Genomic DNA, 72,089 nt, shown 5'->3' on the forward strand with positions numbered 1-72,089 from the left:
TCATCTTCTCTCCTATTATTTACTTGAGGAACCGTCTGTCTTTCAATTATTACCTTTCAAACTCTCTTTTTTCCAAGATGCTTTACACAAGATCTAGCAAAGGATTGTGCGAAAGGTGTCAAAGCTATCACTGCTTTCTATATAAATCTCTTTCTGAGTGGAAAGCTACTTAAACCTCTGAAATCCTTGCCAACATTAAAGAACTTCTTTTATCATCCAGCTTAATGTTGAAAATCATTAAAGCTGACCTTTATGCATTTTGCAGAGAAACTTGCACACTGGTCTGATTTGGAACCCTATGGTTGCTTTGTGTGTTGAGAAATGAAGAGGAAAAATGCCCCCGGTTCATAGAGCTGATGCATAAGGGAGATATCAGCATTCCAACGTTAGATATTGTACTTCTTCATTTGATTTGACATTTATCTTTTTTCACCTTTGCTCCCTGTCAAGAAGATTTGTTTTCTTCCTTGAAATTCATACACACAACAAGTTTATTGGTGAGCTGTTGACAGTAGAGGAACAGTGAGGTGGAGAGGATGGGGAGGCAAGATCAGGGCATAGGATCCAGAGTAACCTCAGCAAAGCTCTGAATAAAATGTCGGAAAGCCTGTGGAACAATTGCAAATCAAATCTATATCGGATGCAATTTGAGGGGAAGTGTGCACATCCTGAAATAGTTTGAGTGAAAGAGAAAAAGAGAGAGACATGTAAATGTTAAACAATGATGTTGGCAGTGCTTGTTTTCAGCCCTTGCCAAATGAAATTCTTTACTGATTATGGAAGAATGGCATTAGATGAAGGGGAAAACAAGACAGATTGAAAATAAGGTGGGCGGAAAGCAGACATAACGATAGTGCTTCCAACATGGAAAGAAATTCTAACTGACATTTTTTTTGGAGCTCAGATATATGTGCTTTCATGGGTTAACTCAAGGTTCCTCCCAAAAATTTCCCAAAACAATACTCTATATTAGCCCTGTGTGTGAATATGTCTGTACACGTATGTATTAATGGGTAAAAACACAACACTAAATTTGTCCTCAGTGATACAAGATAAGATTTTTTTTTTTCATTATGATTATTATTGTTATTTTGATTTGATTAGGAATTATGCTAATAATTGGCATTCATTAAATTATTCTATAAAGTATTTTAAAATAGTAACTCAAAAATTATCCATGGTAATACAGGTCAAAATCCTTCAAGGTCATCCTTCGGCCTCATCACTACAGAAGATCACCCGATCCTCATGTTTGTATCTGGCACAGGTTCTACACCGGATGCCCTCCCTGATTTGACCCTCCCTTTTTTATCCAGGCTTGGGCCCAGCACTGAAAGTTAACCCCTTAGTGGCTGGGTCGGTTCTTAAAAGCACTAGTTATAATTACTAACTCTTCAGAACTAATCTTGATGTGTAATAGGTTCTCGAGTATAAATTACGCCCAAGAGGTTTATAAATCATAACCATTGGGTCTGAGTCTAAATGATTTTAGTGTTGGAGATCACAAGCAAAGTTATTACATTTATAAAGGATAATTCTATTTAATGGTCACTCAAATTGAATAGGTTAGATACAATTGGCAATAACTCAAATAGACGTATAAATTGTATACCTATAAATAAAGTCAAATAAAATATAATATATATATATATATACCCTGAATTTGAAGACTAAAAGTGATTCTGATTACTTAGTATGATCACAATCTCTTTTTCCTTTTCGGATAATTCTAAACAATGTTGAAAGACATTGATACCACAGGATTTGTGGTTCATTTTGTGTATTTGAACAGTCATTCTAAAGCATCCATCCATTTTCTATACCTGCTTATTCCTAATTAGGATCACGGGGGTCTGCTGGAGCCTATCCCAGCGCACATAGGGCGAAAGGCAGGGGTACACCCTGGACAGGTCGCCAGTCCATCACAGTCATTTTAAAGCAATTTCAAACAATTAAACAAAGTCATTGTTAAAGAAATGTATGTTTCAATTCAAATCAATTAATTTACAGTAAGAAAATCATCCAGGTTTAATATTAAGGTCAAAGATTAATCATTCTAATTTAGGTGGTTTTGCCTCTTTTTTGAACTACAGGCTACATAGCACCTACAAACTGCCAGTGGAAAAAACAAACATGTTTTTGACACCAGGGATTTATTTTATAGGTAAGCTTCGGACAAAGGTCCTACTTGGAAAGTGGTTTGTTTCTCTGGGAGAAATCATTACGGTTCTTCTTGTAACCTTGTCTGGCAGGGAAACACTATTGCTGCATTCAGCTAAAGGTTAACTCATAATTTGTGACCTCTTACTCAACTTCAAATCAACATGGCTGCTCACAGCATCAGCAATACAAAAAGTACCATTTATAAATGAGTTATAATGGTTGCATTATACTGAGTTGTACTATATATGCTTTAGATCAATCAACATACAGACATTTTTGCTTGTTAAGTTTATAAGATTTGAAGAGGAAAATATACATCAATCACTAAAATGACATGATTCTACTTCCTAATCATGAGGTACATCAAATGCAGCATTTGTTCTAGGTACAGTATCATTTTCAAGGATCCCCCTTTTGGGATGACCTGAAGTGTTCTTGAAGTGTCTGAAGTGTCAAAGGTAACTTTTCTAGCCTGCTCCAAATGTTTACATTCAGATTTCTATTTTTCTTATCCTTGGACTTTTTATCAGTTGACATACCGGTACATATGGAGCGCAAGTATATATTTTATCTTGTGTCTCAGCTTTGACTAGTATGAATGGTTCCTGATATGGATGCTGTGTGATGAACCACTCTGCTCATTTGTAATGGCACCGAGAGACAAGGGAACAGTCATGACTTGCTTCAAAATCTACACTAGTTTGATTATTTCTCCATTACGCTGATGGTTCTTGCGATCTCCATTTTTAGGCGCGGATTTCTAGCTGGTTTGTACATCACAAGCGCTGGGCTTAGCACTAAACGACAGCAGTATCTAGTTACCCAGATTTACTGGATGGAAGAAAAAGAGATGGAAGAAAAGTACACATAGTCAGAGCAGGCAGGATTTCCTAGAATTACTAGAACTGTAGAGCAAACACACAATATTAACAGCATAATTTCGCTCCCTACAAAAAGAAGAAACACTAACAGATCTTCAGTCAGATTCGAAGAGTGCGACAACGCTGATCTTTCTGATCGGATAGCGCAGACTATGTAATTAAATCATTCCGAATCAAACTGCCCTATGATGGAAATCAACTTTATTGTTTGCTCATTATCTCTGCACACTCCTTAATTCCTAAAATATGGAAATTACTTTCCTCCATTGATTACTCCCCTCCAGTGTGCACTTGGGTTGTGATTAAAGTTGGGCTGGTGAAAATCACTTTCAGCACCTGTGAGTTGAGATGAGAAAACAACATTAAAGATTCTTCACCTCCTCTTGTGTGTTTGGGGAAAAACAGGATTGAGACACTACAGTGCCGATGCACACAGATGGGAGCGTTACACACACAAATAGTGGTTAATCTCACACAAATGCACATCTCTTCAGGGAGCTAAAAATATGCGTTGGATATGTTTGTGCCAGCAGCCTCCTATGTTAATGTTCTTTTAATTACCAAATGTTATCATTTCCATATCAGATCCCTGTGGAATCAACTGCATTTCCAATTATTTTGGTGTACTTTGGCTCAGCTGGGTGATGTACCTTATCATTTTTAGATCTCTCATACCTCCTAAGTATAAAAAAAAAATACTGAGGAAAGGCAACACGGGAAAAAAATTCACAAAAGGTTTGCTAGGTCAAAAATATAGTCATGAATCATCAGACAGCCTGCCTGATTCCATAAACACTTCCCTAGCTTCTCACACATACCGTATGTGTCTGCTGTGATCGATACATCTGGACTAGCTAGTTCCTATCATCTTCCTGTCTGCCTGGGTCACACCTCAGCTCAAGAATCCTATACCTGACCCCACTGTCGCCAACTATAAACCTCTTTTCTTCATCCATTCCTATCCAAGACCCTGGGCAACTCTCTTTCTGACCTCCAGAATGCCAGCTAGTTTGTTATGTTGCAGTGCTCTGCACTGTTAGTAATAGCTGAAGCTTTGGTGCTGTGAATCACCAGATCTTCATTTCGACTCTTGCTGACTACAGGATCGATCCTACCATGTCGCATACAGAGACTCAATTTCAGGACTCCCTCAGGGTTCCATTCTTGGTCCACTCTTACTCTCCAGGTACAACAGATCAGGTTTCATGGCTTCTTTTATCTATGCTAATGGCACATATCTTTTCTTTTCCTTCATCCGCTATGCAAGTTTGTCGGAGGATATCTGGCTCTCTGTCGGCTACATTCCTGGATAGAAACTTATCATCCAAATCTTAAACTTGATAGACCTACATAATATTCTGTCTTTTTCTGATGAGTGTGACGATACAGAGAACACGACTTTATTATCGTAGCCGTCTGAGGCCTGGAGCTCCAAGGAGCTAGCAATGAAATCTTTCTCAATGTACTTTGAACCATTTTCCATATGTATGTGATACACAATAACTTCAGAATATCTGACACACAGATAAACAGGTACAAAGGAGACTATGATACTGATAGTTCCAAACAATATACAGGATACATCAAAGCTTGCAACAACATTTACCTCTGCCTGACCTGTCAATCACCATTGATACTATTACAGTCCATCTGGTACACACAGCTAAGAATCTTAGAATCTGTAATTTTAGAGAAGAGACTTTTTTCCAATCCAGAGTTCATTTTCATATCACCAGAAGAACACAACTTTTTCTGATCATAGAATCTGCTCAACTATTCATACAAGCCATGGTTATTTCTAATGCAGATCTCTGCTGCAGGGCATTCAGAATGCTGCTGCTGCTGCTGCTGCTGCTTCTCGACTTGTTCACAACCTCCCAAAGTTTTCATATGTGATAAATCCACCCCTCTCCCACCGCCAACTTAGGTCACACCGCTGGCATCCTGGTGCAGCAAGAATCAAATTTAAAAATCATGGCTTTGCATTCCAGGCATTCCAGGTCTCTGAACCTCATTATCTATTCACCCTGGTACAAAACTGGGTCTGATCTTCAACCTCAGTGCTCCTGGCGTGTACTTCTGTAAGGTCGAAACATGACACAAGAGCTCTTCAGTGCTCTTCAGTGCACTTCAGTGTACTGCCTCAGTGGTGGTGGAATGAACTTTCTCTTCCACTTAGAACTACCCCAAGTCCCTATTTCTTCCCTAAAGCTCTAAAGACTCTTCATCTTCAGACAGTATCTTGGATGTAATGTTCATTTTCTCGGTACTTACTGTGCCTTGAGTATCATTTATTATCGTTTGTACTATTTATTCTGTATTATTATTTGTGCACTTAGGATTTTTAAGGGTTTTTTGTTTTGTTTATTTGTTTTGTTTGTTTGGTGTTCTTTTTGTTTGAACCACTCTAGCACTTGCACAAACTAGCATTTCATCACTTTGCTCTCAACTGTTTTTAAGTCATTCTGGTGTGTCCATGTTCAGCATTGATTTTCTTTGTCATGTCACACTCCACAGTGGTCTTCACTGGCTCAGATTAAAGACAGCACTGAGTGCTTTGTGAATTTATAGTATTTCATGTGTATTTCTGTTTATACCCTTCAAAGTAAATGGTGAGGTCAAACCCACTTCTACTGCCTGTTCATAAGCCTCAAAACCCCTGCAAGCTGACTGTGTCCTGACTAATTTTATATCAGACTTGCGATGATAAAATCGGAAATGTTTATACTGATTGAAAAAATACGCCGATCAGCCATAACATTATGACTAATGTTGTGCTGGTCTCCTTTTTGCTGCCAAAACAGCCCTGACCCGCCGAAGGCATGGACTCCACTAGATCTCTAAAGGTGTGCTGTGGTATGTGGCACCAAGATGTTAGAAGCGGATCCTTGAAGTCCTGTAAGTTGCGAGGTGGGGCCTCCATGGATCGGGCTTGTTTGTCGAGCACATCCCACAGATGCTCGATTAGATCTGGGGAACTTGGAGGCCAAGTCAACACCTCAAACTCGTTGTTGTGCTCATCAAACCATTCCTGAACCATTTTTGCTTTGTGGCCCTGCGCATTACCCTGCTGAAAGAGGCCACAGCCTAAACACAGCAGAAAACTGCAATGCACTGTGTATTCTGACACCTTTCTATCAGAACCAGCATTAACTTCTTCAGCAGTTTGAGCAACAGTAGCTCGTCTGTTGGATCGGATCACATGGGCCAGCCTTCACTTCCCACGTGCATCAATGAGCCTTGGCCGTCCATGACCCTGTCACCGGTTCACTACTGTTCCTTCCTTGGACCACTTTTGATAGATACTGACCACTGCAGACCGGGAACACCCCACAAGAGCTGCAGTTTTGGAGATGCTCTGATCCAGTTGTCTAGCCATCACAATTTGGCCCTTCGTCAAACTCGCTCAAATCCTTATGCTTGTCCATTTTACCTGCTTCTAACACATCAACTTTGAAGAAAAAATGTTCACTTGCTGCCTAATATATCCCACCCACTAACAGGAGCCATGATGAGGAGATCATCAGTGTTATTCAATTCACCTCTCAGTGCTCATAATGTTATGCCTGATCGGTGTATCTAATAAGTCAATTTCCGATTTCACCAACAGAATGGAACGTCAGTGTGCTCGTCGAGAAGGGGGTTATGAAGGAGATTTCAAGTCTGGATTTTACGGAATAAAAATTATTGGGGAGGCTTATGGGCACCCTTTTAGGGCAAAAACTGTCAAATTGTGTATGTGAAGATATTAATATTTTGAAACTCCAAATAATATCTGTTCAAATGTCTGAATATGATATACATGCTCTCTATTAACTCTCATTTCCTGTATGACCTCTTCCAGTGTCCTTCTGTAATCTCTAAACAGCTTTCAGATTCTTTCTGAGGAAGAAACCTTGAGAGAAACCAGACTCAAAAGGGAACCCATCTTCATCTGGGTGACACCATATAGTATGTATAGTATAACTGTATACTATATAGTCACGTGCAATTGTGGAACCAGGAGTTCTTGAGGAACCTATGAGTATGAGCATCAGCATAATTTCTGAATTCATTATAGGTTAAAAAGGAATTGCTTTCTGCCAAAGCCGTCTCATGTTCAAATTACATCCGCATGTCTCCCACGTTAGCGTATGAATTTGCTAAACAACATCAGATTAGTGTCATTTAATCCCTTTCATTCATCTCGACAAACTCACAACAAACTTCATGGTAGGTGTATCAGTACCATGTCTTGTTTCTTTAACCAAATAAAGCAGGCTTTGTTCCTTGATCTGAAGAGACTTGCTGAAAATTAATCAAAAATTGAACTAGCAAGCCTTCTTCCAACAGTCTGTTCCAATGTCAGTGTCAAACTTGTAACTTGGGTTGAAAACTCATGCAGTGAGATACTGTAAATATTAGTGCAATAAATTACCCTATTCTTTATATCAACAAGAAGACATCTGATGAAATCTGTCTACAGATTGGATTGGATATATTATTTCACCCAGAGTAAATTATATAAAGATGCAGATTCAGAGAGCGAGTTTCTTGTAAATGTCACTGCCAGTGTTATATTCACAGGAAGATGTGAAAAATGTCTTCAGTGGCTCTTTTTAATACTGTCGTAAAGCAAGGGGAAACTGAAAAACACTGCAGACTACTTTTTAAATATCCATAAACGCTCTTAAAAATATAAAATAGGCCTATGCGGTGTTATTGTAGCATGTAGTAAAGAACAATTACCATAAAGTTGAGTATGTGGGGTACATGTAGATGGGCCTATTTGGCTGTAAATGAACAGAATTGGCACTGAACCAATATCCAGGATAAAGGATGAATTTGATTCTATCTTATAACAAAAGGAAAAGATTTGAATTGGGTTTAGAAAAGAATTTTGGAACTGGAAATGTTTACACATGAAGAGACTTTATAGAGAATTCTATTTATTCATCATTTTGTGTAGGTCAACTTTCCCCTATTTAAAGTGCCTTTGAAAGTTTTTTTTTTTTTAAACTTTAATGTGTGGTTATTGATATTGGCTGTTAGAAATAGTTTAAGGATTAGTATCGGTATCGGAAAAGAAAATGTGGTATTATGTCACCCCTATCCTGTAACCCCACCCACACTATAAACCCCACCTGCGATTTTACTCCTCCCACCTAAAAAACTCCATGCACCCTGTATCCCAATGCTAATAAACCTACTCTATAATCTTTACCCACCCTGTAATCTGACCCCAATTCTATAAACTCCACCCACCCTCTAACCCAGTACTAAGAACCCTACTCTATAATCTACACCTACCCTGTAATCTGACCCCGATTCTATAAACCCCTCCCAACCTGTAGTCCAACACTAATAACCCCACTCTATAAACTCCACCCACCCTGTAATCTGACCCCAGTTCTATTAATTCTATTCACCCTGTAACCAAATACCACTAACCCCACACTACAAACTCCACCTACCCTGTAATCTGACCCCAATTCTATAAACTCCACCCACCCTGTAACCCAACATTATTAACTCCACACTATAAACTCCAAGCACCCTGTAATCTGACCTCAATTCTATAAACCCCACCCACCTTTTAACCCAACACTAATGACTCCACTCTATAATCTCCACCCACCATGTAATCTGACCCCAATTCTATAATCTCCACCCACCATGTAATCTGACCCCAATTCTATAAACTCCACCCATCCTGTAAACCAACATTATTAACCCCACACTATAAACTCCACACACCCTGTAATCTGACCTCAATTCTATAAACGGCACCCACCCTGTAATCTGACCCCAATTCTATAAAGCCCACCGACCTGTAACCGAACACTACTAACTCCACTCAATCATCTCCACCCACCATGTAATCTGACCCCAATTCTATAAACTCCACCCACCCTGTAATCTGAACCCAATTCTATAAAGCCCACCGACCCTGTAACCGAACACTACTAACTCCACTCTATCATCTCCACCCACCATGTAATCTGACCCCAATTCTATAAACTCCACCCACCCTGTAATCTGAACCCAATTCTATAAAGCCCACCGACCCTGTAACCGAACACTACTAACTCCACTCTATCATCTCCACCCACCATGTAATCTGACCCCAATTCTATAAACCCCGCCCACACTGTTAGATTATTAAATCATCCATCACCAAAAATAGCATATGGGTGTACCTCAATTAGTAGAGATTATCCTATTATTTTTGTGATTTGTGCTAAATATATGTATTATGTTTACATCTGTGTTTACATTTGATCTGTTAGGAGAAGGTTTCTTTATTAGCTGGCTGTGAAGCTGTATGGAAACATACTATTTGTGTCTGCCTGGATAGCATCTGACCCTACTTGTCAAATCTAAAGGCTGCAACATTTTCACTTACATCACCTCAGTGTGAAGAACAAACACGGATGCGTTCTGTCTAATGAGGACGGAAATGTCGAGGACATTCTCACTCAGCAGAACACTTTTTATCACCTTTCATCCTTCCCTTGTCTGTTCTCTATAAAAACATCTGTGTACTGTACACTGACAGACTGACTGATGACCACGGTGCTGTATTGATCTCCTGTGTGTGTCTAATAAATGAAGAGCAAAAAACTCCACTCTTAAATTTGGCAGATTTGCAAAGACGGCAAGACAAAAACACATCTCTAACTAAATTACTAAAAATAGAAGTAGTCCCATATTCATAACAACTCTTTTGCTTGTAGTAATCTTTCACTCAACATTGTATGCTCATTAAACTGTGTACATAATACAAAGAATTGGAAGGGTGTTTTTAATAACTGTGGGCAAGTAACCAGATCCTATTATGATGTACTGATGCAACAATATGAATGTTTTCAGTATTATGAATCAAATACATGTATGTTAAATAACCTCACAAGGGAAAACCATTAAAAATGACACCTCCCACTTGCATCCTAGGCTGTCAGGAGTTACAAAATGGGACAGTTTCCTGCCAGGACCCCTTCTGGAGGTCTGGTGGTATGGTTTCACCATGGCCTGCTTTTTGTTTCTGTCTGTCCCACGTGTGCTGTGCCACGCCCTTCCAACTGTTCCGCTTTCCCACCATGTCACATGTTCCCTATTTACCCTAATGCGTAGTCCTATATATACACCAGTCTCTTTGTATCTGTCTTAGTCAGTAATTGTGTTTTGTTGTTGTTGTGGTAGGGTCAGATGCCTTTGTGTTTCCAGGTCCCCATGTAATAGTCACGTTTTTGTTATAGTTACGCTTTTGTTACTCACACTGTATTTGTCTAGTGTTTTGTTTAAGTCTTGTTTTAGTTTTGTTAATAAAGCGCTCTATTATTGCAATTGGGTCTGATTCTCTATTATCACAAAGATCCAGGTCCATGTCCCGTTTCAGGCAGTGTCTCCTAAACGTTAGGCCAAATTCTATTTGTTTTGTAGCCCATTAGGAGCAGAAAATTGTTTTCCGGATTTTAAAGAGTGTAATTCTGCTGTGTTCAAACTACTGATAGAAACAACCTAGAAAATGTCATTCATATTCATTCTGAAAGTCTTCTACACAGTGTTTTGATGAGATTTGCTTTGGATCTTCTCAGTAACCTGACAAGCTGGAGTTGCGTAATTGATTCCAGAGAAATAAAACTGAGTCACTGTTTATAGCTGCTATGTGACAGCAGGAACTAACTTCAGTGTCTCGAGGTTATGGCAATTTTGCGATCGCAGAAATGAACGCAAAATCAAGCAAACTCCACGATATTCAGGGGCGCTTGTAATTTTCCGAAATGACTTCAGATTTTCTGCAGATTTGGGCCAAGACGTGTCATGTGACATAACAACACACATTCAGGCAAAGCCCTCTTCGATTAAGCACGAGTACAGCTAACATAGTAATTACATATGTGTCTTCACTGGAGATTAAAAGAGGAATCCTGGGCTTGTAATTGTGCCAATTCAAGTAGCTTTCTGGGGAAAAAAGCAAAAAATAAACCTTTTAAATATTCTGGGGAGAAAAAGCTGCAGCAAAATCAAGCGTTTTTCCACAATCATCACAAAACATTTTTATGTTTTAAGATCCTAGAGGAAGTGTAATTTATTTTTAAGGACATTTATTAATAAATGAAAATTGTAAACATTGGCAAATGATGTGTTATATGAGAGGAAAACTACCGAAAATCAACAATCACAACATCCCAGAACAGCCTGCCCCAGACATACTGTGAATTTTTATCCATAGTGTTTCATTTATTGTCTTTTATACAGGAGTTATTTCTTTGATTTTTGTGGTTAGCTTATTAATTATGTAGTACTATAAATTTGAAGTTGCATTAAATGTACAAAAGCGGTTCTGTCCATTTATCATAAGAAGTATTCAAATGCATGACAGCACAGAAAGACAGGCTTAAGTAAGAATAAGCTGCTTGTGTGATCATGCCACTCACGTCGGCTGCATCCTGTAGCACCTGCACAGCATTAAAATGCTGCTCTTAATTATTTTTGGTGAATAAACTGGGTGTCAAGGGAGGAGTTACAAGGAGAATGTTTAAAGAGCGTAGCCAGGAATGAAGTGAGCCTGCCTACAGAGGTGACGGTGCAAATGGGTATTTCTTGTAAATTTACAGAGCTTTAATTGTGTTTTTAGACCCATCGGGGCAGCTGGTTATTCAGACGCCAGGCCTGTGTTGCATAATTGAATGAGTAAGAGAGCAAGAGACAGGAATAAATAACATATATATGTGCTTGTGTGGATTAGTTTGTAGAAGAAAAAAAGAGATTGCAATGTAAAGTATAGGAAGAGAGAACTACACACATATTTCCTAAGCGTGAAATATTACAGTAATTCTATCGGAGTGTGTTGATAGGATTGTAGCAGGGGTCTGGGAATTAAAACGAGAGAAGTGAAAAGTGAGAGAGAGAGAGCTGTATCAAGAGGTCTGGGACAATAGGAACTCCAGGGGAAATACTAATTAGATATTTGAATTGTGAATCAGGGAAAAAACACACAGTACTGGTTGCAGGGAAAATGAAAAGACGCCTTTGTTGTAAGGGCTGTGGTTTGGAGCCATGTTCCTGAAGTGTGCTAGGAAACATCTGATGAAGAGATTACACCCTGATCCTATGGAAGAACGATGAGATGACATGATCTTCTATACAGCTTCCTGTGGAAGTAATTCACACAAACCCAAAATAGCTGCATATTCACTAGATACGCTCAGTAACCATGTATATCCCTAATGGAACGCCGTTACTGGTGTGTGGCTCGGATCGTATCCGTTGGAAATGAACTAATATAATTTTCAGCCTAATATCATTTAGTATCTGTATCTGAAATCTAGGATCGGTAATGAGCCGATAGCAAAGATTCAGATATCAGAGGAAATAAAACCAGGCTCGATTCAATACTGTAACAAATGAAAAAGATCGGGATTGGATTTGGGAAATATTTCCAAAGTATTATTTCCGGGAAAATTGATATACAAAGAGATATAAGTAATTTTTTGTTACGATTGATTTTAATATGTTGTGTTGTTAAGGTTCAGTGTATAGTATTCAGGTGAAGTGTTTCAGTTAAATAAATAAATAAATAAATAAATAAATAAATTTTTTTTAAAGCTTAGCACTTTTTTTTAAGAAAAAAGATCCGATTACTATTGATAAATGTAGATATTCAAGGCGTCAGTATCTGTATCAGAAGAGACAGTGTCAGTGTGCCATCTCTGCTTAGGATGATTTGTTAGTTATCTTATTATATGTCAGGCAAACTCAGAGAACTCTGGACTACACTTCCCAACAACAACGTCATCACGTTCACGGTCACCTGATTACTAATCACCCGCACGTGAGAACAGTCACACTTCTCTGTATATAACAGCCTTGGTGTCACATTCTCACTGGACACTAGCGCTCAGTGTTTTTGTACCTGAAGCTGTTTGTTGGTTTTCCCGGTTTTTGTAAAATTGTGCTCTCTCTGGATCTGCCCCGGCTGTACAGTTTGCACATTGCATGAACTTGCCTTCGGATTTCTTTAGAAAAGTCACTATTTGAATTTATATCCATATCTACTTACCTGTTATGACAGTATAATAATAGATAAATGTTTTTAAAAGATGCAAATAACATGCATGAATTCAGGGCTTTCTTCCTACACAGAAGCATTTGAAGAAATTTTTTATTTTTAGTTTACCCCCCAAAAAATATTCTTTACCTGTGTCAGCTTAGGTTACTGTCTATGTTGAGTTTCTAATGTTCTCCCTGCATCTGCATGTGTGTCTATGTCCATGTGTGTGTGTGTGTGTGTGTGTGTGTGTCTCCATGCTGTTATGTAGTATTCAAAATGGCATTTATTCCTGCCTCACACAGCTTCCTGGCCAGGATAAAGGGTGTAAATGAATGTGTAATGATTTATAATCTCACTATCAGGCGCCATGCAGAAGAGAACAGGTCCTCTTAAGGTTTCTTCCTTAAGTCGTCTCGCCTTAGCGAGTTTTTCCTCACCACTATGACCTCTGACTTGCTCATTAGGGATTGTCCATTTTTTCCTGTAACTGCTGTGTGACCGTTGTTAATCTATTGTTAAAACTGCTTTTCAGATACAATTGGAATTGATCAGATAGTTGTAAAAGTAGTAGATGGAGTCTTAAACATCATTTCTTTTTTTGACTTTGAATATGTGGACGTAAAAAATGTATAATGGGCTAAGAGTCATGTACAGTGCTCTGTTGGAAACTTAGGTTAAATATAGAAACCTTCTGTCCCTTGGGCAACTCTTAAAGGATTGCTGGAGAAACCAACAGCGAAGGGTTTTCTAATTAGAAAAATGTGTAGACACACTATTATTATTATTATTATTATTATTATTATTATTATTATTATTATTTTATTTTATTTTTTTGCATAGTTATGTTATTTTCTCCTATATCTTTCTATGATCACATATTTTGTCATGTATAAAGATTTAGTTTGAACCATGCTTTCCATGTTTACTTGTAGGATCACAGGAAAATAAAACATGTTAAAGGTTTGTGACCAGCTACCAAAAGAAACTGGACACCTAGGAAGGGAAAAGGAATGAATATAGAGATGAGAGTCCAGTGGTCCGTTTCAGTCGATTTTCTCTATATATTTATTCAGAGAGGACGATTATTAGTCAGAAGGGTTTATTTATCCGCCCTGTCACATTGAGCTGAAGTGACTCTGATATGACTCATAGAATGCTTGCTTTCTTCATCACGACTATGACCATGAGAGACATTAAAACATGTCTCATGTCTCAAATATGCCTAAAAATAGACAGAGAGAGAAAGGTGTTAAACTCAGGGGCACAGGCAAGCTGAGCATGAAGACAGCACCTGAGGCGAAGTTCCTGTCCTCGGATTCACTCGCAATGCAAGCACATATTTCATAGTTGATATGCTGCTCATAGACTACATGGAATATTTCCAACAGCATGAGCAAAGAGAGGAGGAGAGACACCAGAAGAGCTCACAGGGTCAGTACACATGGCCTCGTTCACCGGAGATCCGCGCTTTCATGGAGGCATGGTGGAAATCACGGGAGCGCATTTTCTGCCTTGTGATAATTAGACCAAATGTGAAAATAACACAAAAATTAGGAATGCTAATGGCTGAGAGAGCAAATAAATTGCTGCTGGATAAGATAGGTGAGAATACACTCATGAATAGATGATAATAATTATACACTTAACTGTAGAGAAAGAGAGAGATTTCATCTACTTCCTCCCTTTGCTGTATGATGGTATTACTACACAGAGCTCTCTCCCACTCTCTCTCTCTCTCTCTCACACTCACACACACACACACACACACTCCAGAGGATCCATAAGCCCTCGAGATACAGCTAGCTGAGGAAAGTAGAGGAAAGGACTCCAAGGCTGCTCCCTTGCCTTCACCCTGTTATGAGATTCCTCTTTATGAGTGTTACATGTCAAGAAAACATCAGGGAACAAAATTTAAGCAAGATGTGAAGCCCATATTCACTTTAGTTTCAACTTCAGCTCCAAACTCTACTCCCTGTAATATAATGAAACAGAATCAGGCATGGGCACACATAAACGGGGAAAGAAAAAGAGAAAAGAGAAAGAAAAAGATGTTTAAAAAAAAACAAATCTCTGCAAACCTACACATGCATGTGCATGCAGTCTCTCTCTCTCGCTCTCTCTCTCTGGAACTTGTCTCATAGCTCAGTTTTGCCACCTGCTGGTAACAGTTTATCAGCACCGTCCCAAACGGAGCCTCTTTTATCTTTAGGAGTCAGGATTCAGGGTCTCATTACATTTTACTTTCTACTGTCTACTTACATTTCTCTAGATGAGTATAAAAAGGAAATAAACTCTTCAGGACATTGTGTTAGAGAGAAATAATCAATGACATTGTGTTATTATTATTATTATTATTATTATTATTATTATTATTATTATTATTATTTGTGAGAGAAATAATGACATGAAATCAATGATTTGAACTGATGCAAAATCAGATCCAAATAAACGGCAAAAAAAAAGAAAAGAAAGAAGACAGTTTTATCTCTACCTCTAATAGACATCTCACTATTAGATGAGAGAAGATTCTCAAGTAGTATTAGTTGCTAATAATCTTCATATTCTGACCAAGAATTGAGTATTCATCAGCACTATGGTATAACGTAAAATAATAATAATAATAATAATAATCATTTTTATATATTTATTTTTAATATTATATATATATATATATATATATATATATATATATATATATATATATATATATATATATATATATATATATATGAACATAATGTGGACATTGCCTCTAAAGGCTTTTTTCAGGTCTCATGCTTATTCTTTCAGATTTTTCTACAAATTATGTATTTGTTTGATTACATTAGTCATATAATTTTGTTGATGTTTCTTCTATTTCTCAGTGGTTTTTCTTCTAATAATTATTATTGTTGATGTCTTTGATCCTTTTAGTCATTTTCATTCCTTCAATAGATTTAACAAGCAAATATTAGGCACATTAATGATGAACATTAACTATATGTAAGATTAGATATACGGCATGTTGTTAGGGGATTTCAAGACAAAACGCCTTTAAATCGTCACAGCATTTGGTTTTGTAGATAAAATGCGAAATTATGGGGATTTTATACCCAGTAAACTAATTAAGATACACAATTGTAAATCACTTGCATGTTTGAACAAGGAAAATCCATTACCAGGAATCTGCAGGACAGAAAAATCACCGAGAATAGGCCATAAGGAATTTTGACATTTTGTTGGTCTACATTTGTTTCACTTTGTGAATCATTATATAAGAGTACTTAAAGTCTACATACTGACTGAATTTACATTTATAAAACAAATCCAATTCTTAATGCCAGATTTAATTTTCAAGATCCCTGTTTCAAGAGCCCAGATTTTATATGTGTACTCAGTTCACTGAACTTCATACAGTCCCCTCTGAAAGTATTAGAATTGTGAAATTTGTTTTGAGTCCTGGGTTTTGCCTGTGAAGACTGCCTCTGTTGTTAAATCACATAAATCAGCATGAAGATCAGAGAGCTGTCCATAGGAGAAAAACAAGCCATTTTGTAGCTGAGAAAAGAAAGTAAAGCCATTGCACAGCAATTGGGAATAGCAATACAACAGTTTGGAATGTCCTGAAAAAGAAAAAGAATCCACTGGTGTACTGACAACCAGACATCGAACAGGTCAGTCAAGCAAAACAACAGCAGTTGATGATGGAAACATTGAAGAAAAACCCCAAGATGACAGTCAGTGACATCATCAACAACATCCACAGGGCAATCCACTGTTTGAAGAAGACTTGTAGTGAGAAGAGGCCAACCCTGCGAGGTTCCTGAGGCATCCAGAGATGGACCTGCTTCGTGAAGATTTGGGTATTCGAAGCAACGATGCCAACCCTATGTGGACTTTGAGGATGACAACAACCTCCTTTCTGATTAAGACACACACTAACATTCTACATATGCTGTATCTGCATCACACAACTGACTGCAGAAAGGACATTGTTCATAATCACACTCTTTGGTGTTTAGAATAATTTATAATCACACTCTCAGGTGTCACCCAAATAAGGAGGTTTCCTCTTGAGTCTGGTTCCTCTCAAGGTTTCTTCTTCTTACCATCTAAGGGAGTTTTTCCTTGCCACCGTCGCCTCAGGCTTGCTCACTAGGGATGTTTTGGTCTAACATCTAGGACTTTTTGCACTATGTTTTTGTTTCTTATGTTCTGTAAAGCTGCTTTGAGACCATGTCCATTGTTAAAAGCACTATACAAATAATATTGAATTGAATTGAATTGAATTGAATTGAATTGAATTGAATTGAACTGAACTGAACTGAACTGAATTGAACTGAATTGAACTTGGAGAACAGAAACCATAAAACAAGATAAAAACAAGTCACCAGCAGTAAGAATCAAAATGCCAGATTAGAATTTAGAAAGAAATACAGAGCTGAACCACAAAAGATCTGCACCCAAGATTGACCTCTACCAAAGGATCGGAAAGACCAAAGTGTGGAGAAAGAAAGGATATGCTGATGATCCAAAACAAACAAGCTCATCAGTCAAGGACAGTGGAGGTAGTGTCATGGCTTGGGCTTGCATGACTGCTTCAGGAACAGGCTCACTAATCTTTATTGATGATGGACCTCATGACGGTAGCAGCAGAATAAATCCAGAGGTTTACAGGAACATTTCATCTGCCGATTTAGAAATGAGAAATGCATCCAGTCTAATTGGGATGAACTTCATCATGCAGCTAGACAATGGCCCAAAATACACTGCTAACAGAACATACGACTTCATCCAGGGGAAAAAAAGTGGAAGATTTTAGATTGACCAAGTCCATTAATAGACCTCTACCTGGTTGATCAGCATTTCACCTCCTGAAGAGGAGACACCCCCCTGAGCTGAAGAAGCAGTAGTACAAACCTGGCATCCATGGGGTCTGTGATGATACAGGAGAGATATGCAACAAAATGCTATCTGTATTTTCATTCACTTTCATTGACTTTAAGACTTCCTGTTCCAATACCTTTGCTCACCTAAAAATGTTATGTTTCTGAATGTGAAGTAGAACATATTCATTTGCATACACTGGTTTAGATTTTTCAGGCAATTATTTATGTTTGATTATTTTCGTCATATCTTTCTTCTATTTCCCAGTGACTATCTTTTCTAATGATTATTATTGTTGATGTCTTTGATCCCTTTTAGTTATTTTCACTCCTTTCACTGTCATAACAAGCAAATATTAGACACATTAATGAGGAACATTAACCATATGCAAGAATTATATATACGACTTGTCATGGGATTTTGTAGATAAATTGCATCTTTGAACTGGGAAAATCCATTACCGGTAATATCTGAAAGTCACAGAAGATGGAAAGACTGAAGATTTTGTAGGTGTTGTTGAAGAGGCCATAAGGAATTGTGACATTTTAAAAGTTTATATTTATATCTATGACTTCATCAGGGGAAAAAAGTGGAAGATTTTGGACTGTCCAAGTCAATCACTAGATTTCAATCCAATAGATCAGTATATCAGCTCCTGAAGAGGAGACACCTCCCTGAGACAAACAACAACAACTGAAGAAGCAGTAGTACAAACCAGGAATCCATGGGGTCCATGATGATACAGTTGAAAGGAAGAGCTATACAAGAAAATGCAAACTATTTTCAACTTTTACTGACTGCCTGTTCCAGTACTTTTGCTCACCCAAAGACTGTGGTGGTCTGTCACCAAAAGAAAATGCCCTGTTCTAAATCATTTAACGAAGCTGAATGAAATAAAAGCTGAAACTCTGACGCGTCGTTTCATATTCAGCTTTCGATCACAAACCCAGATGTCTCCAAGGTATAGCGAATACAAAAGACTTGGCCTTGCCGTTCCAATATTTTCGGCGTGGGTGTATAATGTTTTTGCCCTTTTCTGTCTGTTATCTGTCACTGTATAAAATGTCTCTGTTTTTCACAGACAAATAAAAGGTTGATTGCACACTCCTACACTTTCACTCCGAAGAATTAAAAGGACCACGTTTTATCCGCAACAGCAGCAGACTCTCGAGGAATAAAGTCTAATTAGTTGTTTAATCTCATATGAAGCTTCTCTAAGGGCCAGCGAATCTTTTCCAACCGGAGTTCTGCTAACTTTTTTTATGTTACGCCAGGACCGCTGGCCAAAATATTTTTGTATCTAGCTGCATTTTTCTTTTCCCTTTTCGAAGGTACACATTCAATCTTCCTGGCCATCATCCAGAGAAAAGGAGGACTTTTGTTCTTTCCCCCCCCCCCCCAAAGTAGATTCAGTGCTTAAGAAGAAAAATATGAACTTTTTTCTTTATTTTTTAAACTCCGGGGTTTGACTATGTATGAGCCCAATTTGAGTGTTCAGAATTGCTCCTGACAGCATGAGCAAGAAAATGAAGATTGAGTTTGTTAAAGCAAAAATTGGTTTGTTTTTTTCTCACCTGTACGAAGTGTCTTCTACAAAAAAAAATAAAAATGTACAAAGCATTCCTCTAGGCATCCAAATGTAATTATGACTAATGGCTTTGCTTTTTAAAAAAAAATAAATAAATAAAGGCATCACAATAATGTGCATTCACAGAAGGTCACTTGGAGAAAAACACTGGCAAAGACGACGAATGAGGCTGACCTTCTGTCTGTAATGATAAAGCATGGACGAAGCAGTGGAGTGAAGCTGCCATTAACCCAGACCAGGATGCAGAAACGCGGAATCAATCGAGGAGTGCGCTTTTATGATGGAGTCGGCTCTGATTTACTGTAGCCATAAAGCCTCTCGGAGAGGCCGTGCGGACTGCCGATGACTGAGAGGTACTCTATTGTTCTACTGTAGTTTCACATAGTTCTATCACTCACTTCCCCCGGCTCAAACTGCTTTACGAGTGTGTGACAGCAATAAAACAAGTAAAATACCTGCACCGATTTCGGTGCCTCGCCTCGCAGGGTAGTGACAGAAGGATCGGCTTGAAAGAAATCCTGCAAACACATGATTTCAACACTTGGATTTTTTTATATATATAAACAGTGTGGAGAGAATGTGTACAGGTTCAGAGGGATGTTTAATCATTGTTCTATTTGTTCTACCATGCTAAGGGTCACAGTGGATCACATTTGGATCTAAGCACCTTGGATTTGATGCCGGTCTATTGCAGATCACCCACCAAACACACACACACACACACACACGCACCTTTGTACATGATTCTGAAAGGTGGGAGGAAACTGGAGAACCTGGAGGAAACCCACATGGTCACACAGATAGAATATGAGATGAGACATGAGAACTACATGAGACTACACACAGACTGAAACCCAAGCTCAGGACTGAGTACTAAATATTTTTTAAAAAATGAAAAATGTCTTAATTTCTCTTCTGAATTTTTATATTCCTGTAAAGCTGCTTTGCTGCAATGTCAGAAAGCGCTATACAAACACAGCTGAATTAAACTGAATTAAATTGGAGCTGTGAAGCAGCTATGATAATCATAGCTCAATCATGATGCCCAATATTAAGAAGAAGAAGAAGAAGAAGAAGAAGAAGAAGAAGAAGAAGAAAAAGAACAACAACAACAAACACAGGCACTGTTGAACTTGTACACAACTGACTGTTTAGTTTCTTTTCACCTGTTAAAGTAATAATTGTTAACGACCAGAAATAGACCTTCTGACAATTTTTAAGTAACGTTAAGCAGACTTTTATAAAAAGTCTGCTCCAAAAGTATTGGAACGGCAAAATGGGGTTTTATGAATTAGGGTTTTGAGATCAGTAGCTGAATGAAATGATATCAGAGTTCCAGCTTCCAGTTCCTGATATTTCAATCTAGATGCAAAGCCAATTAGCAAACAGTCAAAATGAGGCTGTTACCTCTTGTGACATATTGTGTTTATTTTAGTCAGAGAGTGTATGCGTGTATATATGTGTATGTGTATGTGTGTGTATGTGTGTGTGTGTGTAGGTGTTTATACATGCTGCTTTTTCTCTTTTCCCTCTAATTGCTATGAATTGCTCTCAGGTGCCTCGTTGGCCATGTGCACAGTGATTTGTTCCAGCTCGACAGTCTGTTACCACATAGAGTGCACACGGTGTTCTTTCAGTGCATGTCTATGTGTGTTAACTACTCGATGTGTTCTAGTAGATTTATAGTCAGTCTGGTGTGCCTCATTATTAATTTCATATCATCAACGATTGCTCCAGGGAGCTGTCAGACTTTCAGAAACATTCTGGTAATGGGATGCATCAATGGATGGATGGATAGAGGAGGAGAACAGGATTCTGGCAGAGAGCTTGGTGGGGTAAAGAAAATTACCTGCAGCTTAAAGGAAAAACCCATCCTCCTTCATAATCTTTCTAATTAAGGTGTGATATTCAGTCATATCAAGGTTCTTTCATTGGCATGTTGGTCTACTCATCGGTTCCCTATATCACCCACAACACCAGTTTAGCCTTTTATGAGCCTTTCATTCATCTCTGTTTAAAGAGAGTGATGCAGCGGCACTTTAGTCCTTCAGTCTGTCCAGCTCTCTCACTTCCTCATCTGTTCACTCTGCTAAAACAAATCCAATGTTTCAGCCTTCAGGCAAGAGAATATGTGAGGCATGACATGTTAATTTTTTAATTTTTTATTTATTACTGCATTATTAAGCCATGAATAAAACGAAGAGAATGCAAGGTTTATTCCATCTGTGACTAAAAATCCACTTAATAAGAGTTAATGATGAACTGAGCTCAGGTCTCTAGGTGTAATTTTTTTTTTGTAACCGCTCTCCAGTCTTGTTTATCTGTTTCTGTTAATTAACCACCGAGAACAGATTAATTAAGGCATTAGGTTCTATTTGTCCTTGTTGACCTGTTTTAAAGGTATTCATTTGTAACCTAGGTCTATAAATATAAAGAATCAATTAAAACAAGCACTAGCTTCATGGCTGATATTAGTTTCAGTAATATTTCTGTAAATAATTGCACTTGTATTACCTATTAAATGAACAGGTCGTGGTGTGAGGGTTTGTTATCATACACTGGAACAAAAAAAAGGATTATGTGGTTTGATTTAAATAAAAAACTAATTACTAGAAGTACTTGAATGTTATAAGTTCTGTAATAAATGAATTACTGTAAATAGGTAACTAAAACAGGGGCACGGTGTCTGGGAGGCGTAGTGATTAGCACGTTGGCCTCACACTTCCAGGGTTGGGGGTTCCATTCCTGCCCCTTCATGTGTTGCATGATTTCTCCGTGCTTTAGGGATTTCCTCTGGCTACACTGTGTCCAGACCAAAGACATGTGTGGTAGGATGAATGGGTTCTCTAAATTGTCTTTAGTGTGTGAATGTGTGTGATTGTGCCCTGAGACGGGTTGGTCCTCTGCCCTGGCTGTCTCCTGCCTTGTGCCTTAAGCCCCCTGGGTTAAACTCCCGGATCCGGAGATACAGAAATATGGATGGCTATGGCTAAAATCCAAATGGTAACTTTTATTTACTTTAAGGGGTTAAGTTTATTGTTATTTCAGTTTAAGTGCTCACAAAACTAGAAACAAATTAAATAATGTTTACTTGCACCTAAACTATAGGGGGAATGCATGGTTTTGGCATTTTTTTTCTATTTGCATACACATTTGTAAAACTTTAAACTGATTTAATTTAGAGTGAATTTATGAATTCATTGTTTTCAGTCTTTCTTGATTTGTGTTGGGTTTAGGGCCTGAAGCTATTGCATTCTGAAATGTTTTGAAAGTTTTCCTGTAAAGTTTTCTTTGTGTTTCTCAGTCAGCTATGTTGTGTGTGTGTGTGTGTGTGTGTGTGTGTAATTCTATTTCTGGTTGGAACTATTAAGTATTAGTGGCCATTAAGTGGTAATGTTAACAATTAGCTGATGTATATATATATATATATATATATATATATGCATATTTTTTTACAGTGCTGATATATATATATAGTTTATTCAGTTGGGTAAAATTGATTAAAAAAACGCTTGTTGAATTTATTTCTATTTCCCATGAGAAGAATCCTTGGTGCCATGTAAACCTTACTTAAAATATGCTTAGTTAAACTGACTAAAAATGGATGCGTAAATTGTTTCCAGACTCTTTTTGTGTGTAAATCTCACTCCAGTATGTTTTCACTGTATACACTTTCTCGTATACAACATTTATGTGAAGAAAACATTTCATGAATAATTAATCCTCAATTTAAAGTTGCTCTAATTTAAATTCAGTTTGTTGCACTCCATTGTTTTGATAAATAAGGGATTTCTGCGTCTCTGTGCGTCTATGCTATTATGTTCTGGCAAGATTTATGACAAAGGCAATCTGTGAAAATGTTTCTACTAAGGATGCCGTTCTCTCTCCAACTTCTGAGTCTTTCCAGATGAAAGCGTGCGCTGGGAGAAGCAACAATAGACTCTTGGCTTTTATTCACTTATTCTGTTTGATATCTGCAGAGCATGAAAGCCGTGCTGAGAGTGTGATATGTGGAATTCGGCTCCAGAGGTGGTGTATAACCGGCAAACAACAAAGCATGCAAACAAACACAGTAGAGAGAGAGAGAGAGAGAGAAAGAGAGAGAGAGAGAGATGCTGGTATAAGCTTAAACTGCTTTATAACATTGCCATCTTGTGGCTAAAATGAAGTTAAAGAAAAGAATTGTGTGTGAGCTTACAGTAGATAGAACATATTAAGTGGAATATTAACATGCAAAATACAATAATATATTAAACTCTATCTGGTAATTGCTTTTAGCTTTACGTGTGTGCTTTAGTCTGCTTCAGACAAAGCTTTCTAGCTAATTCACATTTAAAAAATGTAACGTCGATTCAAGGACTCTGTAGATTTATTGTCACTCATTATTGGATTCATAATACAATGAAATGCTAATAGTACAGTGGCATGTTGCTGTAGACAACATACAGCAAGAAAACATGAGACACTGTGTATATGAGATTGGTTAAAACACTATAAAACACAGTGGGAGTTAGGGGCAAGGATGGATCGCCGAACAGGCCTAGAAGGGCACAAGCCCAGGGGCAAAGCTGTCCCTAAAGTTAAAGACAGGTAAAGTCACTTGTATTAACTTCGCAGAGTCAAATAGGCAAAAGTCTTCCTGGGAAATTGAAGAAATAACAGATAAATTAATTTTGTAGAAAGAAACCATCACTGAAAATGTCTGGTAATAAAATTCATAATTTATTTATACCTTCAGTTCAGTTCAATTTATTTGTATAGGGCTTTGAACAATGTAAATGTAAAAAATTAATACTTACATTACACAAAGGTGACGATGGCAAGGAAAAACTCCCTGAGACTGATATGAGGAAGAAACCTTGAAAGGAACCAGGCTCATAAGGGAACCCATCCTCAATTAGGGTGACACTGTACAGTAAATAATGTGAATGTAAATAATGACCGATATAGGTTAGTGTAATTTCTGAGATCATTATAGACTTAACACTAATTCTGTCCCTCCACAACAGCAGTTCAAAGACAGCGTGATAGTCTCCAAGTGGTTCGTCTCCAGGCAGTCCCATGGGTCATGGGCTGTCCATGCAGAGCCATTCCCAGAAGCAGTGTGCACCACCAAGCAACGAGACTCCAATCAGAAGTAGGGCATTAGGATTGATCAGGCTAGGTCTGGAAAGAAGAAGCGGTCATACATGGGATACATGGATATATATATTTTTAAAATCCCGTCTAGAATTTAAATACATTTATATATTTCTGTAAAGCTGTTTTGTCACAGTGCCCACTGTTAAAAACACTATATACAAATAAAAATTGAATTGAATGAAACATTGCTCTATCAAAGTGAGTGTTTATCACTTTACTGCAGGACTGCAGGGTTTTGCAGACCGAATCCTCTGAATTTTGTTGTCAAAATTTGTTGTGTGTCCTTTCACCCCAATTTCATTTCATGCCTTCTAATTATACATAATTGAGAAATTGTGTTGTCTACCATCATGCCTTGCCTCTTGCTGGTGTTTGTGCCCAGGGGTACATATAATCTTATAATCCATCCCTGGTTAAAGGCACACTTATATAAACCAACCAGGCATAACATTATGACCACCTGCCTATTATTGTGTTGGTCCCCCTTTTCCTGCCAAAACAGCCCTGACCTGTCATGCACTGTGTATTCTAACATCACAACTTCAGCAATTTGATCAACAGTAGCTCGTCTGTTGGATCGGATCACACGGTCCAGCCTTCACTCTCCAAATGTATCAATCAGCCTTGACCGCCCATGACCCTGTTGCCGGTTCACCACTGTTCCTTTCTTGGACCACCTTTGATAGATACTGACCACTGCAGACCGGGAACACCCCACAAGACCTGCAGATTTGGAGATGCTCTAATCCAATCATCTAGCCATCACAATTTGGCCCTTGTTTACCTGCTTCTAACACATGTGGCATGGTGACTGGAGAGATAGCTAGCACAAATTGACAAATACACCGATCAGGCATAACATTGTGACCACTGCCAGGTGAAGTGAATAAGACTGATGATCTCCTCATCATGGCACCTGTTAGTGGGTGGGATATATTAGGCAGCAAGTGAACATTTTGTCCTCGAAGTTGATGTGTTAGAAGCAGGAAAAATGGACAAGTGTAAGGATTTGAGCGAGTTTGACGAAGGGCCAAATTGTGATGGCACTGTACCACATTGTAAGAATACAATGTGGTACAGTGCACAATCATACACTTTGCATTAAAATATGCAGGGTAGTATAGTATTATGTAATATGTACAAAAATGGCACCAAACTGCACCTATATATATTGTGTACATATAATTATACTTACTTATGCTGTTATGACATTAGTGAGTAAATTGGTTCTCAACATTACATACTTATAACTGGATAAAAGCACAATATATTGCTTATTAATAGCTAAAAACTGTAATTATTGACAAACTGCTGGTGTGTAAGCTCTGCTTTAGGAGGTGCTGTTACAGGAAATACTCCACTTCCTGGTAGTAACACACCACTCTGCACTTCCATCATGAATTATCTTCCTATAATAGCAGGTTTTATTTTTCTCTTACACACAGTAATTCACTCTTTCATTTGCAAATTGAAAACATTAGCTTTACAGAACAGACTGGATCAATGCCAGTGCAAGTGGTTGAGAAAAATCGTTCAGTGGGCGGAGTTTCATCTTTCTGAGATGCCTTCAAGGGATAAATTTAACCCCAATCATTTACAGGGGCTACTCAGTACATCTTCTTGACAATTAATGTCCGACTCCGATTGGGTTCTTCTGGACTTGTCACAGGGATGTGTGTATAAATCGTATGTAAACATTAGAAGTCTCATTCTTCTGCTAAACAAAAAAAGAACGATAAGAGATTGTGATGTTTCCTGTGATGGACAGACATCTTTATAAATGGGTCAGACTGCATAAAGTAGATCCATCACGCGATGAAGTGCTTGGGTCATGAGAGACTGCAACTGTAATAAATAATGTAAAAGCTGCTGTGCATACTAGAGCTCAGCAAAACACACACACACACACACACATAAATACACATTCACACCAGATCTCAACACTGCACACCTGAGCTCCTCCATTAGTCTCTCTCTCTCTCTCTCTCTCTCTCTCTCTCTCTCTCTCTCTCTCACTGTCTCTCTCTCATGTTCTCTCTCTGTCTTTGTCTTTGTCTCGCTCTCTCTCTCTCTCTCTCTCTCTCTCTCTCTCGCTCTCTCTCTTCCCCATCTCTCTCAAGTTCTCTCTCTGTCTGTCTCTCTTCCCCGTCTCTCTCATGTTCTCTTTCTGTTTCTCTCTCTCTCTCTCTCTCTCTCTCTCTCTCTCCCCACATGGGGTAGTGTCTGATGGACATGCATCATCACTCAGCGTCTGGCAAGCTCTCCATATCACTTCATTAGGCAAGATAGGCTCTCTTTTTTTTTAGTTGTTAAGAGGATGTGCAGTCTCTTTTTCCAGTAGCTCATAAATCATGGTGAGGACTTACTTTGTGTTTTTTTAAGAACAATCAGTACACTCTCTGTCTTTAGTCCTGGTTATGGAATGGACTGATATTAATAGGGAGTTTAATTGAAGGTAATATATGTAAAATATCAGCATATTAAAGTTTAATGTTATCTGATTTTATGGACTGCTACGTTGTGCGCAGAGAGGCAGATGGGGGAATGTTCAAGGAAATAAATCATGTGGGTTTAAGATGCAGTGTCAGAGAGTTAAAATAGCAATGGCAAAATGATTTGCTGTCCAGAATTTGGGTCCTGATTTTTATCCTGATGCCAAGCTAAATATATCACTACTCTGCAAAACAAATCGAAGATGTGTTGTAATCCTGAAACTGTAAACCCAAGCAGCACTGTCACCACTGTCATGATAAAAATGGCCACCAGAGGAGCCACTACATGTCCATACTTTCAACTATGTTGCCAGATTTTGCAAAAATAAAAATTTTGTTGGGCTTGACATTAATGTCTCACAACACATTGCATTTACTGCATCTACTCTTAGTATTTAACACTGTATGTACACTGACCAGGCATAACATTATGACTAATATTGTGTTGGTTCGCATTTTGCTGCCAAAATATTACAGCCCTGACCCATCATGCACTGTGTATTCTGACACCTTTCTATCAGAACCAGCATTAACTTCTTCAGCAATTTGAGCAACAGTAGCTCGTCTGCTGGATCAGATCACACGGGCCAGCCTTCACTCCCCACATGCATCCATGAGCCTTGGCCACCCATGACCCTGTCGCCGGTTCACCACTGTTCCTTCCTTGGACCAGTTTGATAGATACTGACCACTGCAGACCGGGAACACCCCACAAGAGCTGCAGTTTTGGAGATGCTCTGATCCAGTGGTCTAGCCATCACAATTTGGGCCTTGTCAAACTCACTCAAATCCTTGCAAACACTTTCCCATTTTTCCTGCTTCTAACACATCAACTTTGAGGACAAAATGTTGACTTGCTGCCTAATATATCCCAGAGACAGAGAGAGAGAGAACAGAAAAAAAAAACTTGTCTATAAAGTCTTGCACTCTATCATTTATTAATAAATCCCTGTGGTGTAAGCGTAATAACACTCCATACTGTGCTGTGACATGAAAATAATGCACTCCTCTTTTCCCTCCATACATTATTTACATATAACAGAGTGGTCTGTCATTCATTACTAATTAATATGCGTTGCTAATTGATTTATTTTGTAATTAATATCTGTGAGGTTTTTTTTTTTTTTTTTTTTTTAAAAAAACATGTGGTTTCTTCATCAAGGGAGTGTAAAAGTTATTTTTTGGCAACCTGGGACGGGTTCATCTTCATCAATCTGGCAACCAGGTTTGGTTTCCAAACAGAAGCTGGGAGCTATAATGTGGCGCTGAAGCGGAGGAGAAAAGCGTGCTGCTAGGAACACCTCTCTCTCTCTCCACCTTTCTCTCTCTCTCTCTCTCTCTGATTTCAGCAGGATGTGTACAGCTTTTAAGGAAACGGACAGGAGTAATGTCTGAGACACGATATGTGATATATCAGTAGTCAGATGTCCGGTGAGTAGGACTTTATAAGAACTCTGTATCAGTAGGGTGAAGATAGTTTCCTCATGGCCACAGCTGCCTGCTAACTGGGTTACTTAGCACTAGCCCTAGCTTAGCCACTGTAACACTACTCTCACCACAGCGTTGTGTTTACTTTGGTATTGTCTATTGACATAACTGAGTGAAATATGTACTTTTTTTTCTCTCTTTTTGCGTAGTTAAGTTTAGTCTCATTCCCACCCAAATATATATCTATCTAAGTAAGCTAACAGTAGGGTCATTTTGGGGTGAAAAAGTTGCTAGCTAGCACTAGCTTGTTTTTATTCTTAGCAAACCTGTTGTTTGGTCAGTAGTTAAACTTATTTGCTAGTATAATGTTACAGGTTGCAGGTAAAAGTGTTGTAATTAAAGTGTTAGTTTAGGGCTGGTCTGTCTGATTTATTACTCACACAAGGTCACTGTCATTTATTATTGATCCTGTATCTCTGGGCTTTTGTCATGTGACTTTAATTCGCTTTAATTTATTATTTATTAAGAAGCAGGTTCGGATAGTGCTTTCTGTAAAACTTTTCTCTGTGTTTATAAGCTATTAATGTGTTCGCTATGTTTGTTTGTATTTGGATTAGCCTCCTCCTGTCAATCATTTCATAGCCCCGCCCCTGATATCCACTTAACTCGTTATGAGGAGAATTTGGTGTGTTTATAAGAGTTATAGCTTTGCTTTCAGACTGCCAAGTGTCTGAGTGTGTTCGAAACTCATGTTATGACAGTTCCTGTTGATGCAAAATCTAGTTACACTATATTGCCAAATGTTTTGGGACACCCCTACAAATCATTGAATTCAGGGTTTGGGCTTGGGCCAATTGTTCCATTGAAAGGAGCTCTTAATGGTTCAGCATGTCAAGACATTCTGGACAATTTCATGCTCCCAATTTTGTGGGAACAGTTTGGGGATGACCCCTTCCTGGTCCAACATGACTGCACACCAGTGCACAAAGCAAAGTTCATAAAGATATGGATGAGTGAGTTTGGTATGGAGGAACTTCACAGAGTCCTGACCTCAACCTGATAGAACACCTTTGGGATGAATTAGAGCGGAGACTGCGAGTCAGACCTTCAGTCAGAGCTGAAGCTGTTCTGGGTGCAAAGTGCAGGCCAACTCCATATTACATTCATGTGCATGTAAAGACAGACGTCTCAGTTTTGGCCTGGCTCCGTTCTAATTCATCCCAAAGAGTTGAGGTCAGGACTCTGTGCAGGCCAGTGAAGTTCCTCCTCACCAAACTCGCTCATCCATGTCTTTATGGGCCTTGCTTTGTACACTGGTATGCAGTCATGTTGGAGCAGGAAGGGGTCATCCCCAAACTGTTCTCACAAAATTGGGAGCATGAAATTGTCCAAAAAGTCTTGGTATGCTGAAGCATTAAGAGTTCCTTTCAATGGACCTTGCTTTGTGCACTGGTGTGCAGTCATGCTGGAACAGGAAGGGGTCATTCCCAAACTGTTCCCAGAAAATTGGGTTCTCGTTTCGTTTCACTTCATAAGTTACAATAAAGAATAATGACCAAGTATGCAAGACATATCCATTTGTATATACAATGAAGCAAGTATACAAAAATCATCCGGTTATAATTCCTGCTCAGATTCAGTCAGATTTCACTTCATAGTACAGATGGATAATGACGCGAAACATACAGCAAAAGCAAGCCAAGAGCTTCTTAAGCCAAAGAATTGTAATGTTCTTAAATGGCCAGGTCAGTCACTTGACCTCAACCCAACTGAGCATGCTTTTCAGTAACTGAAGGCAGAAAGACCCATAAACAAGCAACAACCTCAGGCGGATACAGCAAAAGTCTGACAAAGCATCTTAAAGGGGAGAAACTCAGCATTTAGTGATGGTCATCGGGTTCCAGACTTCATGAAGTCATGGACCGTAAAAGATTTAGATCCAAGTACTAAAAATAATCCTTATGTTTATAATTAATTTAGTTTGCCCTTTGTGGCTGTGTTTTTAAAGGGACAGTGTGGGGAAGTGCTATAATTCCTAAATGTTTAATGCAATAGTTTTGTTAAATTAAGTCTACAAATTGTCCACATCTTGCTTGCTTCAGTCTATTGTGATGGTGTACAGATGCAAAATCCTAAAGATAGTGTCTTTAGACCCAACTGTATATCAGGTGGTGGTGCTCTAAATAAAATCTGTGTCTGCTAAAGAGGAGAAAACCAGACATCAATAAAACACTTAGGGTTGAAAGAGAGTGGAGATTTGGTAAAGATACTGCAGTGATTCAGCACAGATGAAAAACCATGATGGAAGAAAAAGTGTAAGTGCGTTTAGACTGAATGTTATAATTAGATTTCAGGTTTATCAGCATCACTGACTCTGGTTGCATCTGGTTGTTTTAATGCGTGTTGTATCTGGATTGGGTTAACACGTGTGTTTAAACGTGTATTTGTATCACAGTGCTGTTGGATTCTCAATTCTGATTGGTCAGAAAGAGTTGATTTAATTTCCCTGACAGTAGTGCAGCTACCATTGACAGGTTTATGTTTATATGCCCATACGCCCATTTAGCAGCTTGTGCGTTTCCCATGGTATGTTTTAACACATTTGTACTCATATGGCTTTTATTTTAGTATTTTAGCTCTACTTTTTAGACTAGAAAACAAGCTTCCCATGTACTGGGGCTTTTACTTGTCCAGTATTCTAGCTAATAAATGTGACTGGTTGATTGATTGATTTCTGTCTGGTGCCTTTAATATGTTTTATGTGAAAAATCTCGATACTGTTACAATCCAGGATCTCAAAATGCATGATGTAAAGCACGTGTCTGTTACTAATGACTAAGCTCTCCTGTGTCCTTTTGTCTCACAGTGCAGATCAGTCCATTCCTTATCCACATGCGGTCAAAAACAATCAGAGACCTTGTTCTAAATCACAGCAGGTGAGAGCAGAGGTACATTAAAATCAGTGGAAGATATCCAGACGGATGGCCACGCCTTTTGTACCAGTGCCTGTGCCTATCGATCGAGCTCTTCCAGGCTCCTCCGCTGCCAGGCGGCCCAAACGGGCATCGAGTGTGGGCAGTGTGTCCAGCAGTTCGGGATCGTCTTCCATTAAAGGTGGACCGGAAGAAGGTAGACTCGGGAGAAGTGGAAATGGGAGCTGTTTTATTGCTTCGTGTCAGAGTCCTGTAACGAGGGCCAGGATGAACGGAGTCGAGTCCACTGTGGAGTATTCCAGCTGCGCAAGACCGGATACGCCACCACACACGCTCGGATGGGAGGAGAGACCCATAACTCCAACAGTGCTCGGTTACGAAGTCATGGAGGAGAGAGCGAAGTTCACGGTGAGACAAATGCACTGAATCCTTTTAGCCATGCTTCAAAACAAGCAGCTGGTTTAATTGCAAATGTTTTGGCGCTTCTTCGGGGATTGACCAGCCCAGAGAAAAAAATGATAAATAATTCATTTTCAGCCACACATTATATCGGATCCACTCACTCATATCAATTCAGTTCCACTCACACTGTACAAATATAACACAGTAAATAGTCACACCTTATCTTACCTCGTGAGTTTAGTTTTTGGGATTGTCTCGCCTGAATCTTGGTTTAGACTTTAATAGCTTACAGAGTCATTCATTAGATGGGATGATTACTCTTCCAGTTACAGCTGCAGCATGATGCATACTGTGAAGAATGACAGTAACTGTGGCTGGTGCTGACAGAGACACTTAAATACCACGCTCAGTTAAAGAAAACAAACCTCTTTGTAAACTGCGTGTTCTCCTCATAAGGAGATAACAATGTTATTTTTAACTATGTGTACACACTGTGTATAGCAGGTACCTGGAGTCTGAAGTGGGTAGGACTGGTCAAATGTTCTCTGAAATTATCTGTTGTGAATCCTGTGAGAGAGGATGGGATTAGCCAAACCTTCTGAGAGAGTGGGTGGGATTGGTCAAGCCTTCTGAGAGAGTGGGTGGGATTGGTCAAGCCTTCTGGGAGAGAGGGTGGGATTGGTCAAGCCTTCTGAGAGAGGGTGTGATTGGTCATGCCTAGGGTGAGATTGGTCATGCCTTCGGTGAGCGAGGGTGAGATTGGTCATGCCTTCGGTGAGCAAGGGTGAGATTGGTCATGCCTAGGGTGAGATTGGTCATGCCTTCGGTGAGCGAGGGTGAGATTGGTCATGCCTTCGGTGAGCGAGGGTGAGATTGGTCATGCCTTCGGTGAGCGAGGGTGAGATTGGTCATGCCTTCGGTGAGCGAGGGTGAGATTGGTCATGCCTTCGGTGAGAGAGGGTGAGATTGGTCATGCCTTCGGTGAGCGAGGGTGAGATTGGTCATGCCTTCGGTGAGCGAGGGTGAGATTGGTCATGCCTTCGGTGAGCGAGGGTGAGATTGGTCATGCCTTCGGTGAGCGAGGGTGAGATTGGTCATGCCTTCGGTGAGAGAGGGTGAGATTGGTCATGCCTAGGGTGAGATTGGTCATGCCTTTGGTGAGAGAGGGTGAGATTGGTCATGACTTCGGTGAGAGAGGGTGAGATTGGTCATGCCTTCGGTGAGAGAGGATGATATTGGTCAGACCTTCTATGAAAGAGGGAAAGATTGGTCTAACCTTCTGTGATAGAGGGTAAGGTTGGTCAAACCTTCTGTGAGGGAGGGAGGGATTGGTCATACCTTCTGTGAGGGAGGGAGGGATTGGTCATACCTTCTGTGAGAGAGGGTGGGATTGGTCATACCTTCGGTGAGAGAGGGTGGGATTGGTCAAACCTTCTCTGAGAGATGGTGGGATTGGTCAAACCTTCTCTGAGAGATGGTGGGATTGGTCAAGCCTTCTGTGTGAATAAACAGGATTGGTTAGAATTCCTGCAAGTCTTGAGGCAGTGAGGTTAAAACAGTACACTTTGTAAGTCGTAGTGCACCACATTATGAATGAAGCCTCCATCTGCCTGTGAATAATTACAGGAACATCTCTGTAGAGATGCCGTGATCACGTGATCACACCTCCAGAGAGACACTGAGCTGTGTTGGGAAAGGGTTCAGTGCAGCTGGGATCTTTTAGTTTCATAACTGCTTTCCTGCTGTTTGTTCCTAACGGCCTCACCCTATCACATACCAGGAAGCACACTAGTAAGCATTTCAACCTGCCTGTCAGGGTTGTGTTTTTCAAACTGTGCTCAAAATTGAGCTTTCTTTCTTGGTACTAGGGCTGGGCAGTATTGATATCAGTATCATCACATAAAGACATCTGATATTATTGTGCATACCTTGTGTCCTCAGGCAGGGATGGAAAAGTCAGTACCCTGGGCTCCAAAGACAAGCAGATTGCATTTCCAAGCTTTTTATTTGTATTTGCCAAGCATGTTTTCTTCTGTCCAACAATTTTCTTGTTCAAGATTTCAGTATAAAATGCTTGGAATGAGTGATGATAGTTTCAGGAGTCCAACTATCATAATGACTATCAAGTTGGACAATTTGAACGTGTGCAGCTTTAAAACCGATAAATAAATTGGTGCTTGATTCAGAATGCCGTCATTTTAGATTTGTTTTCCTCCTCAAACAGCTGTTTGACATCTGTAGAGCTAATATTATAGGTGTAACAAATAAATATGTCTATATTAATTGATTAAGCAAGTACTAGTTAACAATAAGAAGTGCTTGGTTTACAACTGATGCTGTCAGCCATGTTGATTTTGATGTGAAATTGGGAACGAACTCGTCGTTGAGAAGGCTTTTCTTTAACTTTTCCTGATTAGAGTCTCACAGCTACGGCTTCTTTGTCTTTGCGTATCGGACAGATCCATAAACGTCATGTAAAATACAAGAAATAAACAGTTATCAAGAATTGCTCATCTCTTCTGCTTTTCACCACATGTACACTGTAAATCTTATTTCAAATTTATAATGAGATCAGTCTGACTTGCTAATAGGTGATTAATGAAAAAATAATAACAATGCTAACGTCTAGAAGCCACAGCTGACTCTACAACGACTTTTCCCCGTTTTAATGCAGTAATATTTACACAAGTTCCATATGTCTAGCCACGCCTCCTTTTCTTTTAATGGCAAAATCTTTCAAATGAATGTTAATTAGAGAATTGACGTTTTTAGCGCCTTCTGTGGAAGCTGTGTCAGGATGTCATGTGATTGAATGTAGCATGGGTGTTGCATTGTCTTTGTCTAGTCTTCATTGTAAGAATTTTATTGTACTTGGCAATAATTGTACGTGACCTTAACCGACGTTTCTTTTCATTAGAGAGCATTCCTGCATTCAACCGGATAACTAGCTTGTTGTAATTTTAGATTATTTTATCCTGCTGGTTTCCAGGCAACAAAAAAACACTGGACCCAGCAGAACACTGGAGCTTTCACTCGCACATGAACCATATGAATATGACCACAGGGGCCTCGTACTAGATGATTGTCCGTTTTTTTAATATATTTTTTTTGTTCACACATCTCCTGCAAAGAAACTACATTTATTCAACAAGAACTAATCACATTTTATGTCAACATTTCTGCATCACAGAGCTCTTGTTTCTGTTCTAATTGCTGATTAACCCACTTCTGAGGCTTCTAGACCGATCAACATTGCCAGAGTCACCAGGCACAGCGTCATGTGAGCTTCCTGGAGCTTTCGTTTGTTTTTGTCAGATCCAAATCAGATTTATTGCTCCACCCAGCACTCCTCCGGCACTCGGAGCCAGGCTTGTTGCCTGACCTCTGAAAGACGTACTCCAAAACTCGATGAATGACTCTTTGTGAAATTATATTGTGTGTGTGTGTGACAGAGGTAATATTTGTATCTGAGATCAGGGTTGAATGTAGGTCACTGGTTCCTGACCTTTTTATCAACAAGGCTGTGTGAAGGCACGGCATGAGGGATGCACTTTATATACAAACAGTGTTTTCAGTTTTCATTAGTCATCTTAGGCCTGTGATGTTGCTGCAGCATGCAAAGCAAAAAACGCATCCTCAATGTTTCAGTTCACCTTCAGGTAAAAATAGATTTTTCTGCGTTCTCTGATCCCCTGGGTTTGTTAGTTTTATTTACATTTCCTTTTCATGGGTCTTAAAAGTAGCTGGTCACTTGTAAGCTAGGCTAGTAGTCCACATCAACATCAGCAGAGGTGCTACAGTTAAAAATGTTCACAGTATCACTTTATTAATTTGGTGAAAATCTAAAGAAGAATTTATTTATAATCTCTGCTTATCCTAGTACACATAACAACGAGCAAAAAATAGTAAATCTCCTAATTGATATTTCTTGGAAAGATTTTTTGTTAAAGAGCAAGCTGTTGTAATATTTATGACATTGTTATAAACTGAAAGAGAGCATGCCTAGCCAAAAATACACCGTTGTCAAAAGTTTTTGGACGTCTGCCTTTACATGCACATGAACTTTAATGACATCCCATTCTTAATCCGTAGGGTTTAATGTGGAGTTGTCACACCCTTTGCAGCTATAACAGCTTCAACTCTTCTTGGAAGGCTTTCCACAAGGTTTAGGAGTGTGTTTATGGGAATTTTTGACCATTCCTCTAGAAGAGCATTTGTGAGGTCAGGCACTGATGTTGGACAAGAAGGTCTGGCTCACAGCCTCCGCTCTAATTCATCTCAAAGGGTTGAGGTCAGGCCAATCAAGTTCCTCCACACCAAAACTGGCTCATCCATGTCTTTATGGACCTTGCTTTACGCAGTCATCCCCAAACTGTTCCCACAATGTTGGGAGCATGAAATTGTCCAAAATGTCTTGGCATGCTGATGATTTTATACACCTGTGACCATGTAAGTGATTGGAACTCCTTAATTTAATGATTTGGAAGGGTGTTCCAAAACGTTTAGCAATATAGTGTACATGGTTGCATTAATTCTATGTCATATTCTTCATTGTGTTTGATGAACCTTGTGTATGATAAAGTTGTATAGGAACATGCACTACTATGGCCAAAAGTATGTGAACACCTGACCCCCACACCCATATGTGGTTTTTCTCTAAACTGGTCCCATGAAGTTGGAAGCACACAACTGTATAGAATATCTTTGTATGCTCTAACATTACAATTCCTATTCATTGGAACTAAAACCTGTTCCAGCATCACAATGCCGCCGAATACAAATTATGGAGTGTTAAGTGTTGCAGTGGAAGAACTCGAGTGCTGACTCAACCCCTCTGAGGACTGGATCTGAAACAGCGACTGCACCCCAGACCTCCTCACCATCCCAACATCAGCTAAATAAACACAAGCCATGCTCCAACATCTAGTGGAAAACTTTTCATTCCAAACTTATTCTCCTTTGCTGTTATAAGAAGCGCCACTCTTCTGGAAATGTTCAACAAGCACATGTGTATATGATGTTCAGGTGTCCATAAACTTTTGTGTACTTGGTAGCTATGTAGCATGTGTATGATCGTAATGGATTACACAGCTGACGGTTTTTAGTGCGGTCACAAAGCAACAGTTTGCATAAGGGCGGGTTCAGAGCAAATATTTTGAAGTGTAACGGTTAAACACAAAAGGAGTTATAACTACTGGAGCGTGTGGAGTATAGACATACCAATAATAAAAACATTAAAATGCTAGAGGCAAAACTGTGGCATTGTAACAAACAAATTGACAACAGGATGCACTTCCTGAATCCCAAACGGTGCAACAAAAATACGTCTTTATACTATTTTGTGAAATAATGAGTAGGGTTGGGTACGTTCACATTTTTACCGGTACGGTATCTGAAATTTATTTCAGTGAAAAATAAAAAAGTCCAAACCTCAATATCAACATTTTGTTATTTATTTAGGTTTCGGACAACCCGCTTAACGTTAACTATTTGTTTACCATAAATAGCACGGTATGGAATTTCGACTGGCGCTAGAAAAATGCTATGTTAAGCATCACCGCGAAAATTTCGTTTTCTCCAACAATAAATCAAATTAGCTAGGATAATTATAACCTGAACATGTCAAAGTTGTCGCCGATGCCCTGGGGTTCGACTTTGGGCAGGTGTGTTAGCTGCACCTACTTTTGCTAGATCAGGCTGCCATATACAGTCCACTCTTGAGCTTTTTAAATAGATGTTGTGTTTGATTGGGTGCTTCCTCAGGTTAGATGTGTTGCCATGGCCAGACTTGCATTTAGAATGACAAATATTGCAAATAGCATTGTCTGCGTCGAATTTTTAACCGAACGTTTTCAGTTAGCCATTGTTGTGTTGCAAGGGTGACATTGAGTCACATGGTGATGCTCTCCCTTTCTTTCTCTAATTAATTAAACCCCATCTTTTTTTACAAGTGCTTATGGGCTGGATATTGAGAACTCTGTATTAGATTCTGCCGGTTTGTCCCACTGACCTACTGAGAGTGGATTTCTAAACACATCCTCATTGTGTTCATTTTAGTTGTTTGTTATGAACAGTGTCTAGGCCAGGACCTTTGTGTTAGGGAAGTGTTTGTTACTGCTGTTTCTGTGTAGCACCGTGTGCTTTGGATTCTGTTCAAAGCATTATGATTAGCGTGTATCGATAACAGAATTAAAGTTCATAAAGGGTGTGTTGTGAAGTCATGTGGTGATTTATTTTAGTTTTAAATTTCTGTTTCAGGTGTATAAGATCCTGGTGAAGAAGACACAGGACGAGAGCTGGGTGGTGTTCCGGCGTTACACTGACTTTTCCAGACTCAATGACAAGGTCGGCCATTGTTGACGTTATTCTTTTGCCCACACGCACACACAGACACACACATACATACATACATACACACACACACACATATACACACACACACATACACATATACACACACACACACACAAAATACTGTGAAGGTTTCAATGCATTTAACAAACTTTTTTTTATTCTCACCACCTGTAACTCCTTCATTCAGTGTAATATATCGGTGATATAATAAACATATTTCAATATACATATATTTAGACTTGTCTATCTGTGTGTGTGTGTGTGTGTCAGTGTCTTCATCTATCTATGTGTGGGGGGGCACAGTGTGTGTTTGTGTGTGTGTCTGTCTCGGTGTGTGTGTCTGTGTATGGGTCTCAGTGTGTGTCTGTGGGGGTGGGATCATGGTGTGTCTGTATTTTTGTGTGTCTCTGCGTGTCTGTCTATGTGTATGAGCCTTGGTTTGTGTGTGTGTGTGTGTTTGTGTACGTGTTGGGGGGGTCCACGGTGTATCTGTGTGTGTGTGTGTGTGCTCCTCCTGACTCCTGTTTGCATATATTGTATTTACTCTGAAAAGGCGTTGAAAAAGGGGAAACTTTTCAGTGGTGATGAACAATGCTGGTAATTCTTTTTGTATTGTATTTCTAAGTCATTAGCATTTAATGAAACAACAACAGGATAGGGCAGAGCTGTGTAGCAGCAATACAATAACTTCTTTGGAATTGGTTTTCACCTTTGTCACATTTTATGGCTGTACAAAAAGTAAGCTGTATCAATCCTCCTCCTGACCTGCCGAGCTCAGTAGTTTGTGTGTATTATTGTGTAGGTGAAATGAGACGCAATAACAATGCATGCTTTTGTACTGAACAAACAACCAGGATGGATGTAATTATATTATATGGAAATGCAAAAATGAGCTGTAGCCCAGTGTATCTTATTTAGAGCATGTAAATAAGGTCAGAATATGTTAGTGGATGGATTAGGAACTGAGTAAACTCGCTTGCCACTTTTTAGTGATCCCAAACTGTGTCTGTTTAAAGCATCGGAGTACCATTATGACTTTTCCTCCTCACCATTTGGCTTTTCTTCATATCTCCAGCTTTCAGGCCAGATCCCAGTGAAGGTAACAACCAAATGGTGTCGTCTGAGAATACTGATGAGCGCAGGCATTTATTTCCAGGGTGTAGAGCAAGGCTAGGAGTGTCGTTTCGCTCTGGGGGAGTTCCGCTTTTCTCCTGTGGCGTGCACAGAGTTAGTTCTTCTGTAATAACAGCCTGTTTAAGCATGTCCTGTTCTGCTGGTTTTCCCCCCTTTAAAGCATAAAGGCTTTGCCTGTGCTATGGTTTGAGATTATTTTATACAATAGTGTCACTCTACTCTGGCATTTTTAAGTGTTTTTGCAAACTTACCGTTAACAGCAAGTTTCATTTACATCATTTTCATTAAAGTACACTATGTAGCCATAGGTTTTGGGACAATCATCGAATTCAGGTGTTGATTTTCAAGGGTTGGGCTCGGCCCCTTAGGTCCAGTGAAAGGAACTCTTAATGCTTCATCACACCAAGACATTTTGGACAATTTCATGCTCCCAACTTTGTGGGAACAGTTTGGAGATGACCCGTTCCTGGTCCAACATGACTGTACACCAGTGCACAAAGCAAGGTCCATAAAGACATGGATGAGTGAGTTTGGTGTGGAGGAACTTCAGAGTCCTGACCTCAACCAGATAGAACACCTTTGGGATGAATTAGAGATGAGACTGCGAGCCAGGCCTTCTCGTCCAACATCAGTGCATGACCTCACAGATGCGCTTCTAGAGGAATGGTCAGAAATTCCCATAAACACTCTCCTAAACCTTGTGGACCAGAAGAGTTGAAGCTGTTATAGCTGCAAAGGGCGGGCCGACTCCATATTACATTCATGTGCATGTAAAGGCAGACGTCCCAAAACTTTTGCCAGTATAGTTTATTAGTCCGGTTTAAGTCGAATAAGTGAATAAAATAAATGGCCTTACGGCTGTCCTGTAAGCACTTCTGCGTAATTAACCAAAGCGCTACTTTTTTCTCATCCACTAACATGGGGCTGTTTTACCAAAAAGTTAATTTAGGCAAAGCTCCTTTTAGTAAGCTGGAGAAAGACTGTATGCTTTGTCAAACATAAACAACTATGACGATAGGAAAATTCCTATTAATAGAAACAAACACCCAAGCTAACATTAGGTCAACACTATGACGTTTTTCTAATACTGGGGTGGGGAATGAGACAATATTGCTCTACTGACGAGTGAAAAAAGTGCTACTGGACACACAAGATTTGCCTTATTTCAAATCAGAGTCTTGTAGTGCCAGAAATTCAGTGTATTGTAATGTATTGTGAAGAAATTAATAGGGAAATAGTTGTTAGACTGTGAGTTTATTCTTTGTGCCACTGCTGTTGCTAGTGGATATGCAGTACGAGGTAAGACGACTCATTTGCATTATATATGAATAACAAAATATTCATGTCTCTATGTTTTCTGCAGTTAAAGGAAATGTTTCCTGGGTTCCGTCTCTCCCTGCCACCTAAACGCTGGTTTAAAGATAACTACGACACTGACTTCCTGGAGGACAGACAGTTAGGTCTGCAGGCCTTCCTACAAAATCTGGTGGCTCACAAAGACATTGCTAATTGGTGAGAAGATTTCTTTAACTTCCAGTTCACTCCGTTTCAGCCTGCTGAAATGACCACACTCTTCGAGTTTCATCACACACTACGCCTTATAAATCAGCAGTAATACAATATAAAGAAACGCTTATCAGGAACAAGATAAGCAGGCCAAGTCCACTAACACACACTGTTCCTTCCATGGGCTGAGCTTACCTGGCATTCTCTGCTGATCACATAGTTCAAGAGCAGTCAGTTACTGTACTCCAGTCTCTCCTTCTCAGCTAATGGAACACACTCATCATGTGGTGTTGAATGAATGCACTTATCAAGCTAAGGTCATATATCATCTGAAGCTTTATGCGCTGGAAGGCTGTTTTAGCCATAAGGACATAATTAATATACTAAGTGATGTTATTTATTAGCCAATTCTCCTCTGCTTCTCATTCAAATTTATGTTGACGTGTATTAAAGCAAGGTTGATATATTGGTAAGGGCTAAATGGTCAAAATAATGAATAACTAAGTCAGAATAACAATAACTAGGTTACAGTAACAAGCAAGTTGAAATGAAGCCAAATTACAGCATAAGAGAGAACGGGCATTCTGATCAGGCATAACACTGAGAGGTGAAGTGAATAACACTGATGATCTCCTCATCATGGCACCCGTTAGTGGGTGGGATATATTAGGCAGCAAGTAAACATTTTGTCCTCAAAGTTGATGTGTTAGAAGCAGGAAAAATGGACAAGTGTAAGGATTTGAGTGAGTTTAACGAAGAGCCAAATTGTGATGGCTAGACCACTAGATCAGAACATCTCCAAATCTGCAGCTCTTGTGGGGTGCTCCCGGTCTGCAGTGGTCAGTATCTATCAAAAGTGGTCCAAGGAAGGAACAGTGGTGAACCCGCGACAGGGTCATGGGTGGCCAAGGCTCATGGAGAGCGAAGGCTGGTCCGTGTGATCCGATCCAACAGATGAGCTACTGTTGCTCAAACTGCTGAAGAAGTTAATGCTGGTTCTGATAGAAAGGGGTCAGAATCCACAGTGCAGGACGGGTCAGGGCTGTTTTGGCAGCAAAAGGGGAACCAACACAATATTGGTCATAATGTTATGCCTGATCGGTGTACAGTGAATAGAAATAGGAATAATTAGTAACCTGGTTGAAATAACAAGTAACTAAGTTAAATTAAGGAGTTAGTAAGTCGAAATAACGTTATTGCACTTTCCCACCTTGCAGTTCAGGGCTTCTGTACTTCTCTGGATGATGCATTTCAAACTACAGATTAATTATTCAGCTGACTATATCAGATGTTTGCTAACACTTTCAGGCCAGTTTTGGCGTGACAGATACGTATGTGTGTTTGCAGTGTTGCAGTGCGAGAGTTTCTTTGTCTGGACGAGCCTCCAGGACCATTCGACAGTCTCGAGGAGAGTCGGGTAAGACGTCCGAAACTTACACATATGTCTTTAAAAGCAAATACTGTATCCACAAGGTCAATAGTTAATCAGATTGTTGTCAAACAAATTATATCTTGTTGAATTTGTTACTGATCACAGCACTGCTGTTAGCTGGATATTTATGGTTGGAGGACTGATATTCAGCTCAGCAGTCTCACTGAGGTATATGAGAACCACATATGTTCCCATGACAGTGTCACTGCTGTGCTATGAATGGTCCATCACCTAAATTATATATGTGGTGGCCTGGAAAATCTGTTGGACGTCACTGTGGCTGACTGGCAAAGAGCAAGAAGTAATCATGTTTGGGCCAAAAGAAAATCTGTAAAACAGTCTTCTTGAAGATTGCTGGACAATTTTCTCTCACAGTGAATGTCACATCTGTTCTATAGTATGTGCTGTAGAGACATGAGCCCAATATTCTATTCAGTTTGTCTGGAGATACCAGCTGAAGTCTAAAAGAAATCTTTAAAAGCAGTTTTCCACAACCAGACTTTAAAATTATAAAACTATAGAAATGAGAAACACGTAGTAAAGAATATAAAGGTTTCTCCAGACCACCACACATGGTCAGTCCTGTGGTGGTCCCTTTAGTCCCTTCCATTGCACCCCCACCCCCACCCCCCTCTGTTGACAGTATTATTTGCCTCTTGCCGTTGTTTGCTCTCAGGCGTTCTGTGAGACTCTGGAGGAGGGTAACTATCGTCTGCAAAAGGAGCTGCTGGAGAAGCAGAAAGAGATCAATTCCTTAAAGAAGATATTGGAGGAGAAGGAACTGTACATACACGTGCTCAGGAAGCAGATCAAGTAACGGCATTAGTGTTGTGTGCTCTTTCTCTTCATCTTGTGGTGTCAGTGCGATGACCAGCTTATGGTTCATGTGTGTGTTTCAGCGGTGAGTCTCTGACTCCGGAGAGCCTGTACGGTCTGTCTGCTCAGGGCAGTGAGAGCAGTGTGGATGCAGAGAGCTCCACCGCTGAGGCAGACCAGGACATGCCAGAGGAGAGCGGGTACGCTGCACTCCCACTGCTTTAACACATGCACACTTAAACTTTACACAGAACTGTCAACTTTTTTTTCCCTCATATTCAAGCCATTGCTTCGCAAAAAAAAAAGATCCAGAATCCGTTGCTTCTGGATCTTTTTAAACATCTAAGGGTTTTCAGCAGCTTCCTGGAAGCGAGCCGATTTCCCAGGTCACTTTAGGACACAGCAGCCTCGTTCACGTGGCATCCACACGGCTGATCCCCATTGATCACTTGGCAGAATTAAAGCATTCAGACTTTGGCCTAAAAACCTGCCTTGCTCTTTTCCCCAAGCCTTCAAGCCTCTACTTAGACAGAGCCAGAGCTTCTTAGGAGCAACACAAATTACCTTAAAAGCCTTATAGAATTCATGGTGGACAATCCAATCTCCTAACTCAATTTAGCTAATGGTTGTGGGCCGATGCATTTTCAGTGCATAATAATACCTATGGCAGGGCCTGTGCATCATTACATTCAAAACACAGTGTCAAACTCTCCATATATCACTCTCATGACAAAAAAAATGCAGGTTAGTGTAAATGGACAATATGTTGTGGTTGCTGATAAAAGGCCCAGCTTTTGTAATAATACGTAGTCTTTATTGATCTGGCAAGTATTCAAGCTGTCTATGATCTTCTACGCTGGCATATAGATTTGTAAATCATCCTGTGGTTGATTTGCTGCTCAGCAGAAATGTTTCATGGATGAATTGAAGAGTGGGTAAATTCATATCGAGCTGGCTTCCATTTCAGATGTCTCTTCAGGGAGAAGGGTTGCCATATGAGTGCATTTTTTTGTTCACAAAGCCAGAAATAAATATGCTTGAAGGGTTTCATGCACAGCCAATCAGAGCTGCACAGTTTGCTGTAGTGTATATTGTATGTATGCAATGCTCTTCTATCCTTGTGGCACTTTAGGATGGAAAGTTTAACCCGGTAGTCATAGTGTATGTGACTCATATACACTATATTGCCAAAAGTATTCGCTCACCTGCCTTGACTCACATATGAACTTAAGTGACATCCCATTCCTAATCCATAGGGTTCAATATGACGTCGGTCCACCCTTTGCAGCTATAACAGCTTCAACTCTTCTGGGAAGGCTGTCCACAAGGTTTAGGAGTGTGTTTATGGGAATTTTTGACCATTCTTCCAGAAGCGCATTTGTGAGGTCACACACTGATGTTGGACGAGAAGGCCTGGCTCTCAGTCTCCGCTCTAATTCATCCCAAAGGTGTTCTATCGGGTTGAGGTCAGGACTCTGTGCAGGCCAGTCAAGTTCCTCCACACCATACTCTGTCATCCATGTCTTTATGGACCTTGCTTTGTGCACTGGTGCACAGTCATGTTGGAAGAGGAAGGGGCCAGCTCCAAACTGTTCCCACAAAGTTGGGAGCATGGAATTGTCCAAAATGTCTTGGTATGCTGAAGCATTCAGAGTTCCTTTCACTGGAACTAAGGGGCCAAGCCCAGCTCCTGAAAAACAACCCCACACCATAATCCCCCCTCCACCAAACATTACACTTGGCACAATGCAGTCAGACAAGTACCGTTCTCCTGGGCTTCATTTGAAGCTATATGTAGCATTCAAACATAGGAAGCTTTGCCTGCTAGCCTACACGCGCCCCGTATCCCACAATCCCAGCAGATATTAAAGTGCAACATGTGACCCGACGTGACCATTTACAAGCAGCGGAAGCTTTAAACGTGAATGTGGTACATAGCTCTGGAAAATAGCCGTGAAAGTGATCACCTGAACATATTTACACACAAAAAACTAACTTCGCCGACACGTTTAGTGTTTTTTTAGGCTACTAACGTTCTTGTCTTGAATTTTACGGTGATCCTATTCCTATAAAAAGTTCCTAGGTGGTAAAGTGCTTTACACCACTGCATCCGACGCTTTGCATTGCACTTGGTGATGTATGGCTTGGATGCAGCTGCTTGGCCATGGAAACCCATTCCATGAAGCTCTCTGCGCACTGTTCTTGAGCTAATCTTAAGGCCACATGAAGTTTGGAGGTCTGTAGCGATTGACTCTGCAGAAAGTTGGCGACCTCTTCGCACTATGTGCCTCAGCATCCGCTGACCCTGCTCCGTCAGTTTACGTGGCCTACCACTTCGTGGCTGAGTTGCTGTCGTTCCCAAACACTTCCACGTTCTTATAATACAGCTGACAGTTGACTGTGGAATATTTAGGAGCGAGGAAATTTCACGACTGGATTTGTTGCACAGGTGGCATCCTATCACAGTTCCACGCTGGAATTCACTGAGCTCCTGAGAGCGACCCATTCTTTCACAAATGTTTGTAAAAACAGTCTGCATGCCTAGGTGCTTGATTTTATTCACCTGTGGCCATGGAAGTGATTGGAACACCTGATTCTGATCATTTGGATGGGTGAGCGAATACTTTTGGCAATATAGTGTATCTCTCTCTCTCTCTCTCTCTCTCTCTCTGTCTCTGTCTCTCTCTGTCGCGCTCTCGCTCTCGTCATGATATTTCTGTAAAAGTCATTAACGCTGTCCCTCAAATTGCTCACCCCCTCATGTTATTTACTGTTCATACAATAGTGTTGTTGAATTCTTGCTTCTGGTTGGTCAGAAGGTTTTGATTCATTTCCTGCAAAAGCAGTTCACACAGTAGTGACACCCACAGGGCAAATTAAAAGTAAACATTTACTGCACTCAGTTCTAATGAGATATCTTATTGGTGGATGATCTGTCAGGAGAATTCTCCCATCTCAGTGCTGTGTAACTGCCCGAGGTAAAGCTGCAGCTTTCTGAGGCGCAGTAAAAGAAACACAGGACTGACCTCAGAAAGCACTTATTACTGATAGGATTACATGCAATTTTTTAGAGGATGTTAAGAAACCTGTTTTTTCCAGTATGCACCGAGATACTTCAGTACAGAAGTAGGCTGCTCAGCTGTACACTCATGCAATATTTACAGGGAATGTCATAAACTGACCATGGAATGACCCGATTAGCCTTTAGTGTAAATAATGTAATAATGAACAGCAGACACTACACATTTTTTGTAGTCCTTACGACAGAACCAATCATACATGGGGTAGAGTCGCACGCACCAGATCAGGCTCCTCCTACCTGGTTGGAGTTCACAGGATGGAGCCTGAATAAATGTGTTTTTTGTTGTACAATGTCTTGTGGGTTAGGGGTTAGAGTTTGGCATATATGAGGTATCAGATCAGGTCCAGCTCCACTCCCTTGGGCTTTGCTTCTGCAGCAAGGATGACTAGAAAGTATTTTTGCAGAGCGTGTGTGTGTCAGTCGATTGTGTCCCTCCTGTGTTAGCTGTATGAGTGCTGTTGTGATTGTTGAATCAGTTTGTCTCTGTGATTTTTTTTCCAGTAGCTGCGAGCATCAGGCATCACGGAGTTCTTCAGCATGTTGGTGTGGTCCGACCATTAGCAGCTCACCTCCAGTCATCCAGGTCACTCAGGTGGAGCAGTGAATCAGAACCAAGACCTTCAACACCTCCCCTCTCCCTCTCCCTCTCCCTCCCTCTCTCTCTCTCTCTCTCTCTCTGTCTCTGTCCCTCTCCATTTCTTTCTCTCTCTGCCACAACTTCTTGCACTCTCTGCTAGTGCTCACAACCTCTTCTAACTTCACAGCTGATCATCTCAAAAAGACAGAGAGACGAGAGAGAGAGAGAAAGAGGAAGAGATCTGTTGTTGGGGAGCTGAAATCTGGACCACTGTAGAGACAGCAGAATGTCCTGAGCATTAAATCATCAGGATTAAGGATTTTAACCACTGACCTCCAGCCATAGACTGCTTCCCAAGCAAAAAGTCCAGACGAAGATGAACTTTATTTAATTTAATAATAACTTATCACGCAGAGGTGCCAACATGTACAGTTTAGCCATAAAATTTATGATGTTTCTCACTTCTCATTAATACAGGAGATTTTTCTTTTCTAACGAAGCAGCAGTCAAAACAGACATGAGTACATTTCACGTGAGCAGAAAAGCCAATTCTGTCCAGTGGAGAGGACACAGGACGTGAAAGACTTTCTTTTCATACCACTTTATCTTTAACATGTGAAGGTATGAGCCTTGGCCTTGTGAGACAATGGAAAAGAAGATGGGACTTTTTTGTTTAAAAAATTGAGAAGTTGCTTATCATCACACCAGACATTTACTTTTCTGTTTTCGTCTGACCGGCAAGGATTTTGTGGGGTGTTTGTTTTTGCCTGCTAGGATTTTCTTATTAATAACGTTGGCACCTTTGTCTCATGACAGTTCACTGTGTGACAATCCAGAGACAGAAACTGCCTTTCACTCCAAAAAACACAGTGGCGTGTTGTCTCCTTGTGGCTAACGCAGCTACTGCAGTCATCTACTCAGGAAGGACAATGTTGTGACAGACTGAAAGACTGATGTTTCCCCTGTGCTGCTGCTGCTGCTGCTGCTGGCATTTCATCAGGGCTATGAATTGATGTCTGGCACTTCATTCCCATCTGAAACTGGATTTAAGGCTTCCTTGTCTGGGTTTTGCCTTTCATGTCACTCCACACTGCCGTTGCCTCATTCATGATAGAAACGCGATTAATCTGTGTATAGGAGTGAAAAAAAATATTCTGCACACTGTTAAGCCATCCATCTTCAGTGATTAATTTCAAACACTACTTTTGCCTCATCATTCTTATAAAGGTGCCGCAAGTCTGTTTTTTCAGAGACGTGGCATTCTACAGGATCAGACCTCCTGTTAAAGCAGCAGACCCTACAACAACAGCTCCAGATAATCAGCTCACTAACCAGATTAACCAGATCAGACGTCAGAATAGCTCTGAAAAGTAGACTTCCAATTCTAAACTGTTCTTTCACACAATAAAAGTATTTTGCTTTTTGTTAAGCGACAGGAATATTTTCCTTTCTGTATTTTTTTTTTTTTTTTTTTTTTTTTTGTAAAGGCCCTAAATTTACAAAATCTCCTCAGCTGGTTTAATGTGATGGTCGGTCGCCGTGATCACAAAATTTACCACCTAGGAACTTTTTATAGGAATAGGATCACCGTAAAATTCAAGACAAGAACGTTAGTAGCCTAAAAAAACACTAAACGTGTCCGCGAAGTTAGTTTTTTGTGTGTAAATATGTTCAGGTGATCACTTTCACGGCTATTTTCCAGAGCTATGTACCACATTCACGTTTAAAGCTTCCGCTGCTTGTAAATGGTCACGTCGGGTCACATGTTGCACTTTAATATCTGCTGGGATTGTGGGATACGGGGCGCGTGTAGGCTAGCAGGCAAAGCTTCCTATGTTTGAATGCTACATATAGCTTCAAATGAAGCCCAGTGCCTTTATCTGCATCTTATATATTTATATGTATACACGATTATTTTATTTGTTTGTGTGTGTGTGCACAAAATGTGCAGATCCTTCCGAAATCAACTTCCCTGCTAACGTAGTGCCTTGCATTTCTTCTTGGGGAAAAAAAACTGACGTTTGCGTTGCTATTTTTCACTCTGTTTTCTTTTCCTTTAGGGTTGATGCCAAATCACTATACTGGCTATAGAGATGACTTTAGACATGATGCAAATAATTCACGTCTGTAGTCAAAGCATTACTGACATAAATCCACACAGTCACCCTTTATTGTCATTTCTGGGATCATACACTTGTCATATTTCACTAAACTGCACATTTAATGTTTCACGTTGTTCTGAATGACAATAAATTAACGTTTGTATGACGTCTGTGATGATCAGATCCACGGTTAGGTTCATTGTTTACTCCTAGACAACTTCTCATAAAAAAAAAAAAAATGAATATGCAACTGTTCAGTAGATGCGATTAAAAATGTTGAAAAAGTTCCTTTGGTTCATCTTGACGTTTGTCTTGTTATTTAGCCGCAGACGAATTTCCTTTTGGCTCATTGAAATGTAACACTTGGAGAGAGAGAGAGAATAAAAATCTGTGTGGATTTACATTAGCATCTTTTCCGCAGATCTTATAGAAGTATATTTGGTTCACATGGACATGAAAGTCTGTTGAGGGATAATAAAAGTTTTCAGAGGTATTTTCATTTTGTGTAATTTTGTGGATTTATTTGTCGTCTCATCTGCACTCTTTTAGCTTTTTTGTGTAATTCTTCTTTATTGTAGCAGGGAGGTTTTGCCGCTAGGTGGCAGTAATTATCTGTCTAAACCACCTTTTGGAGAATTTTTGATCATTTTAATCTTTTTATATTAATAATGCGATTCACACATGGTGTACAATTAATGAAATGGATGTCTCCAGTAATTATCGATTTTTATTAAACTTATAAACTACAACTATATAAAACTATACTATATTGTATAGTTGTATACAACTATACAAACTATATAAAAACAACTATATAATATTCAACTATATAAAACGATGAATTACACCGATCAGGCATAACATTATGAACAGTGACAGGTGACGTGAATAACTGATGATCTCCTCATCATGGCACCTGTTAGTGGGTGGGATATATCAGGCAGCAAGTCAACATTTTGTCCTCAAAGTTGATGTGTTAGAAGCAGGAACAATGGGCAAGCGTAAGGATTTGAGCGAGTATGACGAAGGGACAAATCGTGATGGTTAGACCACTGGATCAGAGCATCTCCAAAACTGCAGCTCTTATGGGGTGTTCCTGGTCTGCAGTGGTCAGTATCTATCAAAAGTATCCTTTAAGTTCTGTAAGTATCTGCTGCTAATGTCTTGGTGCCAGATACCACAGCACATCTTCAGGGATTAGTGGAGTCCATGCCTTTATAGGTCAGGGCTGTTTTGGCAGCAAAAGGAGGATGAACACAATATTAGACCGGTGGTTATAATGTTATGCCTGATCAGTGTATATGACTATAGTATTGATATAAAGTGTGCAGTTTTTAGTGCATAGTGAAAACTGCAGAAAATTAAACAAAGTGAGGTCAGGGCGGTCGTTAAGGAGGCCGTCCTCAGCCTGCTTGAATGAATTTCTGCCCTACATTGTAATTCATCTGAAGTAATCAGTAAGCGTTATCCTGTTCTTTCAAGAAACTGGAGCACGACTGATATACCGTACACCTGATGGATGGATGAATAGATGCATAGATTAGCCAAAGAACAAAGGACATTAAATACACAAAATCAGTACACATTACACAATGTGCATATTTATACATACAGGATATGCACATGGAATACAAAGACCAAAAATATAGTCAGTTCAATTCAATTTATTTGTATAGCGCTTTTAGCAATGCACATTGTCTCAAAGCAGCTTTACAGAAGTATAGAAACATAGAACAAATTATAAAGTTTTAAGTTTAGTTACTATTTTATCCCTAATGAGCAAGCCTGAGGCGATGGTGGTGAGGAAAAACTCCCTGAGATGATGTGAGTAAGAAACCTTGAGAGGAACCAGGCTCAGAAGGGAACCTCATCCTTATTTGGGTCAGTCGACATTGACTGTTAAGCTTTCTGTGATCCTGTTCCAAGATTTTCTGCTCACCACAGACTGTTTACCTGAGTTACCTGACTGAGTTACCATAGCCTCCCTATCAGCTTTAACTAGTCTGGATATTCTCCTCTGATCTCTAACATCAAAATCTTTGTCATCTCCTCCTGCAGAGGAGCCATTCACTGGATGGCCTTGTTTTTAATTCCATGCACACAAACTTGGAAAATAAATAAAATAATATTGAAATGGCCTTCATCACACTAAATGGTGAAAAGTTTACAGAAATCTGACCATCACACCAATTCACTCTTCTTATGCTTTCCACTAGATCAGGGATGTCCAATCTTATCTGCAGAGGGCCAGTGTGGGTGCAGATTTTCATACCAATCAAGCAGGAGCTACACCCGATTCCATCTGGTTAATCAGCTGATCTTGACTTTCAGTAGACTCGGATGTGGCTTCGGCTTGGTTGGAATGATAACCTGCACCCACACTGGTCCTTTGTGGATACTCCTGCACTAGATGTTGGATCATGGCTGATGGGATTTGTGATCATTCAGTTACAAGAGCGTTAGTGAGATCAGACACTGATGTTGGGATGGTGAGGAGGTCTGGGGTGTAGTCAGTAGTTCCAGATCATCCCAAAGGTGTTCATTGGGATTGAGCAAGAGTCAGGGCTCTGTACAGGACACTCAGGTTCATCCACTTCCACTTATATCAATTTTCAAAATCCAGACTATTGGAGTTAATTAGAAGAATATGTAGGGTAGTAGGTATGAAATGTAGAAGACCAAAAGTCTGAAATACAGCCATGTACTTGGCAGCCATGTCTTCTATCAATCATCCTCTTTCACAGAACTGTTCAAGGTGAAATTGCCAGCCTGAAGAAAGAAGGGAGGCTGACAATGAAGTATTGGCCAGTAAAGTATTAGCCGGTTAGTACTGGAAAAATCAAACCATTTTTCAAACTATGTTATGCCACTGTCAAGAAATAAAGAGTCTTCTATCCTCACCTTGCCTGCATCAAATCAGAGTAAGGCACTACACCAGAGCAGGTAGTTGCATTAGCTTCTTTAACAGTCATCAAAAAGAGAGAAGAGGAAGATAAACCTCCTCCATCATCCTGTACTCCAGAAACTCACTGCTCAGCTGCTGCTGATTTGCCTGGAGCAGTCTTCCACGTGGATGATGAAGTATGGATAGATGGAGGGAAATTCATCTCGGCACTAAATAAAGTTCTATCTGCAACATCGAAGTTTAGGCGTCTGTGTTGTCAGTGCTTGTAAGCTTAACAATCGTTTTGTCCACTTTTCGCTGTGAAAGGTTGCTCTCCAGTGCCAACTTTACCAACCTTTTGTAGAATCTTGGATCATTTATGGCATTAGGCAGATTGCTCTTATCCAGAGCGACCTACATTTATCTCATTTATACAACTGAGGGTTAAGGGCCTTGCTCAGAGGCCCAGCAGTGGCCTGGGATTCAAACTCATGACCTTCCAATCAGTAGGCCAACGCCTTAACCACTGATCTACCACTTCCCCCTTGTGGGTCACAATCACCACTGTTCGAATGGATCATTGGATAAAAGACATGTATGTTGTTTTATATTTATAAGTAAATATACTGTATACATTATATAGCCGAACACCTGATCATCAAAAGTTATAAACACACGTTTGTATAGAATGTCTTTGTATCCTGTAGTGTTACAAATTTCCTTCCCTGGATCTAAGAGGCTAAAACCTGTTCCAGCACGACACTGCACCTATGAACAAAGCTCCATGAAGACACTGTGTGTGTTAAGGTTCGAATGAAAAAGCTCAAATGTCCTGGCTCTTGACCATTCCTGCTCCAGGAGTGCTGTATCATAGCTGCCCCTGTGCTCTGACCCCAACTTCCTCAGCTGGGATATGCGAAGAAAAGTGTGCTGTAATGTATGCGTGGTGATAATAAAGGCTTCTTGCCCTCAGTTCGTCTTCTAACAATGGACACTGTCACAAAGCAGCCTTAAATCAATTTTCTTTCTTAAACAAGAGCATTTTATTAAATAAAAGCCTTAGATTACGTTAATCCAACATACTAGTCTGGTGTATGAGCTGTTAATACTCTACCATTATACAATATTAACCCTATTACCAGTACACTGCCATTTCATTCCACTGAGTGAATAAAAATGGACTTAATCAGTATAAACAAGTGAATTATTTTCTCACCACAAGTCTGATATAAAATGAACAAGACTCTGATGGATTTCAGTGTGAGACGTATGTTCTGGCCTCTGTTGGATAACCTTACACAGAATTTTAGTGGTTGAAGATAAACACCTTTCAGATTTTAGCTGCTTATGAACAAGCACTTGGGGCATCTCAGAGAGCAAGAATTGGTTTGATATCAACATTTACTTTGAAGATGCAAAACGTTTGTGTGGAAATAAACCCACTCAATTTTGGGGGGGCTTCTGGAACTTCCTATAAATATATTGCCCCTAGGTGTAAAAACATAAACATGGAAAACTACAAATTCTTAAAGCCCTGAGTGTCTGCTTTCATATGAATTCAATTCAGTTCAATTCAATTTTATTTCTATAGCGCCTTTTACAATGGACATTGTCTCAAAGCAGCTTTACAAAAGAAGATAAACAGAGAAAGGAGAGGGGGGGGAAATAAATAAATAAATAGAAAAAAAATTTTTATTAAAAATATTATATTAAAAATTATTATATATAAAAAAAAATATAACTTTTAATATAATAAAAAATAAAATAAAAATAAAAAAATGTATTAAAAATGATTAAATTAAATTATTAAACTATTTTATCCTTATTTTATTTTATTTTATTTTATCCCTAATGAGCAAGCCATTGAACATTTTTATTTTATTTCACTAATCAGTATGTGTTTATATTAGAAAGCATCCTTCTTACAAGTAATGATGGTCACATAAGCTGAGCGGTGTTATTATAGATTGTGTATTTAGGATATGTAAATATGGATTTAAATCAGGAAGGTCTGGGACAACCTCGAGTCCGAGATGAAACCAATATGTCTAAAAGTTCTGGAATGAAGCTTAATTTCATTACACGGTCATTTGAATTTAGTTCCATTTGTAGTGCCATTTCACCGCTCACAACTATCTGTGTTGGTATTAATAGTGACATCCTTGTCGTTCCAGTATTGTCAGGATGTGGTCTTGCTGTCTTTCTTGCCTTTTTGAACTTTCTGACTTTTTAGTAGGCATAAATGAGACAAAGGCTTCTTTTCCCCTGTCACTCCTCAAGAGCTGGTTTATGAATCATGAAGAATCCTGCAACATCTTAGCCAAGAAGAAGTAGTTTCAGAGGTTTTAATATACTGTAAAAATCCAGGTGAGCTGATTATTTATCACCGTTGTAGAGAAGAGAGAAGTGGCAAGCTGGAATAAAGTTCTACAGCACGTCTTGTGATTTACAGCTGTCTGGCATGCCGCAGGACGGGTCTGGAAGATGTTAGCCGGAACAGAGATCTCAGGTTTTTGGAAAAAAACAGTCCTTGGCTTTCACTTTAAAGCCTTGTGGATGCACAGAATCTTAAGCTCAACGAAGGATCTGTAAATTACTAATGCCCTGGTATGTTTGCATCAAATTATTATTATTTTATATATATTTATAATATCATATATCATATATCCGCCACCCCAGATTGGTGCTCTTTGTAAGATCAGTGTTGCCCAAACTAAACACACAGTGCTGCTGGATGCTCAAATCTGATTGGACAGAAGGTACTGATTCATTTTTTATGGATCCGATCTACCTGATTAGTCCTGGTGGCTTGTCTATTGGAAACCATACACCAATCAGGCATAACATTATGACCACCTGCCTAATATTGTGTTGGTCTCCCTCCCAACAGCCCTGACCCATCATGCACTGTGTATTCTGACACCTTTCTATCAGAACCAGCAATTTGAGCAACAGTCTGTTGGATCGGATCACACGGGCCAGCCTTCGCTCCACACGTGCATCGGTGAGCCTTGACCCTGTCGCCGGTTCACCACTGTTCCTTCCCTGGACCTCTTTTGATAGATACTGACCACATTTTATAAATGTTCTGCATTGAACACTGAATGTAACTACAAATGGATAAAACAGCGTGATGTTCGGTGAACACGGTTGTGGGATGTGCTGTTACAGGAAAATAATCCAATTTCTCTCTCTTTTACATCACCCCACTCCTCTGTGTATTTTTCCGACTGTCATCATATCCTTTCCGACAACCGCACACCCTGTCATGTTTTACAAAAAAAATCCACATTATAATTCAGTTCAAGCGTCCCGGACATGTCTGCTGCTCCTCCGATTTCAACTCTACCGCTGTGTCAGTAATACGAAGCCTCCCGAAATAATAAATAACATTAAAGGACAATCTTAAGGTTATTATCACAGCTTTCTGTAGATGTGTAAAAAACGACTGGATTCTTGCCTGGCTCTGAGGACACTCTGCTTTGCATCAGGCCCGCTTGCTTACAGCATGGAATAATGCTGCATTGGAAAAGAAAACAGCTGTTTGCAGTTGTCTATGGAGCAGCTAATGTGACTTGGTGGTTTTATAAGGAATAAAACACCGCAGGTCAATGCTGTTTAAAGGAAAATAATGTATTACAGGGATGCTGTGGCCTGATTCGAAGCAGATCAGTGTTAAAATCGTGGACTACGTTATGTTTTTATGTTTTTATGAAGTCATGCCGCGGCCCTAAAAGAGACGTTGTTTTGAGGTGAATATTGTTGGGGTATAATTCAGTTTCATTTAACTCGGTCTAATTGCTTTTAAAATGCATTACTATATAGTATGGAGTTACTTTGTAACTGCAACATCTTAAAGAAGTCCCGCTTCTGTCTCTGATTTCCCAAGAATAACGTACAAGATGAAAATTGCATCCTGATGCTAGATATTTCCCCAGTTTCATCCTGTGACTCTTGTACCAGAAAAAGAAAAAAAAGAAAAAAGAAAACAAAGCTTCAATTTTTATACTCAATTCACAAATAAACGTCTCTTGATTTGAATATTTTGTCCCATGATGTTCTGTTAGTAAAATAAGTCTCACTAAAATCTGGTTTGTTTTCACTCTCAGAATAGTCTATAGACAACACCAGATGTTTCTAATTATGGAAATGAGATAAAGTGAGGAGAAAATGTGGAGTGCACTGCGAGTACCCTCTAAAACTGCTTGGAGAGTAAAAAGAGTTATTTATTTCGGTGTATTCCAGAAGGTTTGACTGAAGATAAAATTTTTTTTTTTTAAAAGTCTGGTATGAAACTGTTGCCTTTTATTTATGGGAACAGAAGTGCTTAAGCATCTATATACAGTGAAATTCTTACGCTACATTTCTTCCCAGACATAGTGTGTAAAAAGTGGGTTTGCTGTCCTAAAGTACAACTGTGGTATTAGAGAAATTGGATCACATATTCAGTACTATAAATAATTAACATATTCAGAGGCAGTGACATAATAAGTGATAATGAGAAAAGTTCAGTGGAGGTGGCAAAATGCTTGGAAAGAACACATCTTCAGCCTTATAGTTTTTCATCCTTCCATTCCATCAAATAGAAGATGTAGATTTCTGTATTCTGCATTAGCATAATATCTACAAAGTTCTCTTAATATTATACACTGATCAGGCATGACATTATGACCACTGACAGATGACGTGAATAACACTGATGATCTCCTCATCATGGCACCTGTCAGTGGGTGGGATATATTAGGCAGCAAGTCAACATTTTGTCCTCAAAGTTGATGTGTTAGAAGCAGGAAGAATGGACAAGAGTAAGGATTTGAGCGAGTTTGACGAAGGGACGAATTGTGATGGCTAGACCACTGGATCAGAACATCTCCAAAACTGCAGCTCTTGTGGGGTGTTCCCGGTCTGCAGTGGTCAGTATCTATCAAAAGTGGTCCAAGGAAGGAACAGTGGTGAACCCGCGACAGGGTCATGGGCGGCCAAGGCTCATTGATGCACGTGGGGAGTGAAGGCTGACCCGTGTGATCCGATCCAACAGACGAGCTACTGTTGATCAAACTGCTGAAGAAGTTAATGCTGGTTCTGATAGAAAGGTGTCAGAATACACAGTGCATGATGGGTCAGGGCTGTTTTGGCAGCAAAAAGGGGACTGACACAATATTAGGCAGGATCAGGGCCATAATAATAAAAAAGAGGAGTGGGAGGGTTGTTTTGTGTGTTTGTTTGTTAGTTTATTTTTTTAAATTGTGACGACGCATGAGAAAACAACAAAACTCGAATCGCAGAACCTGAACTTTCAACCTGAACTTACAAAAGTCGGACTTTGCAGTCTTCAACGCCACACTGGTATGTTAGGCAACAAAATGTGGACTGAATTCAACGAAAAGCCTCTCTATTGTTATATATGTATTGTATGTGTGTGTGAGTGGCAGAGTGGAGTTGTCAGTGGGAGGTTAATGATGCTTTGGGGATTTTTGGTGGCTTTTGGTTTCAGGACTCGTGTGAAGTACCAGGATATTTTGGTTGTAGAAGAAACGAGGACTCTGTCATATCCAGAATCGTGTGTGATCAGTACAATGCAAAGCAAACATGTTCAACAGTTGATGTTAATATCTCTAGGGGATTCTTCAGCTAGTAATAATCGTAAGAGTCCTTGTGGAGAAAGTTTATTAGGGAAAAATCGATGTACTGATCTACTGACTGCTTTATTCACAGAGAACATTTGCAGCACAGAACAACATTTTCTCATAAACAGCTCAGAGAGGAATGTTTCTGAAGCCACAGAACTGCTTTCATCGTTCGGTGAAATATGAAGCAGGTAGACCAAGACCAAGGCCATGTAAGAGTAGACATGATTTATTTTTGTTTTTCAACATGCTTTGCAGATAGCATAATATTCTCTAAATTAACCTTCTTATCCCATAAAACAGTGTTTCTCCAGTGTTGGTCATGTAGTAGCTAAGGGAAACAATGAAATGCACAGAATGATGGTTTTCCATGGCCAGGATTGAAGAGCTCTGCTGTAAGAGGTTTATATTTATAGTCATCTCGAATACAATTCTTTCCAGCGCATCTTTTCCAGTCTTTTCACCTGAATCTCAATCTGCCATATTCGAAGCATGTGTCCAAGAATTACAATTTTCATGTCTACGTGTTTTTTCTAAATTCATATTTATCCTGTGGTTTATCCTGAGAGCACATTTATTCAGAGCGATTTAAATAGACAACCTAGATGTTTGGTTCTTGGCACATGGAAGGAAACTGGAGAACCATGAAGAAACCCATGCAAACATGGGAAATCCTGGAGCTACCTACTGAACCAGAACGCAAAATTTTGCCTGACATTTTAACTGAACTAGAAATTCTGAAAATATGACTGAAAATTTGCAAAAACAAAATCGGTTCTTGCCTGTTCTGAGCACAATTTCCTCTTTAGTTCATTCAAATGACTTTTTACTTTTTTTTACAGCATTGCTCCTGTTTCGAAGATTTTGATTAAACTCGATAAACTCAACACAACATTTCTCTCACATTTCTCTCTTAGCCTAAGACCTGTATTGTTTGCAGTGGTGGACTGGGACAATAATTCATGTGTGTTCATGTAATCCACCAGACTGCTAATTTTGTAGGCTAACCCTATTAGTTGATGTAACAGGCAGAGAACCAGACGAATTATAAATGAATAAACAGGCCTAAATGAACCCTCAAAAACTCTCCAGGAATACACCATCTATATTAACACACCACGGACAAATATGAAATTGGCTTACACTTTTACACAGATACACGTTTAAATGTTGAAATATATATATATATATAACATAACAATGTTCACTCAATGGCATAAGAACAGACCAGTAAGAGTGAACAGTCAGTAATTAGCACTAGTACACCAAAAATCTGGTCAAATTTGGCACTAGAAAATACTCTATCCCCATCTCTAAAACAGTGTGCTAGTTTGTCATGCTTTTCTACATGCTCTTTTAAAACTTCTATAGTTATATATTTTTAAAAATATATTTTGTGGAGCTTGCACAAAGTGGACTTCTTAGGCGATGCTGTAGATGCGCGTGTGCAGGTAACTAATTTTTATTTATTCAAAGAAATCTTGACCTCTATTCTACTTCTATGCTATCTACTTGATTTCTTTCTTTTTTTTTATTATGTAAAAACCTTGACCCACTAACACTAGTACTCTCTATTCTATCTATGTTTTATTCTTTTTATTTATTATGAAAAATTATGCTGCGTTAGACTAAACAAGACTTGTCACAGCACAGCACTTACATATTGTTGCTCATTTGTTGGTTTGACTGTAACTATTGTAAGTTGCTTTGGATGAAAGCGTCTAAATGATAAATGTAATTGTGACTGACCTGCTCCCCATATTCGAGTGTACACTCTTGCGGTACTTTGACGTTCGATACCAGCTCGGTCTGCTCAAGTCGAATGCACCTATTACCTGCCTCTGGAAATAGGCAATTATTCAGTGCGTCACTGACGTTGGGTCATGTGGTGATGTCATTTTCTCTCTGCAATTTCCTTATTCGTAGATTGTGGGGTCCGTCAATTCATTCCTAGCTGCATACCAGCTTATCGCACGTCAAGGTGATCGACTGCACAGCGGCAGGCCAGACCAACGGGAAATGTCCGCCCCTGATTGTTAGATACACTGATCCAGTATAACATTATGACCACTGAGAGGTGAAGTGAATAAGACTGATGATCTCCTCATCATGGCACCTGTTAGTGGGTGGGATATATTAGGCAGCAAGTGAACATTTTGTCCTCAAAGTTGATGTTAGAAGCAGGAAAAATGGACAAGTGTAAGGATTTGAGCGAGTTTGATGAAGGGCCAAATTGTGATGGCTAGACCACTGGATCAGATCATCTCCAAAACTGCAGCTCTTGTGGGGTGTTCCCAGTCTGCAGTGGTCAGTATCTATCAAAAGTGGTGCAAGGAAGGAACAGTGGTGAACCCGCGACAGGGTCATGGGCGAAATGCACGTGAGGAGCGAAAGCTGGCCCATGTGATCCGATCTAACAAACGAGCTACTGCAGATGAGAAGGTAAAAACGGTCCTGTATCTCTTCCTGGATGGAAGAAAGTTCTACTGTTCCATGTTGATAAAGCATTAACCCCTGTAATTAATAAATTTGTTCATGTGTAGTATTTTAACAATGGACAAAACAAAACTTTAAAGGAATATATAAATGAAGAATAAAATTAATAAAGTTTGAAAGTTTATTTTATATTTTTAAGCAAGGGGCATAAGGGGAAAAAAAACTTGAGAGGATCCAGGCTCAAAAGGGAACCTCATCCTCATCTGGGTGACACCAGAGAGTGTGATTATAAAAAATTTATACACTATAGAGTCAAGTGCAATCGTGTAACCCGGAAGCAACAAAAAAGTATATGCGTCAATATAATTCCTGAATTCATTACAGTTTTAATATAAATTCCTTCCTGAAAGAAAAAGAATCCCCAGAATAATGCTGATTTTTCTTGTAAACTACTGGCATGTAGGTGGGTATCTATCTCGAAGTTACAATCCAGTCCAATATACCATCGGCATGCTGCAGATTTTCGGCTCATATGCTTCTTATTTAAGAAAATCCGAAGCGAGTCACATCCCTTTGAGTGCTAACTTCAGGCATGAATCGCATTGCATCGCTTTCCTTGACACCATTCCTGTCTGTATGAATAAAGAATGCCTTTCAAAAACACTTTCAAGGGCCATGATTTATTTCGTTCTGCTGTTAATGAAATAGAAAAGTCTGTCTTTTGTTGGTTCCCCTTTTATGTTTTACTCCAACGGCGGTATCACCATGGCAAACTAATTCTGAATGTTTTGAAAAGAAATCAAGCATAGCTCTTGGTTTTACCAGCTTTCTTTCTTTCTCTTTTTTTCCTGAACCAGATCCTAGGAATATTGCACACAGCTGTATCTCTTTGGCATAGCTTCTTAGTATGGATTTTCTCTCACTGTATGTTTGCGGTTATATTAAGTAAATCCGATAGGCGAAGCTCTTAAAACAGATGCTGGAGTTTTTAAATACGACCGAAGTACTGAACAAATGATGTAGTAATTGACTCTAAAACCCAGTATGAAAAAAAAGCATGGCTTAAATCGATTAGTACAGTTTAAGAACAAGTGGAAAGTTTGAATACTGTTCAGATTTCAGATTTCTCGCTGTGGACATTTTTCTTGGACACTACGCAGGAAATCTCAAGCAGCTTTATGGATTATTATTATGCGCTTCATGAAAGATCTACGGTCTAACCGGTACTGAGAGATTGAGCGATTCGGTGATGTTGATTTGACCGTGGGGAAAAGTCTTTAACAAAACAGTGAGCTGTCAATCAACATCAAGATAAACAAGCCTAAATAAATCAATCAAAAAATATATCAAACCTATATATATCAAAATAGTCAACCTATTTCCAGATACTTAGGCTATTTTGCAAGCTTGAAAGAGTCTAATTTTTCATATTTAGCCATCTAGATCAAATGATCTTTTAAAAGAAGCGGACTATTTCATGCTCAAAATGAGTAAATGATAAAAATGATAGATAAAAACAAAATGCTAGATAAATAAATGTGACTACATTTTAGATATTTTGACTGGCAAAGATGGCATTGTAGTTTACGCAGTGTATTTTTTTTGCAGTTTGCTTAAAAGAATTTGAGTATTCCTATTTAGACTCCTGCCTTTCTTACAAAAAGAAACCATAGGGGGAAAAAAAACAGTCAAATGTTTAATACTTTAATACTTAAATTTGGAATTTTTGTATCTCTGACTAGAGATAACCAAAGACATCTTACACTGACCAGGCATACAATTATGACCACCTGCCTAATATTGTGTTGGTCCCCCTTTAGCTGCCACCTTTCTATCAGAACCAGCATTAACTTCTTCAGCAATCTGAGCAACAGTAGCTCGTCTGTTGGATCGGACCACACGGGCCAGCCTTCACAGACCTAGTAATGGTCTGTGCCATCACATTACTACCTTTAAATTGTACATAAACTACCATAGCATCAACTACAGACATGTTAAGTTAAGTAGCCTTTGTCACATATACTTACATTACTCAAAGTGAAATTCTTTCTTTGCATATCCCATCCTTAGAGGGTTGAGGTCAGAGCGCAGGGTCAACCATGATGTAGCACCTCTGGAGCAGGGTGAGGGCCCAGCAGTGGCATCTTGGCAGTGCTGGGGCTTGAACCCCAATCTAATCAACAACCCAGAGCTGTAACCATTTGAGCTACCACCATTATTATTACCACCATTTAAATGGAATGCAAATGAGTTCCTTTTAGTGCCATGATGAAGTCAAAGCAACAAGAAACAACAAGAATGTACTCTGGAAAGGACAGCAGTCTATCACAGGTCATCAAACACACCCTTTCAAAACAGGAAGGCAATTCACATTAGCCAATACAAGTTGTTTTTAAAATTTGTAGGGAAACTGGAGAACCCAAAGGAAACCGACACAGACATGAGGAGAACACAGACAGTAACTCAAGGTCAGGCTCACGCTCGACTTGCCACCCTGTTAATAAAACACATAAAGTTCTCCAGTGCCACTGTAAACCCCCGGATAAATGGAATCTTTGTTTATATTGTTTCCTGATTCTCATCAGGAATTGATTCTCAAATGCTCCGACTTTAGATTAGATTAGATTAGATTAGATTAGATTAGATTAGATTAGATTAGATTAGATTAGATTAGATTAGATTAGATTAGATTAGATTAGATTAGATTAGATTAGATTCAACTTTATTGTCACTGCACATGTGGGTACAAGGAAACGAAATACAGTTAGCATCTAACCAGACGTGCATTTTGTCAGAGCAAATAATTTGCATATATAATCAGTATATAAACAAATATAAATAATTTGCATATATAAAAACATATAAATAATTTGCATATATAAACAGTATACAGAGGAAGGTAAATACAATGAGTGCAAATGAGCAAATGATTATAGGTGGTGCAATTAATCATAATCTTAAAGATCCTAATTTGCATATTTGCTGTGTCAGCAACCGTGATTGGATAAATACAGCACACAACCCTTTTAAGTAATGGCTTGTCTCGTGCTTTTACCTCAGTGAGGAAAATCACATATTATTATCCACTATATTGCCAAATGTTTTGGGACACCCCTCCAAATCATTGATTTCAGGGGTTGGACTCGGCCCCTTAGCTCCAGTGAAAGGAACTCTTAATGCTTCAGCTTCATACCAAGACATTTTGGACAGTTTCATGCTCCCAACTTTGTGGGACCAGTTTGGGGATGACCCCTTCCTGTTCCAACATGACTGCACAAAGCAAGGTCCATACAGACATGGATGAGAGAGTTTGGTGAGGAGGAACTTCACAGAGTCCTGACCTCAACCTGATAGAACACCTTTGGGATGAATTAGAGCGGAGACTGCGAGCCAGAGCTTCTCATCCAACATCAGTGCCTGACCTCACAAATGTGCTTCCAGAGGAATGGTCAGAAATTCCCATAAACACACTCCTAAACCTTGTGGAAAGCCTTCCCAGAAGAGTTGAAGCTGTTATAGCTGCAAAGGGCGGGACAACTCCATATTACGTTCAAGTGCATGTAAAGGCAGATATACCAGTTTTGGAATGGCTCGAAGTCTCCGCTCTAATTCATCTAAAAGGTGTTCTCTTGGGTTGAGGTCAGGACTCTGTACAGGTCAGTCAAGTTCTTCCACACCAAACTCACTCATCCATGTCTTTATGGACCTTGTTTTGTGCACTGGTGTATGGTCATGTTGGAACAGGAAGGGGTCATCCCCAAACTGTTCCCACAAAGTTGGAAGCGTGAAATTGTCCAAAATGTCTTGGTATGCTGAAGCATTAAGAGTTCCTTTCACAGCTTTTGTAATCTATTGTGGTTTTCTCCTCAAAACACTGGGACTATTCTTCCAAGGACAAATTGTGTGCAACACAATGACACTATCTGTACCCAGTTCGTATTCGGATTTAAACCTGAAGTGGGTGTGGCCTAAACCTGAGGCTTTTTAAAAATGATTTAAAATGAAATATCCTGCCTGGTCAAATGATTATGGACACCTGATAATCACACTTATATTACATATATACCATTTATATTACTGGCATTTGGCAGACCCTCTTATCCAAAGCGACTTACATTTATCTCATTTATACGACTGAGCAATTGAGGGTTAAGGACCTTGCTCAAGGTCCAATTAATGGCCTGGGATTCAAACTTATGACCGGTCAGTAGGCCAACACCTCAACCACTGATCTAGCACTACCCTCTTGTGGTTCACAATTACCACCGTTTGTATGGATTATTGAATAAAAGAAGTGTATGTTGGCTTGTTTTGATATTTTTTAAGTAAATAAACTCGCCAAAAGTATGTGAACACCTGATCATCACACTCATGAGTGGAAGTTCTCGAGTGTCCTGCACAGAGCCCTGACACCTTTGGGATGAACTGGAACACTGACTGCAGTGTTCCCAGACCTCCTCACCATCCCAACATCAGTATCTGATCTCACTAATGCTCTTATAGCTGAATGAACACAAAATCCCCACAGCCATGCTCCAACATCGAGAGAAAAACCTTTCTAGGAGAGAAAATGGAGCTTATTATAAAAGCAAAATGAGTACTATGTCTAGAAACGAATATTCAACCAGCATGTAGGTGTGATGGTCAGGTCAAATTTTGGCGATCATACCACTATTTGCGAATCTTTCTGTCAAGCTTTCTAAAAGAAATTCTAAAAGATTCTAATCCAGACTCACTTTCCAGAACTTGAATGTTGTGTTTTTACAACTGTTTTGTTTTGCAAACTGGTTTGGAACTAAAATGTAACTCTGGGAATTAATAATGTCATCAATCTTTGCAGTCCACAGCATCAGCAAACATGCCAGTGGTTTGGATAGCCAAAAAAACATTGCCTGCATCTGACCACAAGATATAATTCCAACTGCTGTTCCAATGATGCTTGGGTAAATTTAATTGCTGTACTCTGTGGGTTGCTCTCAGGAAGAGTTTCGTCTTTTTTCCAGCGCTTTGAAATATTGTTGTTGTTGCGGAGATGGGGTTTAATAGCTAAATCAACCTAAGAACGATTTGAAAACTGTAATATATGTAGAAACTCTTCCAGATATTTAAAACACTTTTTTTTATTATTATTATTATTATTGCCTTGTTTTGGTTTAAAATAACACTTTATGTATTTTATCTGACATCCACTGGTCAAAAACGATCTCTTATTTGTTGTAAGTGCTCTGTTTTTCACATCACAATAAGATGATAGTTTTCTCTAGAGGAGCCAATCATTCTTCCAAATGGTTTCGGAATGAAAGAAGAAAAAATATTATCAAGAAAATAATTTTTAGCTAGACAACTTTTTGCGTAGGAGAATTTAAATAACGGTGTATAATAACGGTGTTATGCATTCATTTTTTGTTCTCGTGAAGAGTGCTGATTTTTTGTTTTGTAGATGACGTCTAAAGCACATCTACACTCAATAATTAACATACCGATCAGCCGTAACATTATGACCACTGACAGGTGAAGCACTGATTATCTCCTCATCATGGACGGATGGATGAACAGACAGACAGACGGATTAGATAGATAGATAGATAGATAGATAGATAGATAGATAGATAGATAGATAGATAGATAGATAGATAGATAGATAGATAGATAGATAGACGGACAGATAGATGGATGAACAGACAGACAGACAGATAGATAGATAGATAGATAGATAGATAGATAGATAGATAGATAGATAGATAGATAGATAGATAGATAGATAGATAGATAGATGGACGGACAGATAGATAGATGGATGAACAGACAGACAGATAGACAGATAGATAGACAGATAGACGGACAGATAGATAGATAGATAGATAGATAGATAGATAGATAGATAGATAGATAGATAGATAGATAGATAGATAGATGGACAGATAGATGGATGAACAGACAAACAGACAGAGAGATAGATAGATAGATAGATAGATAGATAGATAGATAGATAGATAGATAGATAGATAGATAGATAGATAGATAGATAGATAGATAGATAGATAGATAGATAGATAGATTAGATGGACGGACGGACGGACGGAAAGATGGATGAACTGACGAACAGACAGACAGACAGACAGACAGACAGATAGATAGATAGATAGATAGATAGATAGATAGAGTCATATATAAATATATAATATAATATAATATAATATAATATAATATAATATAATATAATATAATATAATATAATATAATATAATATAATATAATATAATATAATATAATATAATATATATTATTTTGAATCATGTTATGCTTCTGAAGCCCCCATTTGGTTGCATGTTAAAGCTTTATGTGTGCCCGGAGATCCTCCTGATGTTCTCTCCAGATGTTCCTGATAACATTTCCCAGCAGTGGGATGACCCTGAAGCTCGTATAAACTGCATAAAAGGCGATGCACAGAGAGGCAGAACAACTGGGCTCTCTCACACAGCAGCCAGCAGCAAGAGCAACTCCACGCTCATTTCTTTCTGCTTCTGTGGTCAGTTCAGGAGACTTTACTGCAGCGCATTGGAGAGCAACAGAGATGAAACTCGTTGTATTGGCTGTTGTGTTTGTCCAGATTCACGCAGAGCTGCTCATGGCCGAGGACGAGCGCCGTGCATCAACAACACAAGGGGACTTCCAACAAACAGGTAGAGCACAAACACACACACACACACACACACACACACACACACACACACATACACACACCACTTTCAATCTGCCAGGAGATATCCCTTTATTATACTTTATCTTTAAGCTATAGGAAAGACGCATGTGGTTTTCAATCATAACTCTAAATAAAAGGAAATATTGTCTTTTTCCCCCAACAGATCTCTTGAATCCTGAAAAACCTCAAACACTGTTTGGCCGAAGGGGACTCGTTGAGTATCAGAGATCACAAGCAATGGTAGGCCTTTTTATATCACAGCCTTTTATTAACTTCATATTGTGTTCACTATCTCATCACGAAAGGATGTGGAGAGGAGAAAAATATCCATCATCTAGAAAAGAGACAGACGGACTACTGTTAGGAACGAGTAAGAATAAATTCTGTATGTGTACATCTCACGGATGTAAAGCAAAATAGATAAATCAATAAATAATGTTGATTATAACATATATATATATAACATGGGTGATGTAACACATGTAGTGCTCTTGTGTTCATCTAAATACTGACTGACCTAGCAGGGCTAGATCTCTCTGTCATTACTGAGGAAAATAATCTTTTGATTCATTTTGATTAACCATGAGAACCAATTAATATATATTAAACTAAAATATTTACCAAAAATTCTAATTACTGAGATATAATCATCAGAATTAGTGTAATTGCCTCTGTTCCAGGTTTAAAAGAATTTCTAGGTTTATATAATTGTTTAAAAAAAATGACAGGAGAAAAGAAAAATAATACGAAGAAGCAAATAGGAAAGAATTTAAATATTAATTTATTTATCCCCCCAAAAATTACAAAAAGAATAACATTTATATTTTAAAAAAAAAAAAATTTCTGTATACAATAAAAATAAAAGTAATTGTTTTTGTAAAGGAGTCTCGAGCACTTTAAAGCAGTCTGTAGCTGTAACCGTACTTTATCTAACTTTCTGGGAAAGTTTTCAGGACAAAGAGCTAGACTTTGGAGACACACACTGGAGATAACACACTGTATTCATTACTTAATAATTTATTAAACCTCTGGGATTATGCCGAATGATGATGTGAGACCAGAGTTACCCCGCTGAAGCACGTTCTGTGTTTTATTAATCTTATATGAGCCACTTTTCAATATACAAAATACTTTTTGTACTAAAGAACAAATTGGGTTTTTTTTTTTGTATAATGTATCAGAATATAATTTTTTTAATCCATTGACCGTCCACTATAAAAGTCCCTGTTGCGAGTTGCTACTACAGAAACGATAACTTGTTAGAAGAACATCTTAAAATAAACCTGTGATGTAGATTACAGCCTGATCTGCTGCCTGAGCTGCTGTTAGAGAAAATGAATCGAAACCATCCCAGAATGTTTAATGCTTTCAGAAAATTCATGTATTATATAAATAAATTTAAAAAAATTATGGAAAGAATATGACTTTAAAGAATATTACTATTCTTTTCATTTTTTTTTAAATTATTTTTTTTCTGTAATATAATACATTTTTTTTTGGATTTTGAAATGTACTTCACTTTCACTTTTACATCTCTGTAGTTTGTGCCTGAAATATATTAGAAAGAAATCTTTTAGTTTTGTTTGTTTTTGTTATTTCCAGAAAGCATTGTCTAAACCTAAGCATTTTCCCTAAAGACCTAAATTACTGTATAGAGTTTATCACATTGTCCTGAATGCCTGGCTATATTTAGATATATTATATTGCCGCTATAGCCAGGTTTCAGTATTTGGCCGATGGCAGAAAAATGCACATTTGTTTGTCCTGGAATTCTGAAAATTTGAAGAAAGAAAAGAGTAAAAATTAAAGTGTGTGGACATGAAAAATGAAGGGATATAGTTAAAAATATATAGAGAAAAATAGGGAAAATTAAATGTAGAAATTAAAGACAAAATAGTTGTGAAAAACCAATAGTTATCGGATATGCATATGCAAATATATGTGTATATATATATATATATATATATATAAATATATATGTATATAAATATAAATATAAACAGTAAATATAATATAAAAATATAAAATTTTCTTGTATAACTTTATATTTACATAAATCAGATCAAGTCAAATGGGGTTTTATTGTCATTCCTCTATACGGCTTGTATACAGTGGAACAAAATGTCTTTTCTCCCCGATTGTGGTGCAATGCAGTAGTTTCCACCAGACACCAGAAAAAGTGCGAGACGAGAACAGGACAATAAATACATCGAGCAATAAACACACTCGACAACAGAGCAACAACGTTTGTGCATTGTAGCAGCAAACCTTTAAAGTGCATATACAGTACTGCCTGAAAACCTTGTGTCATTTTCCTGCATCTCATTAAAATATTTCTGCACCTAGTAGTGCTTTTCTAAACATCGGCAAGATGTGACACTTTTTTGCAGCTCATTAAACCCTGTTCTGTTGTAAACCTGGCTATAATTAAACTGACAGCGCAGAGACGTAATACCGAACTAGTGCTAGGATGTCTCTCGGAAGATACGGCTCTTTCGCCGAACCGCCTGTTTTCTCATGGACACCACATGTTAAAAAAAAGGAAAAAGACAAAACAAAAAAGCTTCTGTGAGTCACTAAAGAATAATTTTAGTAGTCCTCAGCTTGATAAATGAGGCCTAGTGTACAGAAAATCGAGGAGAGGTCTTGTTTCGATTAGCTCTTCGCGTCTAATGATTCTAAGTCTTTGTTGCTGTGTGTGTATTTCATTCAGAAACCGCTTGGTGATCCTCTGTTGAAAGCCCCACGCTGTTCCAGAATGAAGGAGAACTGTGCTCCTGGCCCACACTCACGCTGCTGTGACCCTTGTGCCTCCTGCCACTGCCGCTTCTTCAACACCATCTGCCGCTGCTGGAGACTGGGCCATCCCTGTCAGAGAAACGATTAAGATAGCTGCAGATAAGATAGCTGCAGTGTGATGTGCTTTACGGTTTGCTAAAGTAGCCAGCCACCGCTTTTCTCAAATAAGCCACAGCCGCAGTCTGCTTTAACGCAGATTATAAACAACGCATCATCCAACTTCTGTGGGAAGTTGTAAATAGTCAGGTTTAGGGCTCGTGCTTAAGTTCCCGCAGAATTAGGCTGGGCTTAATCACCTGTGTGCGTTTTTTTCCTGCGATTCCACGAATATTCAATTCAATTTTATTGACATGACGCTTCTAACAATGAACGCTGTCTCACAGAACATGAGAAACAAAAAACATGCAAACAGTACTAGATGTTTAGACAAAATGATCCCTAGCGAGCAAGCGACTGTGGCGAGGAAAAACTCCCTTAGATGGAATGAGGAAGAAACCTTGAGAACCTCATCCTCATTTGGGTGACACCGGAGAGTGTGATATGAACCTCTGCATTTCTGTATAGTCGACTGTGTGAGGTAGAATGTTAGAATAGAATAGAGCCATGACTCAATCAGCCGTAACCTCTGAGCCACAACATACTGAACGTTTGGTCCAGATCCAAAGATTCGCTTCTTTTCTCATGCACAAACTTTTGCTGAGATAAATCCATTCCTTTATGTTACGATGAAAAAATACTCTCTCCATCATGACTCCAGAAGTCAAAATAAGTTGTTAAACAGAACATCTGCCTGAGAAATGATTATTATTTATAAAGATCCATCAAATTTGATGATGCCATAAATAATTCTGACAAAGAGCTTTGAGCTCTAACCTCAGGCACATGATCCAGCAATGTACATCTATATTTACTGTACATAATATTTCGTTCTTTCTTTCTTTCATTTTTTTTCTTTTTTTTCCTTTCTTTCTTTCTTTCTTTCTTTCTTTCTTTCTTTCTTTCTTTCTTTCTTTCTTTCTTTCTTTCTTTCTTTCTTTCTTTCTTCTTTTTTTTCTTTCTTTCTTTCTTTCTTTCTTTCTTTCTTTCTTTCTTTCTTCTTTTTTCTTTTTTTTTCTTTCTTTCTTTCTTTCTTTCTTCTTTTTTCTTTTTCTTTCTTTCTTTCTTTCTTTCTTTCTGTCTTTCTTTTTTTCTTTCTTTCTGTCTTTCTTTCTTTCTTTCTTTCTTTCTTTCTTTCTTTCTTTTTCTTTCTTTCTTTCTTTCTTTCTTTCTTTCTTCTTTTTTCTTTTTTTTTCTTTCTTTCTTTCTTTCTTTCTTTCTTTCTTTCTTTCTTTCTGTCTTTCTTTCTTTCTTTCTTTCTTTTTCTTTCTTTTCTTTCTTTTATCCTCTCTAATAATTCAGGCCAACATTGTTGAAAATCCGCGGTTAACGTTTCCAGCTGTGCGCTCTCCACAAAAGGGTTATTGTTGGTGTGTTTCTCATCTCAGACATCTAACCAATTAAAAGCCAAACACACAACAGGAAGTGATCTGTGATTAACGAGAGAGACAGACATTACTGCATTACTTGTTAGAAGACGTATCATGTGGCGCTCCAAGCGGCTTGAACAAGAAATTCCTATTTAGTGCTTGATGGGATATGGTTTGAGAAAAGTTACCATCCCTAATGATGAGAAGGAACTGACCTTCAAATGGTTTTCGAATGGTGTGCAAGCACCCTTATGCTGCTATTTCATATCTGAATCATAACAGAAACAAGCTTTTACACTGAGTTTTTAACTTTAAGTTTATGATTTCATCCTTCCCAATACAACAGAGTTTTCGGGCTGATGGTACTCTTAATCCCTGATCTAGTGAATATGGATGAGGATGTGTTTTTGATAGAGATTTATACTTACACCCACCAGGCATAACATTATAACCACCTGCTTAATTTTGTGTTGGTCCCCCTTTTGCTGCCCAAACAGCCCTGACCCGTCCTGCACTGTGTATTCTGACACCTTTCTGTCAGAACCAACATTAACTTCTTCAGCAATCTGATCAACAGTAGCTCGTCTGTTAGATCAGATCACCCGGGCCAGCCTTTGCTCCCCATGTCCATCAGTGAGCCTTGTCCACCCATGACCCTGTCGCCGGTTCACCGCTGTTCCTTTATTGATAGATACTGACCACTGCAGACCGGGAACACCCCACAAGAGCTGCAGTTTTGGAGATGCTCTGATCCAGTGGTCTAGCCATCACAATTTGGCTCTTTGTAAAACTCAAAGCTCAAATCCTTATGCTTGCCCATTTTTCCTGCTTCTAACACATCAACAAAATGTTCATTTGCTGCCTAATATATCCCACCCACTAACAGGTGCCAGGATGAGGAGATAATCAGTGTTATTTACGGCACATTTCAGTGGTCATAATGTTATGCCCGATTGGTGTCTCTGAATATGAGCAGCTGCTCAATCCTATCAATGTGCAAATGTTCAGAAACTACAATTTTGTTGTTGTTGTTGTTGTGTGTAAATTCATAATACAGTTTAACTGATGATCCAATCTATCCAGGCAATACTGACACACTGTGTGTGTGTGTGTGTGTGTGGTGCCCTTGTGTATATATTGTTGAATGCAATGCTGTATTTTATCTCTCCACCTTATACCAAGACAAATATATGAGAACCACACATGGTGTTATAAAGAATTTATTACACGTGCATTTTTT

The 72,089-nt window shown here is 39.1% G+C and overlaps 2 protein-coding genes across 4 annotated transcripts; both read left to right on the plus strand.

Moving 5' to 3' along the window:
* Positions 1-28,399: 28,399 nt before the first annotated feature.
* snx16 (sorting nexin 16) lies at positions 28,400-49,335 on the plus strand. Of its 3 annotated transcripts, none has more exons than XM_058393735.1 (8): positions 28,400-28,599; positions 31,463-31,937; positions 38,190-38,276; positions 40,783-40,931; positions 42,273-42,342; positions 43,034-43,170; positions 43,257-43,373; positions 46,757-49,335. In XM_058393735.1, the coding sequence occupies exons 2-8, from the start codon at positions 31,578-31,580 to the stop codon at positions 46,857-46,859; spliced, it is 1,023 nt and encodes a 340-aa protein (XP_058249718.1). In that variant the 5' UTR covers positions 28,400-28,599; positions 31,463-31,577; the 3' UTR covers positions 46,860-49,335. The 3 variants fall into 3 exon arrangements, with proteins under 3 accessions (XP_058249718.1, XP_058249720.1, XP_058249719.1); XM_058393737.1 differs by having other exon boundaries at positions 46,760-49,335; XM_058393736.1 differs by having other exon boundaries at positions 31,468-31,937.
* Positions 49,336-68,331: 18,996 nt separating this feature from the next.
* On the plus strand, positions 68,332-70,193 carry LOC131351837 (agouti-related protein-like). Its single transcript, XM_058387468.1, is given in 2 exon segments — positions 68,332-68,394; positions 69,298-70,193. Coding segments are annotated over 2 exon segments (237 nt in total). The 3' UTR covers positions 69,472-70,193.
* Positions 70,194-72,089: the final 1,896 nt, after the last annotated feature.

This window comes from Hemibagrus wyckioides, linkage group LG01, assembly GCF_019097595.1.
Source record: "Hemibagrus wyckioides isolate EC202008001 linkage group LG01, SWU_Hwy_1.0, whole genome shotgun sequence".
Taxonomy (NCBI): domain Eukaryota; kingdom Metazoa; phylum Chordata; class Actinopteri; order Siluriformes; family Bagridae; genus Hemibagrus; species Hemibagrus wyckioides.

Excerpts from the sequence above, each read along its gene's own strand:
- snx16 (XM_058393735.1), top strand. The coding sequence starts at position 31,578 with ATGGCCACGCCTTTTGTACCAGTGCCTGTGCCTATCGATCGAGCTCTT. Across the intron at positions 31,938-38,189 it reads AGGAGAGAGCGAAGTTCACG|GTGTATAAGATCCTGGTGAA; the intron begins GTGAGACAAATG and ends TTTCTGTTTCAG. Across the intron at positions 43,171-43,256 it reads GTGCTCAGGAAGCAGATCAA|CGGTGAGTCTCTGACTCCGG; the intron begins GTAACGGCATTA and ends TGTGTGTTTCAG.